Source organism: Lissotriton vulgaris, chromosome 5, assembly GCF_964263255.1.
Source record: "Lissotriton vulgaris chromosome 5, aLisVul1.2, whole genome shotgun sequence".
Taxonomy (NCBI): Eukaryota; Metazoa; Chordata; class Amphibia; order Caudata; family Salamandridae; genus Lissotriton; species Lissotriton vulgaris.
The window spans coordinates 263,352,447-263,424,535 of NC_141693.1; positions in this window are offsets into that span (position 1 = coordinate 263,352,447).

A 72,089-nucleotide genomic window follows, 5' to 3' on the forward strand; every position below is an offset into this window, starting at 1 on the left:
AATGAAAGATATGAACTTCTCTCATGGCTGTAAGACACTACAATCCTTTCTGACTGCTCGATCATCAACATTTCTTTGTGACAAAACCCACAGAAATCAAGAACATGAATTGATTACTACCAATATATATTTATTTAGGTAACATAATTTATTGGCCAGATTTGGCCCAATTATAAAATTCTGAATGGTGGATTGGAGACAGTAAGTGGGGGTTCTGTTCAGGTCTTTTAACAGTAGAAGCTTTAATCTGTTGACGAATATTACATTGCCATGCATAATCTACCGTTTGTTAATGTAAACCCAGCAATTGCTGTAGCATTGCAACTATGCCTCTCATCCCAGTATGAGCAGACACTAACCCTTAATGAGCAGTTTTAATTAGATCTAACATGCACAGTTAATTAGATATTATCATACTCTGGGTATGGAAGCCACTGAAGTGTTATTTGAACTGAGGGTCTAGGGATATCTAAGAGGAATGCTGACAGGGGGTGTGTTTCACTCTTTACTCTTGCTTCTATCGCTTTTAGTATATCTATGTTGGTCATTATTTGTGATCTGGTTACAACTGCAAATTTAAGTCTGCACCACAGCCTTTTTGGCTAAGCCAGCTGTACAGTTCCCTTTGGTTTGAATCCTGTCATGCTGATGGTTCGAAGTGTGTGCCACATGAACCAGTGGAAGCTTGTCCTGTAAGATAGCTACCTCTCTCCAGAGCTGTATATTTTTAATTGGTTCCCTTTTTGAATTCTTGAATCCATTCATGTGCCAATGTTTCACATATACATTGTACCCTTGCATGCAGAAGGATGAGTCTGGCAGTATCAGTGTGGCAACTGATGGATCAGCCCTCTGTAATGAAAATACCAAGGCATGAATTTCTACATGTTGTGCTGCCCTGTCACCTAGAATTCTGGTGTGCCTATGTTGCAGGTGGAATTTGCTGTCTTTAACTACACCTTGCAGTGCTGCGTAGGCTGTGTATACTTTTGTTTAGTGCTAATTGCAAGTTGTGTAGAAGGGTCTGTATAAAACATGGTCTGATATGACTTATTGGGAAATGCTTGTGGAGGCTGGGCTATATTTTTTTTCATATTGGAGAAAAGCTTATGCCCGAAGAATCAGATTATATTTAAACGTTACATCAACTGCAGTCATCAAAGAGGCCCACTGCACCCATCTTGGGTGAAGCGCATGGACATTAGAAATGCTTGCCTTAGTAAATTCTTCTAATGTAGGAATGGGAGAAAACACAATTATTAGTGTTACAAAGGGTGCTCTTTCAAAATAGCAGTTTGCACAGCGGTAAAATTTTTCTCTATGGAGGCAAAACATGCTTTGGCTGGAAAATACTAGTGTGACTTGTAAGCTGTTGAAATTGTCTGTTTCTCATTGTAGATTATATATGTAAACTATGAGGTGCTTGGCAAACACTAGTTTGTTCTTGTTTTCCCTACTTTGGAAATATTTTGTTTCTAGCAAGTCTATTTATAATGCACGCAAGATATCAGTGTGTTTGTCCATCCATTGTTTTGAAGAAAACGTGGAGGAAATTAATTTGTACAAGGGCTCTTCTTAGTATGACAAGTAAATATGGCCAAAAGTAATTAATATCATTAGGAATTGTAACTTCTTCAAGGTGTCATAGTGGTGCAAGGTTGCACATTTCTGAAGGAAATCTGATGTCAGTCTCTTACCAATATTCTAAAACTATTCCATAAGATCGATCTGGTTTTAAAACGGGGAAAATAGGAGTATTCATTGGTGAATTACAAGGCATTATAATGCCTTGACATTTTAGTTTATTTAATATTGTTTTTTATTGTGCTTTTCTTTTGGATTCATTGGTTACTGACCCTGTGCTTAGGGTTCATTGCATAAAGGACTACCATGTGAAAAAGTGTGTTTACTCACCCGCTCGGTTGCTATATATGGCTGGGGTTTGTTTTGCAGTTCACTCTCTAGAATTCATTTCCCTGATATCTTCAGGTACTATTTAGGAAAAAGCTACTTGTATCACCTGCTCTCTTTGGGGTGCTTCCCTAATGAAGACCTGAGGCCAGTCATCTCCTGATAGAATAATGTCATAAGCTTCAGATCAATGTGGCCAGAAGATAGTGTACGGTACATGCCCCCTTCATTTGTAAATCCGAATTATAAACCCTATCTAGATGATTTAAGTCCTAAAAAGAACGGGAAAAAAGGCTATCAGAATACTGATACCGTTTTGGCTTTTTAATCATATTGCAGTCCCTCAAATTGAAACCATCCTGGCTGGATTCCTAGACTCCCTGTGATTCAGTCAGTCTTTTCTATCCCCACCCCCTCTGTTTCGTTTTACCTTCAGTTACATGAGTTTTTTTCCTAGCGGAACTCTTAATCTTAGGTCACAGCCCACAAAGGTATAAACATCAGATGTTATTTTTGGTAATTCACATTTACAGTCTCCAATATTGCAATGCCTCCAGCGTAGTGGCAGATCTGACGCTTCACCAATGTTGCTTACGATGATTGAAGAAGCTGAAAACTAATTCCCATTAATTTAATACCAATCCAGAGCTGGTGCATCACCGTACTCATTTTGTACTGGGAGAACCACTAGTGACGGTCTGCCCTACATGTTCAAGTAGGTGCATGTAAATGTACTTCCCCAGGTGTTACACTACTATTCAGGAGGCACCATTCCAAGGGAAAGACACAAAGTAAGTATTTTATGCTTGTTCTGGGGTGTTGTGTGAGGTTAAACCACAGCAATCCAGAGGCGATTTTACCACTCTTTGTGGGCATCTGTCCCATGATGGCAGTTGTTGTCTGTGGACTAATTGTCTGTCCCACAACGTGTCCCTGTACTGCTGGTCCTATTAGGGATTGTCTGACATTCATGGTTCATAGTGCATACTGTATAAGTTATACATATAAGAAGACTCTATAATTTAAAGCTTCTATAATATTAGCAATTGATAAATTCTCAGGATGTCAAAATGGTGTATATCCAGCTAATACCGGCAATTTAGCCTATTCATTACTGAGTGGACCCAATCTAACATGCCTATGTGTGTGTGGTAGCTCCCAAGAAAAAGCTATTTTTTGTGCTCTGGGTAAATCAAAGGGATTTCCAGATAATTGAATGAATGAATGAATGAATACTCATTTCTATAGCGCGTGGTTACCCGTGGGCATCCCAGCGCTGCAGTGAACCAATTCATCACCCGAGAGATTACAGAAATAGGAAGGTTTTTAACATTTTTCTAAACCTAGGGTGGTTCTCTTCCATCCGAATAGGGTCCGGCAGGTTGTTCCAGAGTTTGGCTGATTGAACAGAAAAACGTCTGCCGCCCATGCGGATTCTCCTTATTCGTGGGACTGCCAGAAAGTTCTTACAACTAGATCTCAGGGACCTATTGGTTTGGTAAGGGCAGAACAGAGGTTGGATTAAGCCAGGCCCTGTCTTGGTCAAGGCTTTATGGACAATGGTCATAGCCTTAAATTCGACCCTTTGTTGTATTGGCAACCAATGGAGTTGTCAGAGTGCTGGTTTAGCGGAAGTTCTACGCGGTATCTTTAGAAGCATCCGGGCAGCACAATTCTGTACCGTCTGAAGGACCCTGAGTGTCCCTAGTGGTGCTCCTAAATATACTGCATTAGCGTAATCCAGGCGTGTTAGGATCAGGGCCTGGACTAATATCCTCCTTGTTTCGAACGGAAGCAGTTCAATGATTTTTCTAAGGGATCTCATCAGGGCGAAGCAGGTCGCTGCAACCTTCTGAGCTTGTACCAAAAAGTTAAGAGCTGGGTCTAGCCAAACCACTAGACTTTTAATTTTCTTTTTGGGGGAAGGGGGGTGACCCAAAGTGGTAGGCCACCATCCGTCCACCGTGGATGGAGCATCATGCCCCAACATCATGATCTCCGTCTTTGTTCCATTGAGTTTCAAGAAAGAGGCATCCATCCACTCACGAACCTTGCTAAGGCAGGAGGAAAGTTTATCATAGGATGACATCTGATCAGAAAGGGTGATGATGAGCTGCGTATCATCAGCATACGTCACTAGTTGCACTCCCCAGGGTAACACCACCTCAGCCAAAGGCCTCATATAGATATTAAATAATGTTGTCCTGAGGGATGACCCCTGGGGAACGCCACAGTGAAGATGCACAGGTGGAGAAGAGATGTCATCCTCAAATACAGAGAAAGTCCGGTCGGAGAGGAAGGATTGCAGCCATTCAGCGCGGTCCCAGTGACACCCACATCACCCATCCTTTGAATCCGAATGGAGTGATTAACGGTGTCAAAGGCCACGCTGAGATCTAATAATAGTATGGCTGCACAACTGCCCTCATCTACAATCCTTCTTGCTTCCTCAATGACTGCCACCAGAGCCGTTTCGGTGCCTTGTTTGCACCTGAATCCGGTCTGGGTAGGATGAAGTAGATTCTGGGTTTCCAGATGGTTGGAAATCAGGGAATTTACATACTTTTCAGTAAGTTTGCTAATTGTGGGCAGCAAAGAGATAGGGCGGTAGTTCGCCCAATCGTCAGGATTGAGGTTGGGCTTTTTCAATAATGCCTTCACTCTTGCATGTTTCCAGTGGAGGGGGACTTCCCCAGCTGAGAATGAAGTATTAATCACCTCCTTAATCACCGGGGCCACAACATCAGAGACCAGGTTGAGCATGGTGGGGGGGTGCTACATGAGCTGGTGAACCTGATTTAAGGTTACTCAGAAGTTATTGAACCTCAAGGCAGTCAAGAGGGGGAAATGTCTCAAGGAGATTCATCTCCGAACTAGGGGGTGATGCTGATATCCATGGTGTCTCATGGAAAGTGGAATAGATGTCTGTTATTTTTTAGATTAAAAAATTAGCTAGTTCCCTACAGCGAGTATATGCAAGACTGGGATCAGCAGTGGGAATAGGTGGAGTGACTAAGGACTTGAATATTTTAAAGATTTCCCTGGAAGAGCTGGAGGCAGAGGTGATTTTTTCCTGGTAATAGTTGGATTGAGTGGATTTAATCAGTTTTTTATAATTGCTAAGAGCAGTCCTATAGATATCCTTACTGGTTTTTTGATAGTCTTTTCTCCAGAGCCTCTCCGTCTGTTTACAGAGTTGTTTAAGGGTTCTACGCTCTGGGGTGTACCAGGCTTTTTTATTTGCTCCGATACGATGGGAAAGCTCAACCTTAGATAGGGTCTGATCCAGTGAATCCTCAAGCCAACGATTATAACAGTTATTAGCGTCTGAGGGGTCATTGCTAATTTCTGGTACAGTTTCTAAAAGGTTGAGTGTCCATTTCTCAGTTACTAATTTAGACCAGGGACGTCTGTTTTTTTTTTACAAAGCAAGCCTGGCCTGTCTGTTCCTGGCGAGTGAGGGAGAAGGACAGAAGAGAATGATCGGACCAGGGAATTGAGGTAGTATTTATAAACTCAAGCGCATTTAAATTAGTGTAACAATGATCCAGGGTATGTCCTGCTTTGTGCGTGAGGCCATGAATAATTTGTCTGAGTTGGACTGTGTTTAACACTTAGTGTGCAGGCGATATTTCTAGTTTGCATGCATGAAACTGCCCTGAGGCAGCATCTATAGCCTCAACCTCCATCCATAATTAAGATGTCTCCAAGACATATACTGCACATGCAGCTATTACAAATGTAACTGCCTTGCTCTCATGGCAAACACCTCTATTCTTGAGATGTTATGTAAATGTCTCTCAGTAATTTACTCCTATCACGAAAGGAGCCATCATTTTAATTGAAAAGATTCATTAAAACATGAGGCTTAAGCCACACCACAAATGGGGAATACGCTTTTAGGACTCAAGCTTGACTAAACTACAATAAATAGGTGTTTTATTATTTTTTCTGTAGGAGGTAACCATGATTGCAATAGATGCCTCAGTGTATTTGTAATAATGGTTCGTTTGAGTATGCAGATTCAAAGACTGCTCAAAAGTCAAATAAAATCAGAATATCCTGAGTTGGATGGCATGTTGTGGATCCAGGGACTCTAATAAAGGTCTGCAAGGTTTGGATTCCTCACCCATGGATACAGGGTCTTAGTTCTGTGCACAGTCACTGAGTAGGGAAGTCCAGGTTACTCTAGCCCCCACAGAACTACCTGAGCATTCCTACTGGTGTGGTGTCTGTGCTTTATTGGTTACCAACAGTCTGTTAAGGGTTCAGGGACACAGTGGTAATTCAAATTCAATTTTTATTTTAGAGTAGCACACGCATGCAATACAGTAAGAAAAGGCACATATATTTAAAAGTTAGTACATGTGTGATAGCCAGACAGAGTATAGTTAAAACAGCATTTAAGCATGTTACTACCCACAAAAATAAAATGACCAGTTCTAACATAGGGGCCGATTAGGATTGCGGTGATTCCGCATCCTCCGGGCCGGCGGAAGCCACCGCCGGCCCAGAGGATGCGGAATCACCGCAGCAGTGCCTCCAAAGACCCCCAGCCAGATTAGGATGGCGGGGGGTCATCGTCATACGGGAAAACCGTCCGCCGCTTTTCCGCTGCGGTCGCCTTCAGACCGTGGCGGAAAAGCTCTAATATGGTGGCGGTGTCTATCAGACACCGCCAGCCATATTAGCATGGGGCAGGAAACATGCTTTTCCACGGCGGCTTTTCTGCCGTGGAAAAGCATGTGGTCTTTTCATTTTGGGGGCCCGTTGTGGGCCCCCAGGGTGTCAGGGGGTGGGGGTGCACATGGGGGGTATCTATGGTACCCCCCTGCATTTACATGAACAAAGCGGCAGGCATCGCGCGGTGCCTGCTGCTTTGTACATGTAAATGCAATACATGCATTTTTAACCTTGCAGCGGGTGCTGCTTCAAGCAGCCCCCCTCCCGCAAGGTTAAAGATACGGGATGTGACCGCCAGGGTGCCGGTCACATCCTAATTTGCATGGAGGGACCGCCGCTGCCCATGCGGACGGTCCCTCTACCTCGGGGGTGGCGGACGGACGCAGGTCCGTCCGCCATCCAATGACCCCCATATTTAGAATGTTCCTGCCAGCCTATCACCCTAAAGCTACTTCTGTGCACTACACTACAAGAGCATGGAATAGCTAGCTTGCCTCTAAAGTTTCTTGGCTGCAGTTCATTGCATACCTGTTTACAGCTAATGAACTGCGGATTTCAGACATCAACCAGGAGAGAGTGTTTTGTCAGAAGTAAAACGTGATCAGCTGGGCTCAACTTCTCTCATCACTGACAAAAGAGTGGATGCAACTGCAGCCTCTCTATTTCAGTAATCAATTCAAGGGAGTTATATAGGATTGGCCACTGACGTTTAGTCTTCATTGCAAAATATAGCAGGGGCTGTTGAACCTGTTGAACCTTGCATCCTTAGAGTGGTCTTCCTACAATCTTTTTGCTTCGGACCTCCACACTTTGCTGTAACTTTCTGTTAGCCACAGGACACTGAGCACTTTACCACTGCTAATTAGTGCTAGTATCCTTTCAAACCTGTCTCAAGCCTTCCACTGAAGTGCCTGTGTGTGCAGTTTACTGACACTTTGACTTGGCATTTAAAATGACTTGCCAAGCCTTAAACTTCCATTTTATTACATATAAGTCACCCCTACGGTAGGCCCTAGGTAGCCCTATGGACAGGGTAAGGAAAAGTCCGGATAGAGACAAACAGCCTATTTTGTTTTTCACTATTGTGAGGCCTACCTTTCTCATAGGTTAGCATTGGGAATTCTCTTATACATTTTCAAGTGGTTATTCCTAATCAGAGAGTAGTAGTTTGTTGATGTTTCATATGTTTTGAACGGTAAGTATAATTTCTACTTAATGGTGAAGTGGATTTAACTTCACTATTTGAGAAATGTCACTTTTAGAAAGTGGACATTTCTCTGCACTTACTGAACTACGTGCCTGACAGCCTGTCTCCAATACACACCTTGGTTGGGTGACAGCTGCATTTGTGCATTCCCTCCCTAGACAGCCACAACACAGGACACTCAATAGGTCTTCTTGGGCAGGGAGGAATGGGCCGGCGGGCACTTACATTTCAATAGGGAGTGTCCTGTCCACACACAGAGAGCTGATTATCCCCACCAGTAGCCTGGCAGACAGGACTGGGATGTAAGTGATCCTTGTGCCCTTGAGAGGGCTCCTTTAAAGACACCCCCTACATCAAAGGCACTTTTTGGTATTAAGTATTGGGACTCTTACCCCTTCAAAACAAACACTTTTTGGACCTGTAACCAGACATAGCTTGCTCTACATCTGCACATTGCCAGAAGGACTGCGGTGGTACCCGGAGGGTCTGCCAGTCTGCTTTGCGGTGTTAGCCTGCTGCTTTCTGATTGTTGTGCGGCAGTAGGGACTGTCACTCTGCTCTGCTACCTGCTTTGTTGTGCTGGCCTGCCACCTTTTGCTGTGTTGTATTAAAGTGCTCTCCAAGTGCTTGTTGGCTTGCCCCCTGTTCCTAGAAGTCTCTGGGCCATAAAAGATGCCCATTGCATCAGGTGGGCTGCAATGTCTTCCCTTTTCAGGAAGACTGCTGTTTGCTTAGGTATTTTACGTCAGCACACATCTGCGCTGTGTGTATTTCAACGAAGATTGCTGTGTTTGCGACTGTACTTTACACCCACACACGTCTGCATTGTGTACCGACTGAGATAGCTGTGTCTCAAGGAGGATTGTCGTGGGTGCTGCAGTATTCTACATCCGCACATCTCTGCGCTGTGTGCCAACTGAGCTCACCTAGTGTGTCCTACCTGAAGGAGATGACCCCAACTGCAGACTTCACAACAGACTCACCACTCGCAGGCAGCTCAGCGTAGCCTCTAATTTAAACTAGTTAATAATGGTGTCCAGACCATAAGAAAAAACCTGATGTTTCAAAATTGCTGGGATAAATGGTTTTGTTTGGGTGAGTGTGAGTAAGATATCTGTGTAAGGGAATCATTTTTATTGTCCCGGGGTTTCAGGATGCCTATGAACCTTTTAGACTGACAAAGTTTGGACACTTATGGTCCACAGCAAGAAGGAAATGTAATGGTGAAAGGGGACATCCATTTCGGTCTCTCTCTTATTTGTGAAGGATGTTGAAAATGACCTACAATTATTTTGAGCCTTTGGTTCCATAAAAAAACATAGTTCTTGTATGAAGTCTGGTCCCAGTCTGGCTCCCTTTAATGTCCTAAAAAGATATCATCACTCAGTACAATCACATGCCTTTTTGACATCTAATGAGATCAGTGATTTATCATTCAGATTGTTTCGAATCTGCCACACAGATGCAGGGACGTTCGCAAATTTACCCCCAAGGCCTGATTAATAGAAAACCTATTCATTCTTCATAGATGAGCGAGGGTACCCTTGTCTGCAATCTGTTGACCACAAATGTAGGTAAAAAGTTTTATGTCCTTATTTAAAAGAGAGATTAGCCTGCATCTGGTACAGTTGAGGAGATCTCAACCTGTCCTGAGGATAAGTAACGTAATGGCTTGTTTGCACCTAGCATATGGATGATTTGCTGATTCAGCTTTTCGAAAGATTATGCATAATATCTGGCCAATTTTCAGTCTGTTGATAAATTAAATTCTATTGGGAACCCATCTTCTCCAGCGGCCATACTGATAGTCATTGTGTCAATGTTATTGGCAGCTTCTTCCTAACTAATACTCCCCTCTAAGGCAGCACTGGCTTCATTTGTTTTGGGATGGATATGTCAACCAGAAAGGAGTACTGAATGTCATGTATTGTAAACTGGTAAGAGTTGTACAAATTATTTAAAAAGCCCACAAACTCTTCAACAATTTTAAACAGGTGTGAGATTAAATTGTCCTGTTGTTTCTGATCACTGCTATTGTCAACACAGTTTCGTGTTGCCGGAAATTCACAACTGTAATTCGGCGTCCTTTTCTCCAAACTTGTAATCTTCCTCGTCAGTCTACGCACAGCAAATTTTGCCTTGGTTGTAAAGAGAACATCGACTGAACTTTGCACATTGTAGGTCCCTCTAAAGTGTGAAAGACAGAGCTTCGTTCTATTTCGTTTTCAAGTCCCTAATTTCACTTTCCAGATTTTCTGGGCAGTGTTGCTCTGCTCTGCATCCAGTTTACTGCTGATCCCCTCATCATCCTTTCAACAATAAAGGCCTCTGCTGTTCCATAAGTGTTTGGTTGGATGGTACTGAGCCCTCTGTATCTTCCTCAAAGTCAAATAGCATTAGCCTAAGTTTATTTTTGGCATCTGGCATTGTACAATTAAAGGTGTTTATGTATCACTGTTTATTGTGGGGAGCAGAGAGCCCCAGTTTGTCACACAAAAGGATTGCTGAATAGCGAGAGGCCTGCCCCTCTAGAATTACATTGTGACCAATTTTGAGTTGGTTGCTGATACCAGGAAATAATCTATGTATATGCCATTTACACACAACATGACTGTCAACTCTCTTTTTCTTGAGTTCCATGGTCCTCATATATCGATCATTGTGTGATCTGCCATCAGCTCTTTAGAGAGACCTCTTTGTCTGCAGTTCCATATATCAAGTTCAATTGACCTTTCAATGATCGGGTCCACCATAATATTACCATCTCCCCACAGAATTGCTTTAGATCTATCCAATTTAGTGAAGATTCTAGAAAGTTTTAAGATGAATGTTACTTTGGGTCCTGTTGGTGCATATATTGATCCTATCACCTGTATTGATATATTTTCAAGCCCAAGCCTTTCACCTGGTTCATCCAAACATTCAAAATGGATACTGATAAAGATTATCTGAAAAGAATCACCACCCTGGTCTTTTTGTTTTGTGATGTGTTTAAAAGAAATTAAATTAAATTTAATTAAATTAAACTTAAATTTATAGAGCGCTCTACTACCCTGGGGTGTCGGATACCAATGTGTTTAAGGAAAACAGAGCTTCACGAATCCACTGTCCAGTGGCGGCTTGCGGCGGGGCTGGGTGGGGTGTTAGTGCAGTCCGACATACGACAGCAGATATTTATTTATTTGCGTTTACCTTTCCCGTCGTATGTCGGACTCCACTACCCCCCACCCAGCCCTGCCTCGCCTCCCCGCCCCACAGCATTACCGCTGCGAGCCGCCACTACCAATGTCATCTACGTTGTGCCAGTTCCAACTCTAATGGGCAGGTCTTCTGAATCAGAGCTATATCAGGTGATTCGGTGGCCATTAAGGGCATAATCTTTTTTTGTGGGTGGAAAGTCAAGAATTTATTTCTTACTGTGTTGGTTTCTTGTGTGAAGTCTGTATATATGAACAACTTGTGATCTGTGTAGAGGAAAGTGCCATTCATGATGCTTTTTATCTGCATTGAGAGAGAGACTTGAAGGTGGCTGAGTAAAACTTGGCTACTATTAGCAAGGCAACGGACGCTACTCTGGCATTTGCATCCTGGTTGGTAGAAGCACCTATGCGGCCCACCTCGAGAACCTGAAGCGCTACAACTTTAAGGCCCATTTAGCCAGGGTACACCGAGAGGGTGATAGACTTGGCACCCTCTTGATATGGCTCTTCTGCCAGGACTCAGAGTCCCGCCGCATTACAGAAGTGATCGCGCCCTCTGGCATCAGGGTCTGTACCCAAACTGACATTTTACAATCCTTCTATAACTACTACTGCGTCATATGTCGGACGCTGTTAAATAAACTGCCGGAATTAACAGACAAGTTCCTAGCTGACCTTGCTATTCTCCAGACACCCATTTTTTTCACGAGGTGTTCCACAGACGCAGAGATCACCCCAACTGACGTGAAGTAGGCAATTCTTTATCTGGCCCAAAAGGATGTATGACGTTAGCACGCATACTATTACCACGCATACCTTTACAACGCGGTATTTACAACGAATACCGTTACAACGCATAGCGCTTTGAGGTGCTGGATAGTGGTAAGTATAATTTTATATTCCAACTCCAGTCCCCGTGGACACTAGGGAAGGTGTTGGATATAAAATTAAACTTATTCCCTATCCTAGAGCGCCCCCCCAGCGCAATGCGTTGTAATAGTATGCGTGGTAATGCCTGCGTTGTAATGGTAGTGCGTTGTAACACATGCGTGCTAAACGTTGTATACGGGCCCAAAACAATACCTTGGGTCTGGATGGCTTGCCTCTAGAATACTACAACACTTTTTCAGCTCTCCTGGTGCCTCGGCTGGAGGCAATGTACAAAGTGTCCCTGAAGGAAGGCAAGCTTCCCCACTCTCTCCGCGAGTCCCTTTTGATCTTGATCCCAAACCCAGACAGAGATTCCACCCAGCTAGTCTCCTATAGGCCAATTGCTAAACTAGGGGCTTACTAAAAAATTCTAAGCAAAATTTGCACTGGCCGCTATGTCCAAGTCCTCCCGGAGATTGTGCATTCAGACCAGAATGGCTTCGTCCCTGGTCTAAGGACCTCTCAAACTATTTGTCGCCTCTTCCACATCCAGGATCAGGTCAAGGGTCGGTTTCCCCATGCCACCTGCCTTGTCCTTGACTTGGAGAAGGCGTTCGACACCCTCACCTGGCAATGCTTATTTACGGTACACACTCGCATGGGGGTTAACCCTGGGCGAGGTGGGCATAGCGGGGCTATACAGAGGTTCACGGTGTTGTGAACCAACTCAGTGGAACTCCGCCCGATATGCCACCCGCCACCACCCCCCTATTTACAAGTAATTCAAGATTAATTCAAAGTAAATTTAAAACCACTTACCTCTGTGCTGTGGTGTCCCCGGGCTGCCCTCCTTCTCCTCCTCCCCGTTTCGCTAATCCTTCAGAAAACTGTGCATGCACTCGCATTCACACGCGCCACGCACACAAAGCTACTGTACTCAAACCCCACCTCCCGGATCTGTTTGGGCCGCCACATCTCTCTTCTTTCCCAATAGGCCAAGGAACGCCTCAGGAATGTCTGCTTTCCCCACTAATATGTGTGCTGGCTATGGAGCCCTTAACCACACGCCTCCATAATGGGGGGATAGAATGGGACATTTCTCTGATGGGCGAAACCCACAGTGTGTCCCTGTATTTAGATGACATGCTCCTTTACATAGGGACATAACGGCTGATCTCAACCTCATTCACGCTAGCGGACTTTACCGCTGTGGTTCAACTGCAAGTCAACTGGACGAAATCCACTGTTTACCCACTCAGCCCTGACCTCCCATCACTGGAGTTGCACATTGTTAACTCCTGTCTCTCCTGGCATGCACAGACACCTCACTATCTGGGAGTCCCCTATCATACACCCTGCGATCTGTATGAGGGCAACAATCGCAGGGTCTTGAAGGGCATACGTTCTCAGGTAGGTTTTTGGAGGACACTCCCTGTAGCCCCTATAGGGAAGATCAACCTGGCGAAAATGGTCATCCTGCCCCGTCTTCTATACTACTTTTCAAATCTTCTACCCCGTTCCTTTTTTAAAGAATTGGACACACTTCTTTGCTCACTCATATGGGGAACTGGATGTCAACGAGTCATCCTAGCCAAGCTGCAGCTGCTGGTGGACCGTGGAGATCTTGGGGCCTCATCTTTGGAGGCAATCTTTTTGGAAGCGCAGTTCCAATGACTGCCCCGCTGGACAGAAGGAAAAACAAGGCGGGTTTCGTCCAAACAACAGATGCCAGATATAAATACAATAAAGAAGAAAGGGAAAACCTGGCAGTCAATTTATAAGCCGCTATTTATTTAAGCGGGCTAAAGCTAAGACCTTAGGTTCTTACACTTAGAGTGTCTTAATCACAATCATTTATAATGTTAGACACCTTTAAATAACATTTTGCTCATGTCTGAGTAAAATACCCATCTAATACACAGCAACTCTGATACATATAAAGTGCATACATAATTCAAACCAGTGTACGACAAAAACTGTGCAATCCCAAATAATATACAAATCTTTAAACAGTATACAAAATTACACCAGCAGATTGTTAGTGCAAATAATATAGAGCAATTTCATGGGCCCTACAACTTGGCACAATTTATGGGACTGCTGCCACAAGGGATGAATACTACTCTGTGGGGTACATTTAAATATGAAAACCCTCTTCAGAGGTCCAAAGCTTCTCTGAATTCCCTTTGTGGCCAAGTAAGGTGGGAAATGCTGACGCGTTTCCAATCCCGAAGAGAAATTACGGGATTTTCATCAGGGCTAAGGCACGGTGTAACCTGCAAGTTGAAATTAAATAAAAAACGAGTTACCTAAAACGGAAACTCCCTTTCTCTTATGTAGTTTTTACTAACCATATTTACATTAATTTTTAAAGTCCCTGAAGCTGTAATGGTGCACTTGGTGTGCTTCTCAAGTAACTTAGATGTCACGTTTTTAGGACCTAAAAAACCCAAAGCATTTGGTGTCATTGTGACCGTATTTAACATTGTATCCCACATGTGCCAAGGTTTGTTAGCATATAACTTGCAGTTATGTCGGCTGGAGGAGACTGGAAGAGTAAACATTCATGTTTGTTTTGAGCTCGAGTCATTGGGTGAAACTTTCACCATCGCGGAAACGTTACAGCGCTGACTGCAATAAGAAAATGATAGACATATTTTATTTTTGTGGCAAGTTGTTTACATGGCTTACACTGTAGCACAAATTAAATTGATGCACTTACTTTTAAGTGCGTGGGCTCGCGAGAGCCGGTGATCAGTGTTGCGTTGTTCGAAAGAACGAACCGTTTCTCTGTAACAACAATTAAAGTATAATGACGTCCCGCATGGACAGCTGGGCGTTATCTCGGTGAGGCTTGCTCAGAGTCTGGGCCTTGGCGATACTGGCAATGCGGCCACTTGCTTTTATCAGGAGTCCAGCCTGTTTTGACCCATCTCATACAAGTGTCGTAACATTTGGGGGTCGATTCCGATAGTGTAAAAAGCGCTCCGAATCTTCGTACGGAGCGTTTTCCCCGTACGAATCGTACTCGTAAACGTCCCCTTACGAATCTGCAAGTACGATCCTAACCAAAAGCGTCACTCCGTACGACTCGTAACAAACTCCGTACATATCGCAAGTCCATACGATTTGCATTCGGCTGACGCTTCACGCTACGTCCGAACGTAAATAGACCGCGTCATCCGTACCAGGAAGTATGATCCGTGTCGAAGACACTCCGTACGGTTCTTTCGCTACGAGAGCTCAAAACTGCCGTAAAAGCAGAGTCCGGTCCGAACAGCACCCCGGTACGCAACAAACAAGACATGAACCCCATCGTCCATGTCATCCCAGTCCTGTACGCCCACCACCTCGTACATAGAAACCGACGACGGCGCAGACGGTGAGTACTACGAACCCTAACAACTGAAGTATGCCTGTACGTGCCGCCACACGCGCACATCACCATTGCACGCCTGTAATGTCAGGGTACGTTGCGCCACACGCTACCGCACCTACGTCATCGACCTCCGGGCACGGTACGGTACCGCATATCACCAGTGTAATAGTGAGACGTGCCGCACCCGCGTCATCAACCTCGGGGTACGGTACGGTACCGCATATCACCTGTGTAATAGTGAGACGTGCCGCACCTACGTCATCGACCTTGGGGTACGGTACGGTACCGCATATCACCAGTGTAATAGTGAGACGTGCCGCACCTACGTCATCGACCTTGGGGTACGGTACGCTACGGCATATCACCAGTGTAATAGTGAGACGTGATGCACCTACGTCATCAAACTCGGGGTACGGTACGCTACCGCATATCACCATTGTAATAGTGAGACTTGCTGCACCAACGTCATCGACCTCGGGGTACGGTACGGTACCGCATATCACCAGTGTAATAGTGAGACGTGCCGCACCTACGTCATCGACCTCGGGGTACGGTACGGTACCGCATATCACCTGTGTAATAGTGAGACGTGCCGCACCTACATCATCGACCTCGGGGTACGGTACGTTACCGCATTACGGTACGTTACCGCATATCACCAGTGTAATAGTGAGACGTGCCGCACCTACGTCATCGACCTTGGGGTACGGTACGCTACAGCATAACACCAGTGTAATACTGAGACGTGCCGCACCTACGTCATCGACCTCGGGGTACGTCACGCTACTGCATATCACCAGTGTAATAGTGAGACGTGTGGGACATACGTCTGTAATGTATGTGTAAGTGTAAGTGATGTGTGGAAAACACACCCAGCAGTGCCCAGCAGTATAGGGTGTGTGTTACTAAGACCCCCAGCAATGCCCACCAGCATAGGGTGTGTGTGGCTAAGACCCCCAGCAGTGCCCAGCATTAGAGTGTGTGTGGCTAAGACCCCCAGCAGTGCCCAGCAGTGCCTAGCAGCATAAGGTGTGTGTGGCTAAGACCCCCAGCAGTGCCCAGCAGTAGAGTTTGTGTGTGGCTAAGACCCCCAGCAATGCCCAGCAGCATAGGGTGTGTGGGGCTAAGACCCCCAGCAGTGCCCAGCAGCATAGGGTGTGTGTGGCTAAGACCCCCAGCAGTGCCCAGCAGCATAGGGTGTGTGTGGCTAAGACCCCCAGCAGTGCCCATTAGTGCCCAGCATTAGAGTGTGTGTGTGGCTAAGACCCCCAGCAGTGCCCATCAGCAGTAGAGTGTGTGTGTGGCTAAGACCCCCAGCAGTGCCCAGCATTAGAGTGTGTGTGTGTGGCTAAGAGCCCCAGCAATGCCCAGCAGCATAGGTTGTGTGTGGCTAAGACCCTCAGCAGTGCCCAGCAGTGCCCAGCATTGGAGTGTGTGTGTGGCTAAGGCCCCCAGCAGTGCCCAGCAGCATAGGGTGTGTGTGGATAAGTGCCTCAGCAATGCCCAGCAGCATAGGGTATGTGTGGGTAAGACCCCCAGCAGTGCCCAGCAGCATAGGGTGTGTGTGGCTAAGACCCTCAGCTGTGCCCAGCATTAGAGTGTGTGTTTGGCTAAGAACCCCAGCAGTGCCCATCAGTGCCCATCAGTAGAGTGTGTCTGTGTGTGGCTAAGACCCGCAGTAGTGCCCAGCAGTTAAAGCAGGAACTTACCTTTGTTAACCTCATTACCATCAGGAAATAGACACATGTTACAATATCCAAATCTGAACACCACACCAGCTCCCAGGCACACAGCAGTCAAAGCCATTATCAGAAAACCAAAAGTACAGAAACAAAAATAAAAAGCTTTATTCAGCCGCATCCAAATATTAAACGTAAATATGAGTCCATGCTCACTGAAGGCCAATGGCCAGTCCAAATAACTCAGAAAAAAGGTTGTGGCTTCCTGGATGTTGTCACACCCAAACTTGCCTACACATACAGTTCAATCGTCTGTGGAAACAGTGGGGGCATCATCTGGGGAATCCTCCGGTACCGCAGGGACAGGAGAGGGAAGGACAGGTGTAGTGGGTGCAGGTGGTGTGGATTCCTCCACACTGGCCGGTGCCTCGCAGAATGTGGCAAGATATACTTGGCTGCACACTTCAGCCAGTTCAGAAAAACTACCACCTGAGCCCGGGCACACATTGGGGGTGTAGGTAGAGGGCTGTGAGTCTGTTGTCGTCGGTCTGTGGATGTGTGTGTGATGTCTGTCCGCTCTCCCTGTGGGTGTGCCTACATCCCCTTGAGATTATGTGCGTGGAGATTTGCGCTTTGTCTGCCTTGTGGGTGTGCTGGGTGTGTCTGTTGTGGTGTCTGACCTGTGGCGTCTGCGTGTACGTTGGGAAGGTATGGGAGAGGCTGAGGTGGATGGGTCTGAAGGATGGGGGGGGTAGATGCTGCTGGGTGGACAGAGCTGCCGTCAGTGATGACTCTATGGCAGCCACACTCCGGCGTAGATCAGACATGGCAGATGACATGCCCTCCATGAACGACAACAACTGTGTCATGATTTGTGTATGTCCATGGAGGACAGTCAACATGGATGTCTGGCCTACTACAATCTGCTGGAGTAGGTCCACAGACTCAGCACTGAGGGCAGCAGGGGACACAGGGGCAGGGGCTGCGGTGCCGGGAACAAAGGAGACACGGGGCTAGCACAGACCCTAGGGACCCTAACAACTGGGAGGGTGGAGATGGTACTGGAGGAGGAGGGGCCAGCCAAAGATGTTGAAGATGGCATTGCTGCATATTCCCCCTCCTCCGGAGAGTCTGATTCCGGGCCGTCCGCATGGTAGGAGGTGTCGTGCTCATGGGGTCCGGCCCGCTGACTCTCCTCACCCTCCGTGCCACTGCCTCCCTCTGACTCCTCAAAGCAGGTGGCACTGTCCCTCTGTCTGGTCCGGCCCTGTGTCTCCTCCAGATTGTGGTGATGATGCTGTTGGCAAGGAGAATAAGAAAAACATATCAGTCACCTGTACACATCAGACATATCAGTTACAAATCATTTGGGCACATTTATAAACATGGCATGCATCATGAGTCACATGCCACTGAACTCTGCACAATGCTAAGCCTAGTCTTGGGCAATTGGAAGAGACACAACGCTGCATGTATAGTAGGATACAAGTAACAGGCAAGGCAACAACTTGTATGAGAGACACATTGATGAGCCACTGCCTGACAACAGGATAGCTGAGGATGAATCACTGTTCATTTGCCCACCCTGCCACCCAAATCCAGACCTGGTCATGTTTCAATCGCTGTGACCCTGTGCCACATGGGAAAAGTCCTCCCCGAACTGCCATGTGATGCCACCCTGGGACCTGAACCAAGTGTACCATCACCTCACACTGGCATCACAGCTGTCTACACCCAAAGTCACATTGTGTGGCCGACCATCAATATGATTTACAAACAACATGCAACATATTTTGAGTATATGCACACAAGCACTGCACAGTGTGAGTATGCACAAGCCAAAATTACTTTACATGTACAGTGTGCACCTGTAGCTAATACATGACAATTAGAAAGTTTACCATGGACAAAGGCAACTGAGGCTGACTCGCGCAGAAAACACATGTTGAGACTCCTGATCATTGCCAAAATTTGAAGAAGGGCAGACACAGTGCACATGTGGTGCTACATGTAAGGTAACAACAGGTGTCACAGACCTCCCTCCAACATGATGATGTGCAAAGGAATATGCATACTAAGACACTGCACCTTAGGAGTACATGTGAAAAACAATTAATAGCCAAAGCGCTGGTCAAATGTGGAGTAGGGCAAGGCATGTAAACAAGCATCTGCTGAAACTGGGCCATTCTTATGCCAATGCATAAAGTGCCTGTCTGACCACACCACTCCAACTGTGGGAGTGTTACCATGCCTCGGAGCACTGCAGGTAGCATGTGACACACATGACAACTAACAGACATGTACCTACCCCTACTTGCTGCTGTCCCTCCTGCAACTGCCTATGGAGGTCTGGGAACACCACTTCCAGGACCCGGAGCATGTGGGGGGTGAGGTGGCGGGTGCCGCCATGCCGGCGTGGAGCTTCCAGCTTGAGTTGAGATGCAGCGGGTCCAGCACCGGATGTCCTGCCACCTCTTGCTGATGTTACTGAGCCTCCTGCGAGGCCCCCCCTCACTCCTGACAGCCCTGGCGATGTCCAGCCAGATGTCACCCTTCTCATAGGCAGATACTTGTCACGAATATAAAGTGAGACGACATCAGTACACCTGGTCCATGTCCCAAAGACACACACTTGCACCAAATATTCGATGGCAACAGGGCATAGGATGCTGATCACACTTGCATCATTGTCCATGTGTATGTGTCCTGTGAGCAAACAGAAATGCACTACATGCCATTGAAAGCCTACAGATGCCATAAGGGGTGCAAACCACTCTTTGAGCATGGCACACACTGAGCAATATATGGTACATCAGGGTGCACTGCAGCACGTGACATGCTGTCACACACCCCACTACACCAAATAACCCTATTCAGACCACACATGCACACCCTGGCACAGCTCATCTGCTTGTCATTGTCAACAGTGTATACAACATCACTTAGCACATGTCACACCTGCAAAAGATGTGACACAGGCTCAAGCTAACTGTGCAAGTCATGCACTCGGCGCAGCATACTTGTATCATCACATGGGTATAGCTGCGGCATACGTCATGCACCAGTCTTGCAAAACATCACCAAAACAATTTGCCAGGTGACAAACATCAATCACACTCTTCAATGTACATCACTTCTAAGCATGCTTTTTTCCAACAAGCACACAAGTCATGCACAAATCCATCTACAGTGAGTACATTCATCTGCCATTCATGGGGGAACACTGCAACAGCTCAGGAAAACAGCCAAAAAGAACATGCAATGTGTGGCACAGCAGAAAGTGTGATTCACATTGCAGTTAATGTCACAGTTAGCACAATGCAGAGGAGCAGTAAACACTATTACACCACATCATTAGCTACATGTGAGAGACCACACCGTACGCGCCGGCGGTCACTCAAAACAACATAGCATCTCTTAACAATACATGCACAATGGCTGTAGTGTCACACACACAACAGGTGCACAGTCCAAGGTAGTGCACACATCACTCACCTGCTCCTCTGGTCTCCCATACAGCTTGCTGTAGTTAGGCAGGAGGGCATCCAGCAGGGCCTTCTTCTCCCCATCACTGAATGCAGGTGCCCTCTCCATGCTCAGCTAATCAGGGTCCAGAGGATACAGAGACAGCAGCTGTGTTGTCCACTCCAATGTTGTGCAGGCAAGTGCCCTCTCACAGCTACATGCTGCCTTATATCTGTGCTGCGGAGGGTCTGTGAGTCCAAGGAGTACTGTGTGATAGGCCAGAGTAGTTTGCATCCTATGTTTCATCCAATCCCATGACACATAAGGCCATGACACACATATGCATGGTTTGAAAACTGAGCCTGAGCTCAACAACAACTTTTGCAACATTGTATAGTTTTGCCCAACTGAATTTTTCAGAACACCTGTAGAACACTCTAAAATCTCTGTTTCCATGACAACCTGGCTGCATTCTAACCATTCCACTGTTCCCCTTGATGTTCCCTATGTATTTTCCTGAATCCCCACACAAGTACGGTGTGATAGCCGTCGCAAATGCAACTCATTCAATGGTGAAACGAGGCATACACACACACGTTCACTTGGGGTACGTTCTGCTCCGTATGGCTACAATGCAATAGGGAAACGAGGCGTACACACGCACGTTCACTTGGGGTACGCTTTGGTCGCGTACAGCTACAATGCAAAAGGGAAACGAGGCGTACACAGGCACGTTCACTTGGGGTTCGCATTACTCGCGTATGGCTACAATGCAATAGGGAAACCAGGCGTACACATGCATGTTCACTTGGGGTACGCTCTGCTCCGTATGGTTACAATGCAATAGGGAAACGATGCATACACACGCACGTTCACTTGAGGTATGCATTGCTCGCAAATGGCTACAATGCAATAGGGAAATGAGGCGTACACACGCATGTTCACTTGGGGTACGCTCTGCTCCGTATGGCTACAATGCAATAGGGAAACGAGGCGTACACACGCATGTTCACTTGGGGGACGCATTGCTCGCGTATGGCTACAATGCAATAGGGAAACGAGGCGTACACATGCACGTTCACTTGGGGTACGCTCTGCTCGGTATGGCTACAATGCAATAGGGAAACAAGGCGTACAGCCGTACACGCACTTTCACTTGGGGTACGCATTGCTTGTGTATGGCTACAATGCAATAGGGAAACGAGGCGTACACACGCACGTTCACTTGGGGTACGCTCTGCTCCGTATGGCTACAATGAAATAGTGAAACGAGGCGTACACACGCAAGTTCACTTGGGGTACGCTCTGCTCCGTATGGCTACAATGCAATAGGGAAACGAGGCGTACACACTCACGTTCACTTGGGGTACAGTGCGTTAGACATGCTCAAGTGAATGCATGTGTAGGCTGCGTTCATAAGCTCATTCATGGCACCATTGGGAGAGTGACCCCAGGAAATCACATGGCAGGGATGTAGGTGTAGACTCATGTTGACAATGTGGATGTATACATCTGCATGGCATCCTTCCATCAGCAGGCCCTAGGTGTGGCAGACAGTGAAGTAGCACAGGAAATGTGATCTTGTGGCACAGTTGATGTGTGAAGAGCTATTGACACATGTCATTAATCATGGTGCACATGTGTTTCACATACATTCAACACTTCTCACCTGAGTAACGTCTTGAACATATTGTGATGCACATCAACACTGGAATGGCACACCATTCAGTACAGGCAACTGTCACTTGATGACAGCAACATGCCCACTGTCACAGATGTCAAATTGACGCCCAGCATGACCCTGTGTGACCACCTCATGTGTGTGTCATGTGCGAGATTGTGCATGCTGTTTGTATCTGACCAAATAGGTTAGTATTAGATTCCTCACCTTAGAATATCCCCATGCGTCAGACTGGATCTGGAAATTTTTGCTTAGCAGTACCCTTGCGCGTCTGTATGCGTCGTCTGCGGCTCCACGTCTGTCGTCAGCGTCGTGTGGCCATGATGACATCATCGGAGTACTTAGCCGCAAGTCAGCAGCGCAGATCCCGAATAAGTGGTACCTTAGTATTTTGTAACTAAACTTTGTATGATCCCTTTTGATCATTTTACTTGAGACTCTGGACGGTGCCAATAGGGATGGCAGGTTTCAAACCTTGTGATGATTGCGACTGACTGATGTCGGTCACCGACCCTCACCGTCGGTGTCTCCACTGTCTCGACGTCAACCACGACGACAAGAGCTGCTCCGACTGCCGGGCCCTGGCTTCTAAAGTTAGGCGGGAATGGTCCTGCAAGCGACTCGGGCTACAGCAGTCGGCCCGCACTGCATGAGGTCCCGGTCCGGACGGAGGTCGAGGGACCGGGCGTGGGGTCGGAGCCATCAGAGCCATAATCTAGCACTGAAGAAATTCTTCCCCTCTCTCAGGGGGAGTGTAGTGCAGGTGTTCACGGACAACACCACTGCCATGTGGTACTGCAACAAACAGGGCGGGGTGTGGTCGAGGACCCTATGCCAGTATGCTCTGCGCCTCTGGCAGTGGCTGGAATATCAGGGCTTGACTCTGTTGGTTCAACACCTGGCAGGTACTCAGAACGCCAGGGCGGACAAACTCATCTGCGGGTGCATGATGGATCACGAATGGCGTCTGAACTCGGACGTGACGCATGGTCTGTTTATGCAGTGGGGAGAGCCTTGGTTAGATCCATTCGCCACAGAAGAGAACGTGCAATGTCATCAGTTCTGTGTGTAGCAATTTCAAAGGCGGCACTCCCTTTGAGACGCTTTTCGTTGCAAGTGGAGTTGAGGTCTGTTGTACGCCTTTCCGCCTACACCACTTCTGCCCAGAGTGCTGAGGAAGATCAAACGCAACCGGGCCCCAGTCATCCTTTTGCCTGTGGACTGGGCACGAAGGTACTGGTATCCCGAGCTACTCAGTATGTCAGTCGATCCCCCGGTTCGTCTGCCTCTTCTGGAGGACCTTCTGTCGCAGCAGCAGGGGACGGTCCTCCACCCGAACCTGTCCAGACTCCACCTCCATGCTTGGAGATTGAGCGGCAACAGTTGAGGCCATTTGACTTTCCTCCTGAAGTCTGTAATATCATTTTTGCAGCCAGGCGTCCCTCCACAAAGTAAGTCAGTATACGCCTGCAGGTGGAACAGATTTGTGGCATGGTGCACACCGAAGGCTGTGGACCCTCTTTCTGCCCCTCTTTCTGAAATTCTTATCTTCCTCATTTCTCATGCCCAGCAAGGCTCTATCAAGGGCTACCTTTCTGCCCTTTCAGCCTTTCTAAGGCTGCCTGATCAACCTTCTTTGTTCAAGTCCCCTATTGTGACTCGTTTTCTGAAAGGCATCACACACACGTTTCCACCTGTTCCGCTTGTGATGCCTCAGTGGGACTTGAACCTGGTTCTTACATATCTGATGTGTGCTCCCTTTGAGCCACTTCACAACTGTCCTCTCTGCCTTCTTACTCAGAAGACTGCTTTCCTGGTTGCCATCACCTCTGCCAGGAGAGTGAGTGAGCTCCAGGCTCTTTCTTCAAAACCTCCTTAACTTTCTGTCCATGTGGACAAGGTTGTGTTGCGGACAATACCCTTTTTCCTGCCCAAGGTTGTCACGGCCTTCCACATCGGGCAGTCTATCACCTTGCCCACCTTCTTTCCGCCTCCGCATCCCTCAAAGGAGGAAGAGCGACTACACCGTCTGGACCCAAAACGTGCGCTCTCATTCTATCTGGATCGCACACGCCAGTTCCGGGTGGATGAACAACTCTTTGTTGGTTATGTGGGCGCTAAAAAGGGAAGGCCGGTACACACGTGGACCATCTATCGGTGGGTCGTCTTGTGTATGAAGGCTTGTTACCCCTTGCCGAAGAAGGAGCCTCCTGTTGGGCTGAGGGCCCATTCAACTCGGGCCACGGCGGCTACTACTGCCCTGGGTCGGGGAGTCCCCTTGCAGGACATTGGTCAGGCAGCTACGTGGGCCTCAATGCACACGTTTGCAAGACACTACTGCCTGGGCAGCCAAGTCCGGAGGGATGTCTTCTTTGGCCGGTCCGTCCTCCAGGACTTTCTGGTGTGATTATTGGTTTGCAGACCCATCACCGTGGTTGGTATTGCTGGGGTATCTATTCCAAGGTAAGGAATCTAATACTAACTACTGTTTCTTACACATATTTCGTTTCCAAAGGTAAGTAACTTCTTCATACTGTCAAGTAAATCTGCTGTAGGAGCATCTATGATGGGTCTTTGCCGTGATGACAGGGTTTAACATGTACGCACACCATGCCACTTGTGCAAATGAACCGCTCATATGTGTAATGGCATCATAGACCATTTGTCCCAAACCATACATTTCTGCAGTCTGATGATGTCCATGTAGTAGTTTTAAAAAAATCACACCTCAATCACAATATGTCAGATCTGTGCAAATGATGGCACATGTGATGTGGGTGTGTGCATTGCTGTCAGCTGTCTGGATTTGCAGATAACCTCCTAATGCAGTTCACGTGACGTGTCTCACTGACGTGATACATTGTCCTGCTCACTCAGACCATCCCAGCAGATCATTTGTATGCATGTCATATCCATTCCACAGACAACAGGTCTTTCAGTTATTATGGAGGAGTGCCAGCCAGCTGGCACATGTTTCCTCAATGCGTAGCCCACACCACACTCAAAATTGATTAGATTTGTTGAAGCAGTGTTGCTTGTGCCATGTACATTGTAATTGTCTTTGTCTGACAGTTGTACACATTTCTTCCTAAATATGTTTTGCAGGGCACCCCCTCTGCCAAGGCCGTTGTCAGACTTGCATGCCATGAGGGAACGTGATTGCATACGGCGTTACCACTTCACATAACAGTTGATTCAGGACCTGACGGACAGGCTGGAACCACATCTCCAACCACGAACACAGGTATCCAACTGCGCTGACACCCAAGGTAAAGGTGATGGCAGCCCTACATTTCTTAGCCACAGGTACATTCCAATTTACCATAGGTGATGTGGGGGGGATGTCCCAAACCATGTTTAGCCGGGTTTTAAGTGATGTATTGGCTACTATGTTGCTGCACATAGATGAATTCATAACATTCCCTACTCCTGAACAGTTGACAGATGTCGAGGGGGAATTCTATGCCCTGGGACGCATACCACATGTAATTGGTGCGATTGATGGAACACATGTTACTCTGGTGCCACCTCAGGCTCAGGAGTAAGCGTACTGCAACAGGAAACATTACCACTCGATAAATGCCCTGGTGGTGTGTCTTGCCAACATGCTGATCACACATGTTTTTGCACGTTTTCCAGGATCGATGCATTCATCATGAGGCGTAGCAGGGTATCACAGATGATGCTGCAGCTGCACAACCATCGGGCATGTCTTGTTGGTGGGTAAACTCTGTTAGCCATGTATGTCTGTATGTCATTACTTCCTAAACTACATCATATTACACACTCATTTCCATGATGTCAATTTGCAGGAGACGCAGGATATCCAAACATGCCGTGGCTCATGACTCCGCTACGCAACCCCAGGACAGCTGCAGACCAGCGGTACAACAATGCTCATGGGCAGACCAGGCAGGTGATCAAGCGAACATTTGGACTCCTGAAGAGCCGGTTCAGGTGCCTCGACAAGACAGGCAGAGCCCTTCAATACGCCCCACTCAAGGTGTGTAACATCTTCATGTTGTGCTGCTTGCTACACAACATGGCAGTGGAGAAGGCCGTGCCACTCGTCCTAGATCCTGATGAGCTGGAACATCCGCCCGTTGAGGATGAAGGCCTTGCCCAGGATGCCAGTGGTGAGGAGGTTGAAGATGATATCCAGAGTCACCTCATCCGCTACTTCTTTTCATAATGGTGAGTCCTAGGTGCATTTTGTTCAAGCATGTACCATAGAGTTGCATGGGTAGCAGGCTGTATGCAATGTCACTTTGATGTTTGTTGTGCGGTGTCACACAGGTGCAGATGTAATGCCACACACATATGTGCTATGTGTGAACTTCGAATGTACAAGTGTAGTACAAAATCAGGCTATTTAACATGACCATGTCTGAATGACATTTTACGGAACTTGACCCCTTGTGTGCCTCTCATTCCCAGGCTGCCCTGCCTGTTGTCCGTTGGTGTCATCTTGGTCAGCCTGCTATTGCTCATGATGATAGCAACGTCAGCCGAAACAACGGAGCATGCACGGACATGTAGAAAGGCGTTGGTATGGTTTCAATTGTGTGGTACATGTTCATGCGCATGTTGTTTGACCATGCATACATGCAACAACATCATATTTCCTATTACATGTATGCCCACTCCCATGACAGGATAGTCACCCCATCTGTCGTTGGTTTAGACTCTGGTGAATGCATCAATGTGTGTAGACATTGACACTGAAACATTGCATATACCATGGTTTGACATTGTGTGGGAGGTCACAACCACGGACTCTGTGGGGGATTGCAGCCTCACTGTGTGCATTAGGATGTGTCTGGATCATCCCCTCAAACTTGTGGGCCAGTACAGTTTTGTTTCCCAAAAACCATGTTGTGTACGTGTGGCCCAGTGTATGTTCCACATGTTAAGAGAACTGTCCTGTGATTCTGTTTGCATGGATGCATTGCCCCTTGTGGCAGTATGTCATGTCACTGTCATGTCGTTACCTCAGTGCAGGTTGAGAATACTGCTACGCCAGCCTTCACAGTGAGTAGAAGTTCTGTTTCCATTCACATGATGCCATGTATGTTGCGCTGATGACATCACAATGGTGGGATGAAGCACATGTAAATTATTCCGTGGCACCAGTGGAGTGCGGTCATTCACATGATTCTCTTGTCCCGTGCAGCATTTCTGGGTAACGGTAGGGTTCTTTATGTGGCTTTGCCCCTCATTACTTGCTTTTGACTTATTTTCCACCTGCTTGTCATGTTTAGCATAGTGAGGCTCAGTTGCTAGAGCAAAAGACTGGCTACAGAGGGGCTTCATTGCATTTAGGTCATTAGCTTCCTCATCATATGTGTTGCTTACAGCTGTTGTGGGTGATGTCAAGTTTGCCTTCATGGCCCTTACGGGTACACAGGGACCAATACAGATATTACACTTTGCGTAAGTAGCACTTCCATACATTTTGATTACTTTGTATGGGACACATCATCATACACTGTTACTTAGTTTTTGTCCACATGGATCTCATTGCATAGTAGCAGACTTGTGAGAGTTACACAAGAATCAAATAGGTGACAGACTGTCCTAGGTTTTATGTGTCCGTGTTCAAGCATCTGATCTTATGTGATAGCATTATCAGTGATCTCAAATTGGGTACAGTCGTGACACTTCACAGGTGTGACTAGTGCAGTGTATCTCATTAGGTATTTGTAGTATCAGTGACATGAGAATGTACTCCTAATGCTTGTTTGCCTCTGTTCCAGGTCTCCCTCCCTGCAGTTCCCATCCTCTCCTTCCCTCGCCTGATCACCCTTTTGTGTCTGTCATTTGTACTCAGACCAAGGGGCTATTTGGAGGTGGAACCCTTTGAGCATCACACCACTCTGCTGAAGAAAGGTACGGCCAGTCCCTGGCAGTCTTGTGGAGAATCTTTCTGCTACATTACAGGTGATATCATTGCATGACTGTTTTTGTCTTCAGGGCAATGCCACTGAACATGTACGTTTGATAATGCTCCATGGCCTCCAAGGTAAATCATCATGTTGTGTATGACGAGTGATTCCCACAGAACATTGTGCCTCCTTGATTTCAACGCACATGTCCTTCTAATGTGCATGTATTCAATATGGCCTAATGTAAGTTCATTGTTGATAGATGTTTACGTGTACAGTGACAACATGCATGGTGTTGGTAAAGGCAAAAGTACTATATTGTGTGTGAGGTACATGGCTGTGTAGCTGCTGTTTAGCTTGGAACACACTGCATGCGGACTACACCTGCTGACGCTGTGTGTCCTGTGCCCCACTTGTCCCTAAGGGGCCTGATCCTGTGACTGTGATCTTTGGTGATTACTCTGCCATTTTGCTTGCAGTGACCCTGAGTGAAGCAGACACTCCAGCATTCACATACACATGTAACTTTGTGGTTTGCCAATGCCCTTGTGGTATGTGCTTGTTTTGCATGTTGTCTCACCCCTTCTGCCGTCATGTGTTCACTCATTCCTGCTGCCGCATCCACAGCCACAATGCAGCGCAGATTGGCCAGATCCGGGACCACACACGCCTACAGGATACTCCTCCTTCCATCCATTTGTAGAGCATGCTCCAGCTACCCTACACACAGAGAACACCAGACAATCATCCACCTGGTATCACGATACCTCAAACTCACCCATAACAGCTTCTCTGCCTGTGTGTGCAACTCACACTGGCAAGACTATGCTGACCCACATGACAGTGTGTCTACGTACCACCAGGTCATGTGCCTCGTACAGCACACACACAGCTTCCAGAAGTACAATATTGTACTGTGTTACCTTGTCAACACCACACAGCACACCTCGCCTTCCTTACAGTAACGTGGCAGTACACAACCTCGGCACACCACTTCAACATAGCCATCACAGACAGTCAAGTAGCCACCGGAGACACACACCAAAACCATGTCTCTTGGGTGTGGTGTGATGTGGCCGTTCTGGTGAAGAGAATTATCAGACGTGGCTAGGTGTTCTGGATGCGTTGCACCCGTCACAGGAGTTTAGTTGTTGTAGCTGCATAGGGGGTGGTCACGTAATCAGTTGATCTTCTATAGAGTGCTACAGCCCATTGCCTACAGTCTGTCCTGCCACCCTTGGCCTGTGCGCCATTCATCACATCCACTGTAGAGCAGCATGCTGATGATAGTTCTGATACCTCAGGCCACAGATGTAGGTACTCCCTACGTGGACACCTAGCTTTTTAACCCTGATCTATACACCTCCAAGTGACTCTCCTGTGCCTGTCTGTAATTGCAGTTCTGTGAGCCAAACCCCCCTCCAGCATTTAGTAACCATCACAGATGTGTATTGCCATCCATGTATCTAGTTGTTTGAATATTGTGACCTATGTGTGTCCTCACACGGACTCAGATCCAAGTGTGTGGATGGCTGCAGTTTGTTAAATACTCTGGCATTTCATACATTTACACACACATATGTTTTAGACTCTGGGTAAAAGATTACAACACCAATGTGTATGATGTTTCTTATATTTATTAGGTGATCTTGTGCAGGAAACGTGAGTAGGTGCTGTACAGAAAGGGGGGGGGAATCCAAAGTTCACTGCTGGATAGGAGATGCCTTACAGTTTCAGTCAACAGAGTCCAGGCCACAGTCCTTGGCATTATTGGGCAGACTGTGACCAGCAAGTCCATGTGGGAGAGTCTAATAGGTGATGCTGTTGCACCCAAGGGCAATATGCCAGGTCAGGTGTCCTGGGAGTTGTGCATGCCCCACTGCCTCTCAACGTCTTAGCCGTGGACGACCCTTCTTCCTTGGGGGACCCTCACAAGCAGGCCTGGACGATGCATGGGACGCTCCGTCAGACAGTGTCTCCTCCTCCTCCTCCTCCCTCCCTGTGGCTGGTGTTGAACTTTGCCTTGACGTTTGTGGCCTGGTGACACTGGGAGGGTGCTGCATGTTGCCAGCAATCTGACGGGGTGATTGGCTCATATCCCGATGCACCGTCAAGAGCTCAGCCAGTGTTGCCTCCACCCATCCAGGATGTCGTACTTGCCTGGCATGTTGCTCGGCCTGCTGTTCTTTCAGTTGGTTGAGGGCCTCCACTACCTGGCTGACCTCCCTGGTGTCCCGCCAGTATACCTCCAGGATGGTACTCAGTTCACAACCGGGAGCAGAGCGAGCACTAAAGCCGGAATATTTCCAAGTGCGGCTCAGGAACAGAAAACCCTACGCTCCTGTGAAATAAAGGTCATTTCCGTAGCAGGGGCAACAAGCCTATATGGATACAGAGTGATTACATAGTCACTATATATCACACGAATTGTGTGTAAATATTAAAAAAAAATTGTTAACATTTTTCTATCTGTGTGTTTTGTCCTGACGAATGTCCCTCAGACCCGGCTGGGCAAGATGGAACAGAAACATGTCGACTCTTTCGGAAGTGAAATAAAGAGATTCATTAACATGATCTCCCATTATACCCCTTGTTTTTAAATTATGAAAACTCGCACCTGACAATTAAAAACTTAACCAGGTGAGAGTTTGTTTTAGTGAATTTTTTTCCATTTCACTGGGTGTCCTCCCTTTTCATGTCTGGACACTACCACGCTACACCAGAGATTGCCTAAGGCTTCAGGCTGGCATATAGCACAAATTTGGAACACCCAATGATAATGCCATAACGCATATGTGGGGAGGAAAAACGATATAAACCGCACGAGTAACATAGCGTTTATGAGGGTGATCCATCTAATCTTCTTCTTGACCATCCTCCGCAGATCATACCACCGGTGCTGGCATTCCTGCCTGGTGCGCCTGATGGGTGCAACAGCATTCACCCTGTCTACGATCCTCTGCCACAGGCGTGTTCTTTCTGCTATGCTGGTCTGTCTGACCAATGCACCAAACAGCTGTGGAAAGTCTCGGATGACTTCATCTGTAAGGATCTCAATCTCCGGGTTAGTGAACTTTGGATTCTTTTGTGTGGTCATAGTGTGGGGTGTATGTGATTGAGGGGGTGATGGTGTGTATGGATGAGGGTGTGTGAGTCTGATTGTGAAGGGGGTGGTGTGGGTATAGATGTGATAGGGTGTATGTGTGAAGGTTAATGGGTGAAGTTGTTGATGTGCTGGCAGGCTCTTCTTTTTGCAAATAGGTATGTTGCAAAGGATGTTGGGTTGTATGTGTGGACCCTTTTATTGGTCCATTTGTGGGTGTGGCTTATTTTGAATTGGTGGTGTGTGTGTTATATGGGGTGGGTGTTACTTTGGCCCTCTGTTTGGCTGTTTGTATGTGGCCAGGACATTGTTTCTCAATGGTGTGTACACAGGAGACATGTTTAGTGGTGTTGTGCGACTCGTTTGCAAACTCCTTGTGCTGGTTTAGGGGTTCGCGTTATGTGTGCGTGTCGTACTTGTACGTGCGGCTTACTTATACTGCCCGTTGGGGGGTGGGGGCGTTCGCGTTCGCTTGATCAGGGTGTGTGCGTGTTGTACTTGTACGTGCGGGTGACTTATGCGGGCTGTTGGGGGGTGGGAGGGTTTGCGTTCACTTGATTGGGGTGTGTGCGTGTCGAACTTGTAGGTATGGGTGACTTATACGCTCCGTTGGGGGGTGGGAGGTTCGCGTTCGCTTGATCGGGTGTGTGCGTGTCGTACTTGTTGGTGCGGGTGACTTATACGGAACGTCAGGGTGGGGGGTTCGCGGTCGCTTGCTCGGGTTGTGTGCATGTCGTACTTGTACGTGCGGCTTACTTATACGGGCCTTTGGGGGGTGGGGGGGTTCGTGTTCGCTTGATCGGGGTGTGTGCATGTCGTACTTGTACGTGCGGGTGACTTATGCGGGCTGTTGGGAGGTGGGAGGGTTCGCGTTCGCTTTATTAGGGTGTGTGCGTGTCGTACTTGTAGGTGTGGGTGACTTATACGGGCCGTTGGGGGGTTCGCGTTCGCTTGATCGGGGTGTGTGCGTGTCGTACTTGTAGGTGCGGGTGACTTATACGGGACGTCGGGGTGGGGGGTTCGCGGTCGCTTGCTCGGGGTGTGTGCGTGTCGTACTTGTACGTGCGGCTGACTTATACGGGCCGTTGGTGGGTGGGGGGGTTTGCGGTCGCTTGATGGGGGGGTGTGTGTGTCGTACCTGTACGTGAGGCTGACTTATACAGGCCGTTGGGGGGTGGGGGGGTTCGGGTAGGCTTGATCGGGGTGTGTGCGTGTTGTACTTGTAGGTGTGGGTGACTTATACAGGCCGTTGGGGGCGTTTGCGATCGCTTGATCGGGGTGTGTGCGTGTCATACTTGTACGTGCGGCTGACTTATACGGGTCGTTGGGGGGTTCGCATTTGCTTGATCGGGGTGTGTGCGTGTCGTACTTGTAGGTGCGGCTGACTTATACAGGCTGTTGGGGGGTGGAGGGGCTCGCGGTCGCTTGATCGGGGTGTGTTCGTGTCGTACTTGTACGTGCGGCTGACTTATACGGGCCGTTGGGGGGGTTCGCGGTCGCTTGATGGGGGGTGTGCGTGTCGTACTTGTAGGTGCAGCTGACTTATACATGCCGTTGGGGGTTAGGGGGGTTCGTGGTTGCTTGATCGGGGTGTGTGCGTGTCGTACTTGTACGTGCGGCTGACCTATACGGGCCGTTGGGGAGTGGGGGGGTTCGCTTAGGCTTAATCAGGGTATGTGTGTCTCATACTTGTAGGTGCAGCTGACTTATACGGGCCATTGGGGGGGTTTGCGGTTGCTTGATCGGGGTGTGTGCGTGTCTTACTTGTACGTGCGGGTGACTTATGCGGGCCGGTGGGGGGTGGGTGGGTTCGCGTTCGCTTGATCGGGGTGTGTGCGTGTCGTACTTGTAGGTGCGGGTGACTTATATGGGCCGTTGGGGGGTGGGGGGGTTCGCCTTCGATTGATCGGGGTGTGTGCGTGTCGTACTTGTAGGTGCGGTTGACATATACGGGCCGTTAGGGTGTGGGGGGTTCACGGTCGCTTGATGGGGGTGTGTGCATGTCGTACTTGTAGGTGCGAGTGACTTATACCGGCCGTTGGGGGTGGGGGAGTTCGCGATCTCTTGATCGGGGTGTGTGCGTGTCGTATTTGTACGTGCGGGTGACTTATAGGACCGTTGGGGGGGGTGGGAGGGTCGCGTAATCTTGATCGAGATGTAATGGGTTGGTATGTGTTGATGCCGCTTGCTGTGAGGCAATATTTTCCTTACTAGTCATTCTTCATGCGCGACTACTTTGGGCCGTAGGAATCGCGTACTGGGTTCCCGAACTGGATCGTACTTGTATGGTTGTACGGCATGTTTACAAATCGTACGGTTTGATTTCCGACGCTAATTCGTATGGGTATTCGACTGTGGTTCATACGGTTCGCTGATATTCGTACGGGAATCGACAGGAATGGATTGTACTACGCAGGTCGGTCGTAATTTTTCCATTCGTACGGATTCGGCTACGAATACGATTCGTACAGCGGAATTTTTTTACACGATCGGAATCGACCCCTTAGTGTAGGAATCACATGTCCTTCATAGCTCACTTTGCTATATTAGAAGGGTTGCAATGTATGAACTGCAGGTAACAAAAGGATCTCTGTGTTAAAAGCAGTAGCCCAATTACCTATCTACATAAAATAAAATGTGTAATCTGCATGTTACATGATGTGCTTTGGATGACACACATTAACCTTCTATACTACCGTGATTTAAATCTGGGATTACACAAAACACAGATTTCTCCAGCAAAAGCGTTAATCTCCAGATTTATCTCACCATTACTACTATTCAGGCGCACAACGCCCATAGGGCTCAAAGGGCTTATGTCCCCCCCCTCCCCCCCCTCCTTCGTGTGTGTCAGCCTGGACTGAGACAGCTACCCGGGCACACACACAGACAGTTTTTGAGCTGCTGTAGGCAGGCTGGTCTGGTGTCCGTCACATTACAGCAGCACCTGAGTAGTTCACAGGTCTTTAAAAGACCATTTACTTGTTAATGAGGCTTTGTTTTATTTCACCCCTTCTTAGAACCTATGCATCTCCATTCTGCCTATTGCTGGAAGAATTACCCCCCCCCTACCCTCCACTGAAATTTCTATTACCCCCCCAACAACCCAACCCTACCCAAAATGTGGCTCTAGTTGCGCCTCTGCTACTATTCCCTGAGCTTTACTGGGCACCTGTGGAGAAGTGTGGCTCAGGGGTCCTGGACCAGGGTTCAATTCCCCGCCTCGGCGGGTCTTGGGCTCAAAAATTCCACGGACTCGATAATTCTCGTTCCGGTGCCTACTCGACTCATGGGTTCACACTCTGCGACTCTGGGCAATAGCTTGCTTAATCTCCACTACGGCCCCTCGCGGCGGGATGCCTGGCTTTCACCTTGTGGATACCCTGCTGGGGTTATCTCACAGGGGAATACCAGGACGGGTTCCCAAGGCAAGCGCCTTGATGCCTGCGGGTGATACGTGCGCTATATAAATCGCAATACATTTACATTTACACCTGCGCAACAGATGCCTTAACCCAATCAAATATTTTAAAATGCAAACTTTGCAGCCAATTAAGCAGAACAGATCTACTGCCATGCTTCTCTTTGTTGCCAATATCTTTGTGGCAGGATTTTAAAAAAATGTATTCGTTGAGGCCCAGATTTTGCCTCAGGATTACGCCACTTTTTTGGCATATCCCTGATGCCAAATCTCACTTGTTAAATCTCATAATGCTCCTAAATATACTCGTGATATACCTGATAAACATATGTGTGAGTTCCTAATATCTGATGGCACTTCTTGTTATGTCACTTCTAGTGAGTTCACTTCATGTGATGTTACATGCAATGTCACACGTCGTGACATAATTTACTGTGATGGCACGTGTCATGCTTTCACTTGCATACTGCCTAACTTGGTTAGTCCCCCCACTCATTTTTTTAGGACTTGTGCCCTGAGCTTCTGTGATTACGGAGACAGAAGCAAACCTTGTCCAATTGCCCTTGAGTTCCACTACTGACAGAGATCTGGCCTAACCGGTATAATTTAAGCAGGTAACAGATATGTGCAACAACTACGGGGTAGAAGAACTAGGTTTGCAGAGAAATGTTACACTTACCTAGGTAATCTTGTCTAAGCAGCAAGTCACTAAGGGAGCATGTGTGTTTACTGAAATATGCCAAGTGCTCACCTGTTTTTTTGCACACACAATTATTTTTCACAATCTTGGGGAGGTGAGGTCAGGTCTCTTTGAGGCTAAGGGATTGTGTTATAGGACTCCGGAGGCTGGAATTCTCAGGAAAGGCACTAAAATGCCTCCCTGCCAATTTGACATGCCTTTAATAAAAGAAGTCTTAAATAATGTAAAAATAAAAGCACATAATTAATATACGATTACGGATGAAGATATCTTTGTTTACACCTGCCAGAAATTCCGGTGTAAATGGACTTACTACTGTGTATTTTTTTGCTAAGAGTGAGGAGAAATCCACAATCATAAATTCCACTAAAGGTGTGGTAAGGTTCAATCAATCATAGCATGTGTAGCATTTGTAAGCGCACTACCCATGAGGGTCTCAAGGCGCGGGGGGGTGGGGTTCCAAGGTGTGGTTTGGAATGGAGCTTTGGGAAGGCTCACAATCGAGTACGTTTGTAGGCATTCTCAACCTTCAATCAGACTCTTTCCCACCCTGAAAATTACTGCAAAGTCACTTCCGCCCAGGGCTGGAGAAACGAGGTAGAGTGTAAGGGATAGGCTTTCTCTGTAGAGAAAATGATTTCCCTGCATAGAAATGAAAAGAAAAGAAAAGTGTTCTGTCCTGTCCAGGACAAGGGCACTAGGACCCTGGGACAGCGCAGGGGCGAGGGGACACCGGACACCACATCCGGTCAAGGGGTGGGGAGAGGGAACACTCGGCTGTTGGACCTCGGGGGAAGAGGTCGCGCTCTGGACATGATGTAACAGAAATATTAAAGGCGTACCTGCTTACCAAAACCTCGTTCTGTGTGGTTTTCCTGGGTTGACCGACACGACATCTGGCGACAAAGGCGGCGACGATCTCATTGTGTGTGGCCATCGACGATCGACGAGAAATATTGGCAATTTAAAAGAGGAGCCCACCCTGGATCGCATCCTGCCCACAAAGGACAACTGAAGAAGAATTGCCCCAAAGAGAAGAACAGCGACGTGGGAGCCCACCCCGATCGCTGCAAACGAAATCGAAGAGTGCCGGTAAGACGCTGTTTACAGGCGCGAAGTTTGAAGAATTGGCGCGAGCTCTCGCGAGAGTCTCGGCGGCCATTTTGAAATCAGACACGAAAGCCAATAAGAGCGAAGAATAGAGAGGCGGCCATTTTGAAATCAGGCAGCGTCCCGATTGGCTGTGAAATCCCGCGAGAATATCGGCGGCCATCTTGGAGTCAGGCAAAGTGACCAATAAGGAACGAGGAACAGCGCGGCGGCCATTTTGGAGTCAGGCAAAAGGGGAAAAAGAATAAGAAGATGCCGATTAAAGAGAAAAAGGCACAAATAAAGACAAATAAAGGCAAATAAGTGGCAACAGTGGACATAAGAAGAATATTTAAAGGTAAAAGGGGCAAATAAAAGGAAAAAGAAACCAGAAAGAAAAGACACAAGGAAACAAAAAAAAAACGAGTAAATAAGCACAAGTAAAGGCAAAAAGGGGTACAAAAACGGGAAAAAAATATATAAATAAATAAATAAATAAATACGTATCGAATAAGCAGCAAAAGTGCTAGTATAAGAAAAGAAGACGACAGCAAAGTGAACAAGTACAAATAAAGAAATAAGGGACTCAAAGAGCACGTAAAGAAGATACAAGAGAACAAAGCACAGACAAAGAAGATAATAAAGAAAGAACAAAGAGTGACAAGGACGAAGAAGAGAATCAAACTAAGGGAATTGAGCGTTAATAAAGCACAAGCAAAGACAAAAACAGTACATAAGAGAAAAAAGACAACAAATAAAAGGAAAGAAAGGAAAATAAAGACACATAAGAGAAAATAAAGACGGTAAAGTGCTGACTAAAAAGAAAAAGTGCTGAGTTGAGCACCAGGAAAAGAAACAAGCACAGGCAATAAAGAAAAGAGGACAAAAGAAAAAGACAATAGAAGAAAACAGAAGAGTGCCAGAAAGAGCACAGAGAATAGAAGAGTGCCGGAAGAGCACGGAGAATAGAAGAGTGCCAGGAAGAGCACAGAAGACAGAAGAGAATAAAGAAAAGAGGACAAAAGAAAAAGACAATAGAAGAAAACAGAAGAGTGCCAGAAAGAGCACAGAGAATAGAAGAGTGCCGGAAGAGCACGGAGAATAGAAGAGTACCAGGAAAACCGAAGAGTACCAGGAAGAGCACACGAAAGAGTGTCAAGAAGAGCACAGAAAAGAATAAATGACAGACCCCAAGCCAGAAAGACAAAGTGCACAATGTAGAAAACCACCACCATTCAACTTGTCGGAGCCACAAGTAGGAATAAGGTGGGAGAATTGGATCAGACGTCTGGAGAGATACATGGAAGCGACTGATGTGACAGAGGCAAAGAAACTGGGTCTATTACTAAATTTTGCAGGCGATGACATTGAGGACCTCCTAGTGACGCTACCAACAAAGGAAACAACTACTTATAAAAAACTAAAGAAATGTTTAACAGCGAAATTCGACCAGCAAAGAAATATTGATCTTGAACGATACACTTTCGCAACTGCGTCTCAACAAATAGACGAAACACCAGATGACTTTGCGACCAGACTGAGGAAACTTGTAACACATTGTGAATTTGACAAATTTGACAACACCCAAGCAATAAGATTGCGAATCATAGAAGGCTGCCATGACACGGGGTTCCGTGCAAAAATACTAAAAGAGCCAATGTCACTAGAAAACATCCTGGCCCTAGCAAGAGCGGAGGCTAGAGCGACAGCAGACGCAAAGGAAATGGAGCGAGGAAAGTTCACAGAAGAAACAGCGCCGTGCCTGTTGAGCAACATCACAACGCAAATGATGGGTCTCATGGCAACTGAAAGACTGGAAGAAGATGATGCTGCCACAAGCACCCCACTGAGGGGGCTAACAAACAAAGGAAAACGTTTCACAGGGACCGAAGAGCACCACAAAGAATTGAAAGAGATCAGATTTGCTATGACGGCCGAGGACGATCCAGCACACGCTGACCGGAGGCTGCGCAGAGAGCCAAATTCAGATGGCAACGAAATGGAACTTGTAGCAATGGTGACACAACATCAACAAGAAAAAAATCACCGAAGACAGGTGGTGGCACAAGAAAGCAGAAATGGAACGGCGATGAGGGAATCAAGAAGAGTGAGACTGTCACACACAAGAAGGGTAAAAAGAGTGGAACAAGAAGACACTGCTGCAAGAGCTCAAACAGCAAACGCAACAACAAAGGCCCATGAAAAGAAAGGAAGACATGCGACGAAACGAAAAAGAAAGAAAGGAGGCATCGCAATGGTCAAAGAAGGACAAGCGAGGAAATGGAGCAACGAGATCCCAGGAGGCAAGTTGAAGATGACAAAAGCAAAAGAACGGATGGCAAAGGCAGCAGTTTGGCCAGTGTCACGTCACAGGGCACCTTTCGCATGTCAGCAAGGCAGAAGCAAGATAAGCGGAAAGGTCAAAGCAAGAACTGTAGAAAGACACACCAAAGGAAGAAGCTCAAACGGATATCAGAAAACAGCGATCAAGAAGGAAACACATAGAACCAAAGAGACTAATTGAGGAGGTGTAAATGAAGAGGCCTATGGGCCATCGAACAACATCTCTCTCTCTCTCTCTCTCTCTCTCTCTCTCTCTCTCTCTCTCTTTCCTTTTAAAAAAAAAATGTTTGTTTTGCAACAAGGGGGGAGATGTCCTGTCCAGGACAAGGGCACTAGGACCCTGGGACAGCGCAGGGGCGAGGGGACACCGGACACCACATCCGGTCAAGGGGTGGGGAGAGGGAACACTCGGCTGTTGGACCTCGGGGGAAGATGTCGCGCTCTGGACATGATGTAACAGAAATAATAAAGGCGTACCTGTTTACCAAAAACTCGTTCTGTGTGGTTTTCCTGGGTTGACCGACACAACATGTTCATTTGTGCAGCGGGGCCCACAGGAGATGGCACATGCCAAGTGTGCCTGGCGATGCTTTCCAGGTGTACTTCTGGGAACATTTGTGAGAAGAATCACTACGTAGAAGCATGCTCATTGGTGGAGATGTGAACCTCCGCTAGTACTTTAACGTTTGTTTTTTTTCACAACTAGGGTCCACATATTTAATGAAACTGCTCGTGCTCAGCATAATCACTGCTTCAAAGGGCAGCACAGCAGCATGCAGGGTCAAGACTGACCACCCCCTCCCAAGCGCTACATGCATTCAGCTGCAGTAAACTGCAAGCACTTACAAGTATGCCACATATCTCTATAAATCGGGCTGCGAATCAACTGTGTCTCAGGGGACCATATAGCGTCCCTGCATATAGATGCATCTCTTAATTCATAAATAGTGTTTGTGAATTTGCACAGCTGTGTGCGCTTGATTAATGCAAAATGATGTGTTCAAGTCACAGTATCTACTTCGCAAATGATTGTGTCTTTTACCTCGTCTTTATTTTGTTTTTAAAGTAGTTATTGCTTTATCAGTATGGCATGGGTTGGCAAGATTTAATGTATATTTATTTTTGCTTTTAGCAGGAGCGTGCTCTACTTTCTTTGGTAGTGAATATATATATTTTTTTTATAGGGGTGGTGGGTGATACAATATTGCATTTCAGGGCATCGAGTCAGTCCGCATTTGTGTGGAGACTCCTAAAGTGACGCCATAGCTAGCAGTACGGGAGAGAGCGCATGCAGCTTTAGTTACCAGTGTGGGGGCATTGTAGCCCCCTCCACAAAAGTTATGGAAGACGGGATATATTCTGCATGATGATCCTCAAATGGTGATAGATGGGAAGAAAAGCAAACGCTTACTATGCCCTCAAAGTCAATGGCTCTCAAAGTCACCAATCTATTTCCAAACAATAATATGCGAGAAAAAAACAGCTTTGACCTACAAAAGGTCACTCCATGGTAAAACAAATTACACACGACTGAGCGCTTGCGGAGGGAATATTACAAGATTCACGGTGAACACAGTAAATTAGAAGAGCTCACAGTTCAGCAGAGCTCTGTCATTAGCTCTGTAGAAATTCAAACAAGAAATAAGCAGCGGGGCTCCTGGTAAACAAACGAAAATTATGCTATGAAAGAGGGCTGACTCCTCGAAGAACAAAAAAGATACATCAGACCTTGGCATCTAGGCTAGCTGAACACTTGCACACGCTGGCCTCTAATATTCTACCTTCACCTGTTAGAGGCTCTAATATTGCTCTAGTTAACCTTCTTCAGCGTCCACGCTCAATGGTTTAGACAATTAATTCTATGTGCCTCATAGGCTTTGTCAAGGTTTCTCCCAGATATGTGAAGTAGTAGGGACCATCTAACAATATCAAAGGTGCACATGGTCCCTACTAACCAGGATGTGGATGCTTTGCCTGAGACAGACAGTTTGTCTCAAAAGCCTCTTTGACTCTCCTAGCAGCTGACATTTCATGTGAAAAGGAGTGTCCGAAAGGTAGCACCTGACCAGTCTCTTGACAAATCCATCAAAAGGCATTGGGTGCACCTATGTTTTTCACAGTCCTTGGGAGCTCAGAGTGCTGCGAGATAGAATAAATGTCAAACCAAGAGAATCCTGCTCAAGAACAAGGGATACACAAACAGCATACGGTCTCATCCCTGAAGCAATTCCTTCTAGTGTAATGAGGTCTTACCGGTAACACTTCAATTGGTGATTGTCCCCCAATTTCTGACAATGTCAGCCAAATCAACTTTGGGGGTCACTGTTACAACACGAGTCAGGTAAAACATGTGCTTCTTTATTAGATATGCTGACAGGAGAGCTCATTCAGTACATGAAATCTCATGCAGCCTTAACTGTCATATAATGCCCACCAAAGTTTCATGGAACTCACCATCTGGGAGAGACAGAAAGATTTTTACTGTGTAGAGTCCCACTTGTCTATCATTTTGGTTTTTAAACTATTTCAAGGATCCTAGGCTAGGGTCAAGTGATTCCTTGATTCCATAGTGTTGGCCCACTCTCCATCAAATCAAAGTTTTTGGAGAGCGTGGGGATATCCTATGATGAAGCATGACACCTGGTAGGGGTGTGAGGATATCCCATCAAACTTTTTGTGTGTATTTAGGAATAAGGCAGTAATCATGCAATAACAATATGTTGTAACTTTTAAAATAATAAACTCTTTTGGTACTTTAGAGTCCGCTATCCAGCATGATAACACTTCTCTTGTTTACTTTCACACTTTGTAAGGGTTTTGAATATTTAGACTTGCCTTATTCCAGGCAGGTGCTTTTACAGGTAGTCTTATGTGTGCCACATCACCCGCACCCAAATCATGATAATGAAACTTGTGTGCAATGTTGTACCTTTGCCTGGCCATACAGGGGCGAGCTTGATTAGAAAGAATGGTGGGGGTGGGGGTGATGGTGTGTGCTTCAGATATTCCAACAATCACACTTGCATATCACGTTAACATACATTAAATGACAAGCAGAGTGCATGAGAGGGGCCTAAGGATCTGTGAAAAGAAAGAGGAATGCACATTGGAAGGAGTACAAAGTGAAAGAAAACACAATCCTATGAAAAATAACTAACATATTTGAGAAATTTCAAAACAGAGTAATGGAGATAATGTCTGTGGGTTTTTGTCTGTCTGTGTAAAAATTCCTGTTGAAATTCGACTGACACCCCACCACACCTGACTGAAAGCACCTGTACCTAACTATTTATCAGCAAATAGATTTATAAGGGGGGTGTAACATTCAACACACACCCCTGCAGCTAAGCCCCTGTAGCCATATGTTACGCCCACTCTACCCTTTTCCTGATGTCATTACAATTCACACATTCACCATCATGTTGACCCTTGGAACATCTCTTAAGTAACCATCATGGACATACATCAGAGGATGGAATTCTTCCTCTAAGTAACTTAAAGGGACTACTTCCCATGGTGGAGTTGGGACTTGTGCAGTATGCCCACAACCTTTCCATGATCAATGTAGAAACCCATGGTAATACTGTCCTTGACGTAAAGGTTGAACTGTTCTGCGAGGCCAATGGTGTGCAGGTCATGCACTGCTATCAATATATCTTTTGTGTTATGTGAATTTAGGAATTTCACCATTTTGTAAGATGTAAATTGAATGCTATTGTCAGTGACAACGGATTCAGGTTCATCCTCTCTGCAAATATCTCCCTCCTGAAATTTAAAACCACTTCAGTAGACACTTTTTCAACTAATGTCACTTCAGGCCGTTTACTGAACAAATCGACCATCACATTGGCATATTGCATATATGGTGATAATCCCTTGAAGGGGCCTGACAATTCAAAGCTAAGTTCTGCCATGGTGGCATGGACCAGATGCATGGGGCGGTGTAACACACTTGAAAGTCTTTGCACAATTAGTACACTGCACAATTCCTCGTGATATGATATGCTTCATGATCCATATCAGTTCATCAAAAGGGTTTTCTTAAGGAGTTTGTAAAGCCAAAATGCCCATGGAGACTGGCCTTCATAATGAACCTTAGTCGGCCGCTTGAGCATGAGAATGCAACTCCCCTCACAACTGTCTGATCGGTAGCCAAACTGCTTGTGTATATCCCTTCACTTTATATAGAACTTCATTTTTGGTATCCTCACTAAACCAAGCATTTTCCTTCAATGTTATATTTTGCGGAGCACATATTTCACTCACATTTGCAACCACATCAGGATCACTCTCATCCTCAATATTATTATCCTGGAAATCAAAGGGGATTTGGAAAAAATATCTGCAAACGTGTTCTTTCGTCCCGGAACCTGCAAGACATTGAAGCAATATTCTTGTAAATTTTAGCACATCTGGCAATGCATGCTGTGGAATTTAACCCGATTCAGAAAAGGGGGTGGTGATGAACAGAGTGTCTGAATTAAGCAGACCACTCTTACCCAGTCCAAAGATCAGGGCTTGATCCATCACCGTTATTTATCTCACTGCACCAGCCCAGCTCAGAACCTGGCTATATGCAAATCAGTCTGTCCCTGGCCCAGTGCATCATGGGAACAGGGCAGACTAAACTACCAAGCCAATTCTTCACCAGAAAGGAGACAAGCTATCGGGGACCGGTTTATGGCATTTCAGCCGTCTTCGCCCGGCTTGCTCGAATCCTGATGGTGCAGTGAGAAAGGGACTCATGTCTGAGTATACCCTGCCACACCTATAGTGGCCAAAAACGATTCAGAAAAGGGGGTGGTGATGAACAGAGTGTCTGAATTAAGCAGACCACTCTTACCCAGTCCAAAGATCAGGGCTTGATCCATCACCGTTATTTATCTCACTGCACCATCCCAGCTCAGAACCTGGCTATATGCAAATCAGTCTGTCCCTGGCCCAGTGCATCATGGGAACAGGGCAGACTAAACTACCAAGCCAATTCTTCACCAGAAAGGAGACAAGCTACCGGGGACCGGTTTCTGGCATTTCAGCCGTCTTCGGCCCGGCTTGCGCGAATCCTGATGGTGCAGTGAGAAAGGGACTCATATCTGAGTATACCCTGCCACACCTATAGTGGCCAAAAACGATTCAGAAAAGGGGGTGGTGATGAACAGAGTGTCTGAATTAAGCAGACCACTCTTACCCAGTCCAAAGATCAGGGCTTGATCCATCACCGTTATTTGTCTCACTGCACCATCCCAGCTCAGAACCTGGCTATATGCAAATCAGTCTGTCCCTGGCCCAGTGCATCATGGGAACAGGGCAGACTAAACTACCAAGCCAATTCTTCACCAGAAAGGAGACAAGCTACCGGGGACCGGTTTCTGGCATTTCAGCCGTCTTCGGCCCGGCTTGCTCGAATCCTGATGGTGCAGTGAGAAAGGGACTCATGTCTGAGTATACCCTGCCACACCTATAGTGGCCAAAAACGATTCAGAAAAGGGGGTGGTGATGAACAGAGTGTCTGAATTAAGCAGACCACTCTTACCCAGTCCAAAGATCAGGGCTTGATCCATCACCGTTATTTATCTCACTGCACCATCCCAGCTCAGAACCTGGCTATATGCAAATCAGTCTGTCCCTGGCCCAGTGCATCATGGAATTTAACCCAGCTCCTGATGATAAAATGTGAACCCGTGGTTAATGGACCGTTGGCAGATTGAATTTGGTGTCCCACCTGAAAATTCGGAAGTGATTCACTGACCAGACACACACCAAAGTTCTATTTTGATTACTGCATACCGTGTTTCTGTTGGGCTAAGTGGTCAGAAGGCATAGCCGACTAACCACTCTTAGTAGCCCTGTTGTTGTGACAGAACAGGGCCCAAACCATATGCACCAGCAACAATTTCTTGCCATTCGTGAACCATCTCAATGTGTGGGAGTTGGTTGTATTTTTCTTTATCAACTATGAACTGATGAAAGCAGTGAGTGACCTCTAGTCTACCGTCAATTCAACCTAGTGAAATGCTTGTCGCAAATCTAATGTAGAGAACACCGCAACGCTGTCCAAAATGGAGACGAGTTTGTTCAAGTTTAATTAAACTAGTTCATTAACCTTAGGTAAGAGATGCCTGTGGGCCTCGATGTTCGCATTCAGGTATCGTAGTTAGGGCTTTTACTCTTCTTTGTCAAAACAATTGGTGACACCTACTCATATGATTTTACTTCTTCTATAATTAATTAATGTCTTGTGAAAGACAATCCTGTAGCAGTTTTTGCAAGTTCTTTCTTATGCTCAATAGTACACCCCTTAACTTCTGTCTGGCTGGTACATATTCATTCTTTAGTTTGATGCGAAACACAAAGACTATTCATTTTTCTAATTCATTAACGGAGGTATTTGGGAATTCGTGGATCAGATGGTCACCCAACTTGTCCTCCTGTACCACTAATATCATTCCATGGCCGTAAGACATGATCCAGGGCATTCAGATTCAACACAATTTGTAAAAGTCTCTAGTCCTTCCATCCCAAAACACATACCCCTCTTTGAGTCACATAGATCTACTATATGCACTTCTTCCCTTGAACTTGTAATCAGCACGAAAACAACCAGTGATGTCAACTGATCTTCCACCAAAAGCTACAGCCACAATGTTAGGGTTTAGTAGTGAATCAAACATAATTCGTAATATATCTATACATCTATTAAAAAACGGAACCTCCTGAGGCTTGAGCCGGGAGTAGAGCGAATTTGTGTATTTTTAAATCTAAAAGTGACAGAATTATTTGTGTCTTTTAAAACTTGCACTCACCTGCCCTGAGCACCTCGCGCTTTCACGAGCCTCTGACAGCTGAGCTAAAAGCTACCTCTGGCGAGGGTTTGTTTTGGTTTCCCTACCGCCATTGCCCAGGACATAGGCCACGCCCACCTGGCCAGGCCACGCCCACCCCCCACCTTCCCGCGCTATATAGAGAGCGCTGACTGCAAGCGCTGTATCTATTAAAAAACGGAACCTACTGAGGCTTGAGCCGGGAGTAGAGCGAATTTGTGTATTTTTAAATCTAAAGTGACAGAATTATTTGTGTCTTTTAAAACTTGCACTCACCTGCCCTGAGCACCTCGCGCTCTCACGAGCCTCTGACAGCTGAGCTAAAAGCTACCTCTGGCGAGGGTTTGTTTTGGTTTCCCTACCGCTATTGCCCAGGACATAGACCACGCCCACCTGGCCAGGCCACGCCCACCCCCACCTTCCCGCGCTATATAGAGAGCGCTGACTGCAAGCGCTGGATCTATTAAAAAACGGAACCTCCTGAGGCTTGAGCCGGGAGTAGAGCGAATTTGTGTATTTTTAAATCTAAAGTGACAGAATTATTTGTGTCTTTTAAAACTTGCACTCACCTGCCCTGAGCACCTCGTGCTTTCACGAGCCTCTGACAGCTGAGCTAAAAGCTACCTCTGGCGAGGGTTTGTTTTTGGTTTCCCTACCGCCATTGCCCAGGACATAGGCCACGCCCACCTGGCCAGGCCACGCCCACCCCCACCTTCCCGCACTTTATAGAGAGCGCTGACTGCAAGCGCTGCATCTATTAAAAAACGGAACCTCCTGAGGCTTGAGCCGGGAGTAGAGCGAATTTGTATATTTTTAAATCTAAAGTGACAGAATTATTTGTGTCTTTTAAAACTTGCACTCACCTGCCCTGAGCACCTCGCGCTTTCACGAGCCTCTGACAGCTGAGCTAAAAGCTACCTCTGGCGAGGGTTTGTTTTGGTTTCCCTACCGCCATTGCCCAGGACATAGGCCACGCCCACCTGGCCAGGCCACGCCCACCCCCACCTTCCCGCGCTATATAGAGAGCGCTGACTGCAAGCGCTGCATCTATTAAAAAACAGAACCTCCTGAGGCTTGAGCCGGGAGTAGAGCGAATTTGTGTATTTTTAAATCTAAAGTGACAGAATTATTTGTGTCTTTTAAAACTTGCACTCACCTGCCCTGAGCACCTCGCGCTCTCACGAGCCTCTGACAGCTGAGCTAAAAGCTACCTCTGGCGAGGGTTTGTTTTGGTTTCCCTACCGCCATTGCCCAGGACATAGGCCACGCCCACCTGGCCAGGCCACGCCCTCCCCCACCTTCCAGCGCTATATAGAGAGCGCTGACTGCAAGCGCTGCATCTATTAAAAAACGGAACCTCCTGAGGCTTGAGCCGGGAGTAGAGCGAATTTGTGTATTTTTAAATCTAAAGTGACAGAATTATTTGTGTCTTTTAAAACTTGCACTCACCTGCCCTGAGCACCTCGTGCTTTCACGAGCCTCTGACAGCTGAGCTAAAAGCTACCTCTGGCGAGGGTTTGTTTTGGTTTCCCTACCGCCATTGCCCAGGACATAGGCCACGCCCACCTGGCCAGGCCACGCCCACCCCCACCTTCCCGCGCTTTATAGAGAGCGCTGACTGCAAGCGCTGCATCTATTAAAAAACGGAACCTCCTGAGGCTTGAGCCGGGAGTAGAGCGAATTTGTATATTTTTAAATCTAAAGTGACAGAATTATTTGTGTCTTTTAAAACTTGCACTCACCTGCCCTGAGCACCTCGCGCTTTCACGAGCATCTGACAGCTGAGCTAAAAGCTACCTCTGGCAAGGGTTTGTTTTGGTATCCCTACCGCCTTTGCCCAGGACATAGGCCACGCCCACCTGGCCAGGCCACGCCCACCCCCACCTTCCTGCGCTATATAGAGAGCGCTGACTGCAAGCGCTGCATCTATTAAAAAACGGAACCTCCTGAGGCTTGAGCCGGGAGTAGAGCGAATTTGTGTATTTTTAAATCTAAAGTGACAGAATTATTTGTGTCTTTTAAAACTTGCACTCACCTGCCCTGAGCACCTCGCGCTCTCACGAGCCTCCGACAGCTGAGCTAAAAGCTACCTCTGGCGAGGGTTTGGTTTGGTTTCCCTACCGCCATTGCCCAGGACATAGGCCACGCCCACCTGGCCAGGCCACGCCCATCCCCACCTTCCCGCGCTATATAGAGAGCGCTGACTGCAAGCGCTGCATCTATTAAAAAACGGAACTTCCTGAGGCTTGAGCCAGGAGTAGAGCGAATTTGTGTATTTTTAAATCTAAAGTGACAGAATTATTTGTGTCTTTTAAAACTTGCACTCACCTGCCCTGAGCACCTCGTGCTTTCACGAGCCTCTGACAGCTGAGCTAAAAGCTACCTCTGGCGAGGGTTTGTTTTGGTTTCCCTACCGCCATTGCCCAGGACATAGGCCACGCCCACCTGGCCAGGCCACGCCCACCCCCACCTTCCCGCGCTTTATAGAGAGCGCTGACTGCAAGCGCTGCATCTATTAAAAAACGGAACCTCCTGAGGCTTGAGCCGGGAGTAGAGCGAATTTGTATATTTTTAAATCTAAAGTGACAGAATTATTTGTGTCTTTTAAAACTTGCACTCACCTGCCCTGAGCACGTCGCGCTTTCACGAGCCTCTGACAGCTGAGCTAAAAGCTACCTCTGGCGAGGGTTTGTTTTGGTTTCCCTACCGCCATTGCCCAGGACATAGGCCACGCCCACCTGGCCAGGCCACGCCCACCCCCACCTTCCCGCGCTTTATAGAGAGCGCTGACTGCAAGCGCTGCATCTATTAAAAAACGGAACCTCCTGAGGCTTGAGCCGGGAGTAGAGCGAATTTGTGTATTTTTAAATCTAAAGTGACAGAATTATTTGTGTCTTTTAAAACTTGCACTCACCTGCCCTGAGCACCTCGCGCTCTCACGAGCCTCTGACAGCTGAGCTAAAAGCTACCTCTGGCGAGGGTTTGTTTTGGTTTCCCTACCGCCATTGCCCAGGACATAAGCCACGCCCACCTGGCCAGGCCACGCCCACCCCCACCTTCCCGCGCTATATAGAGAGCGCTGACTGCAAGCGCTGCATCTATTAAAAAACGGAACCTCCTGAGGCTTGAGCCGGGAGTAGAGCGAATTTGTGTATTTTTAAATCTAAAGTGACAGAATTATTTGTGTCTTTTAAAACTTGCACTCACCTGCCCTGAGCACCTCACGCTTTCACGAGCCTCTGACAGCTGAGCTAAAAGCTACCTCTGGCGACGGTTTGTTTTGGTTTCCCTACCGCCATTGCCCAGGACATAGGCCACGCCCACCTGGCCAGGCCACGCCCACCCCCACCTTCCCGCGCTTTATAGAGAGCGCTGACTGCAAGCGCTGCATCTATTAAAAAAACGGAACCTCCTGAGGCTTGAGCCGGGAGTAGAGCGAATTTGTGTATTTTTAAATCTAAAGTGACAGAATTATTTGTGTCTTTTAAAACTTGCACTCACCTGCCCTGAGCACCTCGCGCTTTCACGAGCCTCTGACAGCTGAGCTAAAAGCTACCTCTGGCGAGGGTTTGTTTTGGTTTCCCTACCACCATTGCCCAGGACATAGGCCACGCCCACCTGGCCAGGCCACGCCCACATCTCAACCCTCTCTGCCAGCTATAAATCATGTGTCCATACAGGAAGCGCAGCGGACGAGCGCAGCAGGCGCGACGATTGCGCGCCAAAAGCGCGCATAAGGCAAGCTTGTCTGCGCTCGTCCTCGCCGAGTCCGGGCCAGGGGCCACCTCCCCTACATCCTATGCCAAACATCCCATCGCCTACAGTGCGGAGGTCCTCCATGGCATGAGGTCCTCAGGTCCGGTCTGTGAGCTGCATCGCTACGAGGCAACGTCCCTTCCAACCATTTGTCCACATTGCAACGCCCCTTTCACCCGGTGGCAGACCAAATCACCGAAGCAGGAATACCGTATGTTTTCATTAAACTGCAGATCTCTGCCAAAACATAAGGTGGAAATTTCGTTTCTACTAGAAGATCGTTCGCCGGACGCAGTATTTCTATCTGAAACATGGCTGACACCCGATTCTGACTCGGCTGTTGTAACCTCCCTCCCCTCGGGCTTTCAAATCATCCGACAAGATCGTTCGGAGGGTAGAGGTGGAGGGTTAGCAATTAAATTCAAAGAACAATATCACTGTAGACTCATCCCTGAAACTATCCCAGACTGTGAGAGCCTCGCTTTCTCGCTAGAGTTCTCCCCTAACCATTGCTTTTCGGGCACATTGATATACCGCCCACCTGGTCCCCCAAAACAATTTCACAATCTCTTATCAGTAATTATGGCGCCACACGTTAGCACTTCCGCCAACTATACCGTGTTAGGTGACCTCAATTTTCATTTTGAGTCACCGCCGGATTCTCTGGCTATCACGTTAGCCGATGACCTGGCTGCGTTGCAACTTAGCCAACGAGTAAAAGCATCGACCCATGTGAAGGGTCACCTGTTAGACCCAGTGTTCAGTAACTGCGAGGACCTTGTGGTTGGGTTTCCGCTCCCCCTCCCGTGGACTGACCACTTTTTGGTGCCCTTTACTTGGTCTACTCAGAAATCCGGACCGGTAAAACCATCGATAAGACTTGCCAGATCCTGGGCACGGATACCTACAGAGGAATGGAAAAACTTACTTATGAAAGAACCTCCCCCTAACAACGAGAATCCATGTTTGGCCAACCAGGCCTATGAAAACTGGATCCTGCACTCTCTCGAATCCATCCTCCCCCTCAAGAAATCAACGGTAAAACGCCTCCATAAAACAGCACCGTGGTTTTCGGAGGCACTTAGGAACAAAAAGCGCCAATGCCGGCAAATCGAAAGAAAATGGCGCTTAGACTACTCCATGGAGGAAAAGACTCGATATCGAGAGGAGATAAAAGCATATAAAAGGGGACTAAAAGCCGCCCAAGCAGTGTACTTCGCTGACAAGATCTTAGCTGCAAAATCCAAACCTAGAGAAATTTTTCAAACCCTGCAAAAACTTACAAAACTCCCGTCGCCAATTGCGTTGAAGGAAAAGTCTGTTTCCCAGTGCAATGACTTGGCTGAATTTTTTTTCAGCAAAAGTAAATAAAATATATGCCTCCTTTCCCTGCACTCTCACTCCCACCCCTCCACTAATTCAGGATAAAATCAAGACCTTAGACTCCGCTTCAGCCCTTCCACCTCTGCTCAGTCACTTTCCTTGCATGGATCTCGAAGTATTGGAGTCCATGGCTCGGAAAGTAAAATCCGAATCTCCATCTGATCCGGCACCCCCTGAGGCCATGATGCTGGTCTTTCAGACTGTCCTACCGGTCATTAGGAACCTGCTAAATGCCTCCATTGCCTCGGGCATTGTCCCTTCTGCTTGGAAACGGGCGATGGTCCGAGCGCTGATAAAAAAGCCCAATCTGGAACCATCGGATTTTGGGAACTATCGTCCGATTTCCCTGCTTCCCTGGGTGAGTAAGATCGTGGAGAGATATGTCAATCTCCAGCTGGTCAGCTTCCTTGAGGATAACCAGCTGCTAGACACCACCCAGACTGGGTTCAGGCCTAAGCATGGAACAGAATCCGCCCTCCTAATGGTCATCGAGGAGTCCAGGAAAATCCTTGATCAGGGAGGATCAGTGGCAGTGATCCTCCTTGATCTCAGTGCGGCATTCGACACGGTCAGTCATGCCACCTTACTGAACCGTCTTTCGAATGTCGGCATTGTGGACAAGGCGTGGCTCTGGTTAAAATCTTTTTTGAGCAACAGGTCATTCCAAGTGTTTGATGGACAGACAGTGTCTTCTAGCATCCCCCTGAAGAGCGGAGTCCCGCAGGGCTCCTCATTAAGCCCCGCGCTTTTCAACATCTATATGAGGCCACTGGCTGAGGTAGTTCGTCCGTATGGAGTCAAGATCATATCCTATGCGGACGATACCCAGCTGGTGGTCTCATTAGCGCAGGAGGCTCTTCAATCACGATCAGGGGGACTTACCAAATGTCTGGAGGAGGTGAGGACCTGGATGACTCAGTCATCATTAAAACTTAATGGTGACAAAACGGAGCTCATGCTCCTGGGCCCTGCCGACCCCACATTTTTCAACTCATTGTGGCCCCCCTGTCTAGGTCCCCCCCCGGCCCCGAAGGATAACATCAAAAGCCTAGGGGTATGGCTGGACAGGAGTCTCTCACTCAACACCCAGGCCACAAAGCTTTCAGCCACCTGCTTTGGAATACTTAGGACTCTGAAGAAAGTTCTTCCTTTGCTCCCAATGGAGGCAAAGCAGATAGCCATACAGGGCCTGATACAATCACGGCTGGACTCCAACAACGTCCTATATCTGGGTGCACCAGAGTACACCTTAAAGAGATTACAGCTGGTACAAAACTGTGCCGCGTGTACTCTGCTGCAGATTCCTCGCAGATTGTCAGTAATGGCGGCTCTGACCAATCTTCACTGGCTCCCAGTGCGTAAGAGAGTCTTTTTTAAAGCGATGTGTATTGCCCACCAGGCTTTCGGGGATTCGGGCCCTCCAATCACCCGTGATCTAGTAAGCCAGTATCACCCAGGTAGAAATCTGTGCTCTAGTCAGGCCTTCATGGCAGCAGTCCCCAGAGTCAAAAGGTCTAGAACTGGCGGAAGGACGTACGCCTTCAACGCCGCCAAGATCTGGAACTCCCTCCCGTTTCACCTGAGATCCAATCCTGATCTCGCTTCCTTCCGTAAACAATTAAAAACACACCTATTCAATTCTGTTTAACTTAACTCACTTTTTCCCTCTTCTTCTGGTTTCTCAACCTCTTCATCCTTCTCTGGTTCCTTTTTAGCGCTTGGACGCCTCAGGGCAGCAATCGCGCTGTTATAAATTCACTTTCATTCATTCATTTATTCAATATATAGTTCAAAACCTGTAAGAGGCACATTGGGGGCTTATCGTTACCTCCCTCATGCAAAATCCCAATTTACCTTACCACTAATATCATTCCATGGCTGGATTTCTTTTCAGATAATATTGCTTCTATTTCATCCTGACTTACGTCAGTTGAAACCTGGGCAACTCTGGGTCTCTTTACATACTCTGCCAAAGTGTTCTTTGTGACCGCAGATATTACAATCCTTGCCCAGGCAGGGCAATTCATGTATGAAGCCAGATGTGAGGAACTGCCACATTGAACTGCCACATTCAATGTGGCAGTTCCTCACATCTGGCTTCATACATGAATTGCCCTGCCTGGGCAAGGATTGTAATATCTGCGGTCACAAAGAACACTTTGGCAGAGTATGTAAAGAGACCCATGGTAGTTTCACTTCACCTTTCCTCTATTTTCCCACGTTTATTCAATACACTGCATATTTCACAGTTCTTATTTGTAAACTTCTTATCATTCACTTCATGTATCCATGAAATGGATTGCTCTTTGGCAGATTTGACTACTTCATCCAGTGTTGACTCTTCAATGACGACAACATTTCCTAAACCAGTTTGCTGTTGGTATTGAGCTTCAGGTGGTCAGGAACCCTTACATACATAGACTTCCTGAAGTTATACATTGTGGATAATACTCCTAAAGCTGTTAGGAACACCTTAAACATCTCCCCTTCCTTTTGTCTCTTGGCAGAAAAATGATAACGCTCAAGAGTGATACTTATTGTGGGCTTAAACCTTCTTTCCAGTCTCAATAATGCCTCCTCAAAGTCGTTATATTCCTCCTTGGCACCCAGTGCTTCGACTTTTGGCGAAGTGCGAAAAACAGGTTGGCCTTCTGAGCCAAGATAATGTAATAGGATTCTGTTTTTTCATACAACAGTCATTCTACCGGCATCAATGACCACCATATTGGTCTGGAACGCTTGTACCCATAATTTCCAGAGGAGCAGGGGATCCCCTTTAGTTTGCCAAATATTATTGTGGTGGATCAAACTGCATGCTAACACAGAAAACAGGGATTTTAGGATGAACGCCAATGAGCAATGAAAAACGTGATTTAAAAATAATGACAGTGTGGAAACAGGTTTCAGGTAGCGGGATAAAAAGATATATGTTGAGACCCAAAAATATATTGCATTATGCAATAAAGATAAAGAGAAACCAGGTCTGCCTATGTACATAAAGTGTAGAAAGTTAATGTTTGAAATTGGGTTGTTGGTTGATTGGGGTATGAGCCCTGGTCAAGCAGCAACCACAATCCTCGTCAGGGTACAAGTCAGGTAACCCTAAATTAACCTGTGTTCACCCACTGGTAGCTTGGCACAGAGAGTCAGGCTTAAAGTTAAAGGGTGTGTGTAAAGTATTTATGCAATGCATCTAATAGGAACACAGTGAAAACACCATACAAAAAGATTCCACATCATGTTAGAAAAATAACTATGACTTTAATTAATAAAACAAGGCCAAAATGATAAAATTCCGATTAGTGGAACTGGAGATATAGAAATTCAAAGTATTTAAGTCAAATGGTGCCAAAATTCATTATTAGGGACATCTGGTCACACAGAGCCGGGAGAAGGTCACAAGTTCAGGCCGACAGCGATGGAGCATGGGCCGGCTACATGGAGCTACTTAGGCCCACTGAACAAAGTACCTTAAATCCTGGTTGCAGAGCTTTGTGTGGATTTGCATCCATAATGCATCCCACAGCAGAGGCAATGCATCAGTTACGAAATCCAAAGAGGCTGTTGTTTGGGGTCCTGGACCCTCATTTAAATCTTATCTACTGTCAATGGCAACCAACCAGTGCCCAATAACAAGGAGAGACTGATCATTTAGTCTTGATAAAGATGGTAGAATATTGAGAAAAGCCATCGAAACGCGTTGACGCCACCTCTGCACAATCAAGAGAACAAATCTACCATGTAGACAAGATTTAAATGAGGGTCCAGGTCTAGATTTTGTGAATGTTTAGTTCTCAGATGTGCAAAAATTTAATGACTAATTAGATATGTCTCTGTATGTCTCTCCCTTTATGTGATCTTTCTGTATAGCCAATGAATGTTGATGACATTTTTTTTAACTAATGTGTTTTTAACCATTTATATGTGCTAAAACTATGTTCATGAAATTGTATGTGTTTTTATGCAGGCGCGTTATGTGTTACTAGTTTTTTTAAAAAAAGTTTAATATCTATGAAAAAATCTTTCTTTTTAAAAAATAAATACTGAACTATAGTACTTTTGTGAGGGTGTATTATGGTGTGTTAGACCCAGGTTTAATGTTTCGATGACCTATGTGAATATATAGGGGCCCATTAGGATGGCGGGCGGATTGCCTCCGCCAGGGTAGCGGTGGCCACCGCCACCCTGGCGGAGGCAATCCGCCCGCCATCCTTACCTGCATTCCCCCCGCCATATTACGATGGCGGAGGGAACCGCAGCGGTCGGAAAGACCGCCCGCCTGTTTTCCGCCCCGGTCGCATAGCGGCCGGGGCGGAAAAGGGATAACATGGTGGCGGTGTCTATCAGACACCGCCAGCCATATTAGAATAGGCATTTCTCAATGCCTTTCCGTGGTGGCAATGCCGCCACGGAAAGGCATGCGGTGTTCACTCTGGGGGGCCCCTGTGGGCCCCCAGAGTGACGGGCAAAGGGGGGTGGCACACGGGGGGTACCTGTGGTACCCCCCTGCATTTGCATAATCGCAGCGGCAGGCACCGCGCGGTGCCTGCCGCTTCGAGTATGAAAATGCGTGCATTTGTTTTTAACATTGTAGCGGGCGGTGCAGTGAGCACCGCCCACCACAATGTTACTTTGAGGAATGCGCCCGCCACAGTGGCGGGCGCATCCTAATGCCAATGTCGGGACCCCCGCCATTTAGGCGGGTGGTCCCGATCTCCGTTAGGGTGGCGGGCGGACTGTTTCCGCCCGCCATCCTAATGGACCCCATAGGGTCTGGAATCTACTCTTGTCCGCCAATGGATCAGATTTTTCTACTGTTTAAAGTACCCTATTCCCCTGGTGTGCTAAAGGGTCTCTCTCAAATTTTAAAATATAATAAAATAAAATAATAAAATGTCTAGGAGGAATACATAAACTGCCAACTACACCCAGTCATGTGATCAGAGATGGACTACAGTCAACAAATGGCTAAAGCAAGAACATGATAACTTTCTAAAAGTTCACCATAAGTTAGGATTTTAAATTAGGATTCCAGAGACACCTAACGTGAATCAGTTATATCTTCCCATTTGGAAATTACACTTATGAAATGTAATAATTCAATCCCAATTTTAACCTCCAGGAGATTTAAGCTTGAGGAGAGAAAAACAAAGTCAGAAAAATTGGAGGAGAAAGGCAAAAAGTTTGGGGGAAGACCACCCTAAGACTGTCGGGTCTAATCGTTAATAAGTAGGGATGGAGTTGATTTCTGTTTGCATAATTCCTTATGAGTAATTAAGAGTTTTTCTTATATGTAGGTTTAAGGAAACCTCAACCCTATACAGCAAGAAGTGTGCAAGGGTCCTGGCCCACTGGCCCCTCAAGGCCAGAGCAGATACGGTCTTGTGCTGTCTCTCTTAGATGGGAGATGCCTAGACTGAGTCTGCCTAGAATGTGTCAAAGAAGTAGGGCAGCTAGGGGGCAGGAGACACAACTCCAGTGGCTTAATTCCCTCTGTAATATAGCAAGATCTCTGACAATTTGTAATGCTGGGCTGCCCAAGGCAGAATTGTATCCCTGTTGAGTTGGAGGAAGTAGAGAGAGCGAGAGCCACGGGGGAGTTGTGGACCTCTACTCCATGCTGTGGTAAAGGTTCAGTGTGGAATGTAAGGCAACCTCTTTATAGGGTTTTAAAAAAGAAAGCCGGCGAGTGGTGTGCAACCTTGGAGGAAGGGAGGAAGCAGGCTCCTTCCTGTTGCTCCTACCCTGCAATGTAAGGCGCAGCCTCAAAGGTGTCATGGCACTCATCTAGGGCAAGGGTATTCAAGGGAGAGAAGGTAGGTATGTTTGGGTAGGAGGGAATCTGCTTCATAGCAGCCCATTGCGGTTGGGGCTCCTGGGGTAGGGGGATTGGGAGGAGGGTCAGTGCAGGTCAGAAAAATTCAGGTAGAAAAGTCCATATGTATTTATTTTTTTCGAATTTGCTATCAATGGGTCAAGGTGGTTAGTTCTTTGATAGGTGTCAGGAGGAAAGTAGAGAAATGTTTTGATAAGCCAGAAAACCTTGGGTTTTAGGTCCTTGAGGATTGTATACTGCCACGCTAATGGCATAAACAATCATTCAAAATCTAGGCCAATTTCTGCGTGGATTAAGTCGTCAAAAGAACAGATTTTTCTCTTTCACAAGGCTCATCCTAAAGCCTCGGCAAAGCAAACCAGCGTCCCTGGATTCATTTCTTGCACTTACTATTCATCTGCCAACAACGCTTTAGTAAGGCAAGTAGTGTATTAATTACACGAGATCTAGTGTGTAGAGTGCGATAGGTGTTAAGAGATCCTAAGGGCTAGGCGCATATTGTTGAGTCAGAGGTTCCATGAGCAGCTCATCCCCCTTATTAGTTATTATGGTCCTTTTGAAGACGCTGAGTCTTCTCTCAGTGAAATCCACAATCTTATGCTCTCTAGAAGGGCTTGTTGTATTAGAGGGGGACTTCAACATTTTCCAGAATACTAAAGTGGATTGCTCACGTATCAACAAACAAACAGCCAAAAAACCAGAGGTCCTTACATTGGTTGACTAAATTGTATAGCAACTTCACCTTATCAGTTTCATGGTGGGTTGATCACATGCAATGGAAAGAATATACGTGTTTCTCGAAAAAATATAACTCTGTTCCAAAAATAGATTTTTTTTATTCCCCATTTGTAGAGCAATGTCGATTCAGGTATAATAGCGAATCCTTTTTTCTGAACTTTTAGTCCTATATTTTGAGGACTGAAGGTTCCGAGGCTCTAATAGCCCCGCTGGCGCCTCATCATTATTAACTGATGAGAGCTGGGTTAGGATTATGCGTTCTGGCAAAGATACATTTTTCGAATGAAATGTAGGCTCAGCTTCGTCTATTTCAGTTTGGGGGGCCTTTAAAGCCTTTATATGGGGTAAGGCGATCTCTTTTAGAGCGCAAATTAATAAACTTAGAAAGGAACAGGTTGCGGCTTTGAAGTACGAACTTGACCAGGCCACGCTCACTCGCTCCACGGCCCTAACACCGAGTACTAGAACCAAGGTCCAACAAGCGCGCCCAAATCTAAAGGACTATTACATATTCAGGGAAATTATTAATCAAAATACTTGCTTTCAGACTTTTTTATGAGGAAAGCGAGCACGTAAGGCGCTTTTTGGCATGGTCAGTCAAGAAAAAAAAGGAATAATAGAGTTATTAATGCAATCCTAGATGAAGTTGAAGGCAGAGAGGAGAGGTAACCTAATTAGATTTGATAGCCAAAGTTTTTGCATACCACTATACAAGGCTGTATGTCTTAACTAATAGTTCTCCTCCTGTGCATAATGAGGACTTTCTGCATTCTATTTGGTTGCCATCCCTGTCTACTGAGTTACAAGCTACTGCACATATTTACTCGGCTGATGTACAAGACGCAATAAAATCTTCCCCAATGCAAAAGCCTGTGGGCGCAATGGCCTACTGGTCGAAATTTACAAGGTGTTTCAAGCCTAATTAACTAAGGGTGTGAGCTTTCCTGTTCATTCACGGAGGCAGTGATTATCAGCATCCTGAAAAAAAGATATGCCCACCGACAAACCAGGCTCTTATCGTCCAATTAGCCTGAATAGCGACAATAAAATCTTTGCCAAAATCAATGGCCAGGCTAGCTACCCTTGCGCAAAATTTGGTTCATTTTGACCAAAGTTTTTTTTGCCTGCTTAGTTGATCCCATCTAAACAAACGTCTTGTTACAGACAATTGACTATTACCCTAATAATTTTACAAAGGCGACAATCAACATGCTAGATGCCAAAAAAGGGTTCGACTTAGCACAATGGGAGGTCCTGTTCTCCATTCTACAGAATTTTGATTTTCCTTGGAAAATGGTACGGTTACTTGAGAGGAGGCTAAGGCTAAAATAATAAATAACTCACAACAGGGTACGTAACCATCAATAGAGTAACAAGCAAGGGTGCCCTATGTCACCCATATAGCCTTGTTAATCAAGCCTCTGGCTGCTGCATTAAGGCAAGATCCGCAGATTAGGGCTCCTATTCAGGGCACCGCCAAGATAAAGATTTTTGCAGATGACATGACTCTATATTTGGCTGCTGAGGAGCAAAATATTCTCAAAGCAATCGCCAAAGTTTAGACTTTTACAGATATTGAGTGTTACAAAATTAATCACGCATAACCTGAAGCTCTTTTTTTAACAGTACCCCCATGGTTCTGACAGGCGATGCAAGACCTCAATATTCAAGCACCTGTCCTATCACTTATCTAGCCATCTTTGTCGCACAACATTTTTCAGATCTGTTTAGATTGAACTATACCACCACTTTCAATAAGGTGCATGGGTTACCTAATCAGTGGCAATCCCTGCTCCTTACTATTAAAGGTCATGTAGCCTTAGGGCCTGATTATGAGTTTGGAGGTGCAGGAGTGGACCGACATGCCGGCGGTCCACTACAGCACTGCCAAACCTGTGTGCGCATTGCCCACCACATTACAAGTTTCCTTGTGTCTGGCTGATTTTTGGGCAGTCCCCCAACGGTGCGTCTGAAAATGGTCACCACGATGGGACCATCAAAAGCAGTTTCTGTAGGGCATGGACTGTAAAGTTCATGCGGTGCACAAACTGGGGTGCATGTGCATGTGTTCTGCCCCCCTGCATGCATCTCCATGCACATGGGCAACAATGGGTCCAGTAGGGCCCCCTTTCTTTCAGGACTGCCAGCCTTTTCATGGAGTAAAGAACTCCATGACACCACTGGCGGTCCTGAAACTCATAATACGCATGGCAGTGCCACAGCAGCACCACTGCCAATGAATGGCGGTTCCCTGGCGGTTGCAGCAGTGCAATGGCGATCCGACCACCAAAGTTGTAATTGGGCGGTCCTTTCACTGCTGCGGCTGTGGCTGGACCGCCCCCACGAGTTGTGCTGCCCTCGGACCACCAGACTCATAATTAGGCCCTCTGTCAATATGGATTTGGTTCCTCTATTCATTTTTATTATCTTTGCTAACATCATGATTACAATTCTGCAATCCGCCTCTTGGCCAGCTTCACAGAAGGAACAGAAAAAAACAGACATCTTCTCATGTATGAGCACATTTCTGTCTGTTCAAAAAGAATTCCAGGATTACTTCTTAGAAATTGTGACTGCTGTAATTCTCAGGAGCACTCACATGCATTATGGTTTATATATACTGAAATGTATATGTGCATTCCTACATATGGAAATATCATGCTATGGGCCAATGAATGCGCTTTTTCTTGTTTCTTGATTAAGAAAATGTTTTCCTTGTGAAGACTTGTTCTCCTACACCTCAATCAATTTGAATGGTCTTTCCGCCTCATGCACACCCTGAAAATAGATATAGTCTTGGACTTAACAGGAGTAACTCTCCAACCATGTACAAAATGAGAAACTATCGGAAAATACGTGTGATTATCCATAAACAAACAGGTTTGTGAGTGTTCATAAACGTTTGCTAATAAACCAACCCTGCAATGTGTGCAGCTCTGCCCCTGAGAGTACATTTAGTCATGTGGAATCTCCACCTCACTGGGAGGAGATTTAGTATGGTAAGTTCCAATTATGAAGGCAGAGTTACACAATTCCTGGTTCTGTTTATTGTGATTTGAAATTAGAACTTGCAAATTAAGATATTTGTGCTTCTAAGTAAAACTTAGTTATGCAAATACCTTTGTAATTTAGGCCTTTTGTATGTAATTGCCATATGTGTTTGTGCAATTCTCTTCTGTAACTACATTATGCCTGTATCAACTTTTTGGAATTAGCTTTGTAAAATATATATTTCATACGCTGTCTGGAAATTGTTAAATGTATATTTCAGTGATATCAATGGAAAAAGATACATGCATACATGAAATCTTTTTGGGCAGGGAAGAAATTGGGATAAAGCCACATTGTACCACTTTTTGGAGCTACCACACCTTGCACCTATTTGTCATTGGACAGCATGTTATATTGGGTGGTGGGGAGGAATTACTGAAGCCCTCAGGCAGGGATGGTATTAACACAGTTAACTACTCACACTTTTATGAATTCTAAACTCACTGCTCTCTACTCTGTACATGATCTTGGTTCATAATCTTGGCCTCCAATCCTTTAAAGCACGCGGTTCCCCCAGCTTGCTCGACAAATCCCTTTGTTAAGTGCCCGGATTAGGCCCATGTAGCAAAGTGGCTCCTTTCTTACATTATCCTATTTTTCACAGTAACATTTGTGCCATGCCCTTTTTCATATATTTGTTTGCATGACAATGTTGGATTAGCTTCTCTGAAACTACTTTTTTTACACATCTAGCTTCGCACATCATTATCACATTGCCTCGAATATCATGTAAAAGACCCTGCTGCGCACTATGTACAAATGTCATTCTATCTTCATTCATGTGACGGCAAGGCCATTTACATAGCCACAACATCGCTAATCTGTACGCGGTGGGCAGACAAAATATCGAAATTTAAATATCGACCTACAATTATATCGAAGTTAAAATATCGCAGGGACAGAATATAGAAGGTAAGTAATATCGATTTTTTTAATATCGAATTGACAGAATTTTGAATGTAAGTAATATTGTTTTTTTAATATTGACGTTAGTAATATCAATGTTACTAATATCGATTTTTATATGATTTTTATGTATATTATTATGTAAAAGTATGTGTTATTTTTGCTAATGTTATTTTAAGTTAATTTTGTATTTTAGTACTGTAGCGGGTTGTGAGTTTATAGGGGAATAGGGTGGGAAGTAATTTAAATGTAATTAAGTAATAATTTTTTTTTATTATTGGTATTGCTAATTATATTAATGCAATTTATTAATTGGTAATTCATTTTAATTAATTGATTTATTGATAATTATGTTCTGTAGCAGATTCTGGGTTTATAGGGGAATAGGGTGGGAAGGAATTTAAATGTAATTAAGTAATAATTTATTTTTATTAATTGGTATTGCTAATTATATTATTGCTAATTATTAATTGGTAATTAATTTTAATTAATTGATAATTATGTTAAGTGTCTTATTTTATTATTGGAGTTTGTTGTGTGTATATAGGGGAATCGTGTGTAAAGTAATTGATATGTAATTAAGTAATTATTAAATTTATAGTTGGGTATTTATAATTAATTTATTGGATATTAGTTATTAATTGGTAATTATTTAAAAGTATACTTTTTTGGTTATGAGAATTAATTTATTGTTGATTAATCATTCATTGGTAGTTAAATATTACTAAATAATATTGATTGCTATTTTTAATTCATATATTAATAAGTCATTATTAATTGGTAATTAATGTTTGATTATTAATATTTTGGTTTAGCAAATTATTTAATTGTTCAATATTAGTTAATTGGTAATTTCTTTTTAATAATTAGTATGTTTTTGTTATCAGAAATATTTTATTGTTCAATGTTTATTATTTGGTAATTATATTGATTAATTATTATTAATTGGTTATTATTATTATTAATTCATTGTTACTTAATTATTCATTGATAATTAAGTTTTTAATAACTAGTTATTGGTATTTTTAAATAGTTTATATTTATTTAATAATTAATTTCTTTAATATATTAAAATATTAATTTCTTTATAAGTATGTTATTTTTAACTTCTACGCTATCCAGCACTTTCCCTACTGTTGCACTCTCTGGAGTTGGAATAATAATCTTTATCCCTACGCTATCCAGCACTTTCCCTACTGTTGCACTCTCTGGAGTTGGAATAGCAATTTTTACCCCTACGCTATCCAACACTTTCCCTACTGTTCCACTGTCTGGTGTGGGAATAGTAATTTTACCCCTACGCTAGCCAACACTTTCCCTACTATTGCACTCTCTGGGGTGGGAATAGTAATTTTTACCCCTACGCTATCCAACTCTTTCCCTACTGTTGCACTCTCTGAAGTGGGAATAGTAATTTTTACCCCTACGCTATCCAACACTTTCCCTACTGTTCCACTGTCCGGAGTGGGAATAGTAATTTTACCCCTGCGCTATCCAACACTTTCCATATTGTTGCACTCTCTGGGGTGGGAATAGTAATTTTTACCCCTACGCTATCCAACTCTTTCCCTACTGTTGCACTCTCTGGAGTGGGAATAGTAATTTTTACCCCTACGCTATCCAACACTTTCCCTACTGTTGCACTCTCTGGAGTGGGAATTGCAATTTTTACCCCTACGCTATCCAACACTTTCCCTACTGTTCCACTGTCTGGAGTGGGAATAGTAATTTTACCCCTAAGCTATCCAACACTTTCCCTACTGTTGCACTGTCTGGAGTGGGAATAGTAATTTTTACCCCTATGCTATCCAACACTTTCCCTACTGTTGCACTCTCTGGAGTTGGAATAGTAAATTTTACCCCTACGCTACCCAAAACGTTCCCTACTGTTGCACTCTCTGGAGTTTGAATAGTGATTTTTACCCCTACGCTATACAACATTTTCCTTACTGTTTTTTTGGGGGGAGTTGGAATAGTATTTTATTCCCTCTGTTACTTCATATTTTTTGTATTGTTTTAGTTAAAGTTGTATTTAATTAATTTTTTAAATATTAAAAATAAATGTAATTTTTTAAATTTGTTTTGTATAATTATTTAATGTTTATTTTTGTTATGTTATGTGTATAGATGAATTTGTAATTTACATTTTTAATTATTTATAAGTTATTAAAATAATTAAAACTAAATATTAAGTATCTATATTACATATATATGTATGTTTAATTAATTTTGATTAAATTATGTATATTATTTATTAATTCTAATTATTATAAAAATATTTTAACTATGTTTATTATATTGTTAAGAATTATTTAATTTATTTTACATATTTTTTTTATATAAAAAAATTATATATTTTAAAAAATGATATTTTTGACATTGATATTTTCTTTCGATATTTTTGTACTTACTATTTTGTACATAGGATGTCGATGTTGCTGACATCTATAATTTTGCTCCGATATTTCTGTAGGTAGACATTAAGGGCTCGATTCCGATCCGGTAAAAAAATCCACCGTACGATTCGTATTCGTAGCCCTTTCCGTACGAATCGTACCCGTCCGTCCGAGTCGCGTAGTACGATCCGCATTCCGTGAATCCGTCCGAATCGTCGCGATCCGTACGTATTACAAGGCTGAGACTGTGAACCGTACGACTCGTACACACGCCGTACGACCCGGACCGGGGAATCAGGACACGATTCGTACGGTCCACGTCAGGTAAGGGTGATTCGTACGGAAAAGCGCGTGATTACATACACCCCATACAGCGCATACCCCCCCATGATTGCAGGGGTACGGCACGTACCCCTGCGATCATGGGGTGTACGAGCCGTACCCCCACTGTACGATCGGTGTACGATCGGTGTACGAGCCGTACCCCCATTGTACGATCAGTGTACGAGCCGTACCCCATGTACGATCGGTGTACGTACATGGGGTACGGCTCGTACACTGATCGTACATGGGGTACGGATCGTACACCGATCGTACAATGGGGGTACGGTTCGTACACCGATCGTACAATGGGGGTACCGCTCGTACACCGATCGTACAATGGGGGTACGGCTCGTACACCCCATGATCGCAGGGGTACGGTGCATACCCCTGCGAACATGGGGGGTATGCACCGTACCCGGGGGGGGCGTTCCGTACCTGTTTCAGCACGAACTCTGACTTTACGGCTGTTTTCAGCTCCCGTAGAAAAAGGGTCGTACGGTGCGTACGCGACACGTATCGTACTTGCTGGGTCGTAAAAACCAGCCGGGAACCGTACAGATATCGCGTACAGCAGGTTCCGAGGGAGAATCGTACGGAGATTAGAGTCATACGGTGTCTTGTACGACTCGTACGAAGTACGGCTCCTGGTACGAATCGTACTTCGTCGTACGTACGGGGGACGTTGCAGGGTACGATTCGTACGGGAAAAACGCTCCGAACGGCTATTCGGAGCGGTTTTTCCCGAATCGGAATCGACCCCTTTGTCTTTCTATATTTTGTCAGACATTTCTGTACGCTGCTAGGACTCTGACATGCAACCACAGAGAGAACTATTCCATTATAACATTTTAATCATGTCGAATGAAAGTTTTAGCAATCAAAATTCATAATGCATTAATTTTTACATTTCCTTGTACTTTACAATACAGAAGTTGTATTTGACAGTGATAACCATAATACATTTCATTACATAACCCAATGCATTTCGGAACTAAAATTTCCTTTGTCAGGGGTCTGTCAAAAAAGGAAAAATAAAGGGAACGTTTCAGTTTGATGCCTTCACATTTAGTAATAAACAACTCTGCATTTGACTGGTTAATTTACTCAATGTTATTGTTCTGCATGGTCTTTTAGGAGCAATTTACTGATTTTTAAAAAAAGTTTTAGTGATGAACCGAATTGTAAATGATGAGTTTCAAAAATGCAGGACTAAATCTTACCTAATTGAAAGGTATTAGCATGCTAGAACTCGCCTAATGCCATAGTGCGAGTCTGTTGGAATCTGCACGTGAGAAGAAATATACATCGTTTAGGCGCTGAGCGCCAGAATCATCCAAAATAGTTGATTCCCAAAATTTTGGGCTTACCTATACCAACAGAAGTTTGGGGATTTTAATGGCAACCTAGAAAATAGATACGATCTGTCAGAATATTCGGAGATTGTCAAGAGGGTAACGGTAGCAACATAAAATGTAAAGTCAAAATCGCTCACCTGCGTGAGTTGAAAACCGAATGCGGAAATCGTGAAATTGAATCCTGTGTAAAAACGGCAACTGAAGAAAAAATAGAAGAGTATAAAAACTCTTGCGGAAAGCGAAGGTTACTGATTACTCAAATTCAACTTAAGCTTAAGAAGCAGCTTACCCGCTTTAAACGGTGAACTCGGACGAACGACTTCCTCGTCTTCGTTTGAACACACAAGCAGAGAGTCCGTTTTCTGTTTGAATTTACCGAGAGCGTAGCTAAGCGACATAAGTGTAGGACTAGTCAGCGTGACCTGGAACTCTCGGGTGGTTTCACCAACTGATTCTGAATGCCGTATTTAGTCTCAGTTGCGTTCGGAGCACAATGTCATTTGAAATTAGGAGCCATATAGTTTTTCTTTAAATTCCAGTCCTTTCTTTATGTCCATTAGGCTGGATCACTGGTCCTTTCTTGATTCAAATCATTTGTAGATAGTCCTTCTTCAGTGATCATTCCGTCTTATTTTCATCCCTCATCTCATTATTATTTTTATTCGTGAATTGAATATTCTCTAAGCAAACGCAACTGAGACTAAATACTGCATTCAGTGTCAGTTGGTGAAACCACCCTCGAGCATGGGGGGTACGCACCGTACGGTGTGTATGTGATTGTGTACTTTTCCATACGAATCGCCCTTACCTGACGTGGACCGTACGAATCACGTTCCGGATCGTACTGGTCGGGTCGTACGGCATGTGTACGAGTCGTACGGTTCATGGTTTCAGCCTTGCTATACATACGGATCGCGATGATTCGGACAGATGCACGAAATACGTATCGTACTATGCGACTCGGACGGACGGGTACGATTCGTACGGAGAGGGCTCCGGATGCGAATTTTTCTCCCGAATAGGAATCGACCCCCCAATGTAGGTTATGTATGTATATATACAATGTTTAAGCACCATGGTAGACACGTATCTACTGTTTACGTTTGGTGCTTGCGATCACTTTCCTATGATTCTGTCTGTTGGTCATCGCAGCACATGAATTCTATACAAGAATAACATTGGTTCAATAAATATACTAAAACCGTCACACTGTGTATTCTGACTACAAGAGAGCACAAGTGATTGAGAGAAAGGTTCTGATCAGTTTCCACGATCCATGAGGGGTCAGGGTTGTCATGTTCAGTGGTTGCCAGAGGCCATTGTCTCCCATGTAAGGTTAGGAGGGTTATGGTGGCACTGTGAGCTAGCTGGTTTCAAGGCTAACATATCCTGCTCAAAATCAATCTAGGCACCTCACCCACAGTTTATGTTGTCCAACAAACGCACAAATCTTATGGATTGGTAGGAACTACATGACACCCTTATACATTTATACATGCTGAGGACTGGATGTTCTGTTTTTTTCGATCTCGGGCATTTTTGCAGGAGGGGCTGGAGACATTAAAGGAGGATTTCAGGCCCAGGCTCCTGCAACAGTCACTCTCTTCAGCTCTCAAGGGCTTACAGCCTCAGACACAGTGAGAAGGAGAGAGTGAGAGAGGGAAAAAGAAAGAGAAAATAAGAGGGAGAAAAAAACACAGCTGATTTTACCCTTTTGCGACAGCTATTTTTGTTCTCCATCAGGCTCAGTGCGTACATACATAACAGGCATTAAACCTGAAATACGGACATCCGATCTTGCCTCATTTAAAGGCCTGGAACAGTATAGGAAGCCAGAAAAATACAAACCAAGACTGTAAGCATTGGAATTTGGAGATATGGTATGACTGGTCCTTCTTTGTAGTATATTGTGACATATACATGAAACTATGGGGGTATATGTACAAAAACTTTGTAGAACATTTGTAGTAAAAAAATAGGAGTAAAGCATACTACACAATACAATTCACAAACTACATGCAGAGGTCTGACTCTGCCAGTCCTATCTTTCTTTGTGTGGAGATCTCTGCCCCAATTGCAGAGGCTCTGCATACACAGGTATGTATTTTATCAGTACATGTGGAATGGGCAGGGGAGAGTGGCTAGAAAATAGGAAATATTTTGACTAAACGCAGAGTGGATTAAGTAGGAGGATGGAGGGGTAAAGGAAGGGCTAGGGAGGGATATAAGGAACGGTATAGAAAGGGTCATGCACCCACTCCAAAAAAGAGTAAGCCCACTGCTATTCACAAACTGCATTTCTATAGATTTTTTGTTGTATTTTTTAATGTGTAAATATCGAGGGTAATTTATTTTTGAAAGTTAATGATCTTAATGATGTGTAGAGTCATTACCGATGCATTAGTGATTTGAAATGAATTTACATAGTTGCTTTGAATTGCAATGAATTCCATAAAGTATTTATGCTACATTTTCGTGTGAGACACCATCTATTTTAATTTGGATGCAGTTTCTGGTGTTCTTCTCATCTTTCTCATTCCCCTTCCTAATCAGTGTCCTGCTGCAAACCATCTCACCTCTTGTTCTGTGGAGCAACAAACTAATAAAGTCAAAGATTAGAGATGAACAACGGTATAAGGAAGTGTGTATTGAATGAAGCTTCCAACATGTACCCAAAGTATCATATTCAAGGACTTCTGCTGGAAGTTCCATTGTAGGCATGCTAATTTTATGTGTCAATGTTTAAGAAATGTTTCATTTTGTGCTGAACAACTCTGGAGTGCAGTTGCTGAGGGAGTAGGTGAAAGATTTCTCTTCCCATAAGAAATGGGTCAGTACTAAAGATTTTAAAATATTTTGTTGCTGTTTCAGATTTGCCAATGCGATCCTAACCATGCTCGTGCCATGCTGAATTTGTAGAATCTATTAATAACTTGTGTATAAAAACTCTTGGGTTTTAAAATTCCTGGGTCATTTTTGCAGCATAGCACCAGCTGCTGCTGGGGTGACTTTTTTATTTTTTCCTTGGAATATGCCCATTTTGTGTTAAATGTTTGTTATGGGGTGATGCCAGTACCATTTTTGAGTATGACTCTCAGCCTGGACTTGACTAGGGGTTAATTTGTATGACTTTATATTTCTGATTTCTGTATTTGGGACTTCATGACAATTTATACCTTTTTTTCTGCTCTACTTTCATTCATAATTTTATAATAAATCAATGTTTGCCTATTTTGATCTAGGAGTCAGATATGCTTTCTAATTTATTTTGTTTCATTCTACTAAAGTAGTATCTAACCACTAGATCTATTGGAAATTTTGAAGCTGAATTGATTTATTAAAAATTGGGGTGTTGGAAATATTGGGGTTCAGGTGATTATTGGGTTCACTTCCACAAAGATTTGATAGTAGAAGATGGTTAGCGCTGGAGCAGCTCCTCTTAAAGGATGTCTCCTAACTGAACATTTCATTTTATTTTTACCTTTTATGCTCTGATCGAAGGAGAAATACATTTTTGGAGGTTTGCCAATGTCCCGATGCCAGATCCTCCTGCGGGGTGAGAAGCTGTGTTACTGTGCAGTCCTGAATTAACTTGGAGTGTAAGTATGAATAGGGAAAACTGAGTTTGTAAGCAAGTGTTGAGACATGTTAACATGTTATGATGATGGATTTGTTTCTGTGTTGAATTGTTTGGATACATGATGATGATCTTGAGTTCTATTGGTGGGTTGATTATTGTAGTGATGATGTACTATTATTATTTGTAAGCCCATTTGGAGTCGTTTTGTCATTTAATAGAATTACTTTATCAGATTTATCGAAAAATAGAAGGTCTTGGGATATTGATTATTTGACTGTATTGTGGTCTGTAAAGCAAGGCGCCACCTACATTTAGTAGACATTCTGAGCTTTCACATTTTTCTTTCTAGATTTGAGAGTGTAATTTGGGTTGTTGTGATATCCTGTGTGCATGGGGTGAAGTACGGTTACTCAGAGGTGGATCGCTGGTGGTTAGGATTTGCCTAGCAAGAGTTGTATAACATTTTAGAGGTTCTTCCTCTTATTGTTCAAATTCAGGGCTTTAAGGTCTGCTACAGAGTTACTTTACCTAAAGAACTGACTTTTATATCCTTTCTAGGGTAAACACAAAGGTCTATTGGTTTAATGTGATTTAATGTCGTTCTGTAACTGCTTTCCTCTTTCTGAAGAAATTGCGTTGTGTTTTGTTGCTCATCCAGGGAGCTGCGCTGGGATTGGTCATCACTAGTTGTACTCTCATTGGTTGTTTGCCGACATAGTCGGGCTGTGATAGAGTGACCTTTGTCAGAGTCACGCTGCTATTGGTTGTTGTTCGCTAAGTTTGTTTATGGTGTTTTGAATTATTCATTTGATTTGAGTCTGTTAGGTGTAAATGATGGGTGGAGTATTTCCGAAACCTAAACCTAAGAAAGAGAAGATACCTGGAGAGGGACAGAAAGTGCAGAGTGAGGGCACACCAGCATATAAAATGATGGAAGAGGTTGGACATTATACGTGTATCTGGATTCCTTAATAGAATAAATGTACAGAACAAGATGAGACGCCCCTTCCTAATAGCGAGAGTAACAATTGCTATTTTGCAGTCAGTGACTCGCAAAATAGCATTTGTACATGCCTGGAACCTTTTTTTGCAATCGCAAATGGGCCGATCTCCCATTTGAGGCCGCAAAAAAGGGTTGTACATCTGGCCCTTGGTCTTAGTAATGCACCATCTACAGATGTAGCTGAGAAATACAAGGCAGTGATTGAGCCTTTGAAAAAATAATTTCCAAAAGGGATACAAATTGGGAAAAGATATAGGAACCTACAGAGCGAGTGCATTCTAATTATGAAAGCTTGATGCAGATGTTTAAAAAACATAGCAGAGTAAATGATACAGAGAACGATGCAGTTTGGGGTTTTGTATTTTTTATTTTACAGTGTTTTCTATAGCGCAAACTTGACACAAAGGTATTGGGTATCAGAGCGCTTTACACAAGCACCAGTTGCGTTACATGAGAATCTGCTTTTGTGAATGGGCCAAGGTCAGAAATAAGTATTCATACTCAACAGAGTGAGCTGTGTTGGTCAACAAAGGGCATTGATGAGATTTTAAAACTAGTGAAAACAGTAGTGATTCCTTTAAAAGAAACATGAAGAAATTGAAGGAAAAGCTAATGACTTCCCAAATGAAACAATTTGAAAGAGGTTCAATGAATCATATGTATCCAAATATGAATTTTGAGTGTAATGGTATGAATAGGAGGAATCCACTGATGCACGGGGGTATAGTAAACAGTATGGTTAGAAATGTTGAAATGTTGAAAAATAATACTGCCTGTCATCTTTATGGGGGATTCAGGCACTGGAAGAGGGAATGCAGACAGAATCCAGATAGGCTTTAAGACAATTTAGAGCAAAATTAATTGATGCTTCGAAATAACATGATGTTTAATATGCAGAATTTAGGACAGAACATGCAGAATCTGAAAATATTTTGAAATGCCAACAGCCCTAGTAATGCTGCAAAACTTGAGAAATAAAATGACATATAATGCAGACTATCAACAGAATGCTATTGTTCTCACTGATGAAATGGCAGGAAGCAATTCAAATGACGGAACTTGAGGACGGAGGAGGACTGCTTACTTGTAGCAGTTCTCAAAGTAGACCAAAGTTGTCCACATGTTGATGGAGAAGTTAATGGCCATCCAGTTTAATTTATGACTGATACAGAGGCTACCCATTCTATAGTTCATTCTGTGGAAGTCCCAAACCTTCCTGTTGGACTTGGCCCTTTTTGCATGGCCATCCCTGAACGTTTTGCCTTCCTCCTGTATTTTGTCTGACCTGTTTTTGTTGGTTTTATGACTCCGGGCACTTTACCACTGCTGATCAGTGCTAAAGTGCATATGCTTTCCCTATTGAAAATTGATGTATGGATTAGTGACTCCATGATTACTTGGTCTGGTTTACTTGTCAGACCCTAGTACAGTGCACTGAGTGTGCCCAGGGCCTGTAAACCAAATACTGCTGGTGGGCTTGCAGCACTGGTTGTGCCACCCACATAAGCAGCTTGTAAAAGTGTGTCTCAGGTCTGCCATTGCAGAGCCTGTGTGCAGTCTGGCCCTGCCATGTTGACTGGACAAGTGCACCCATTTGCCAGTCCCTAAACCTTCCCTTTTCTGCATATTAGTCACCCCAATGGTACTCCCATGAGCAGGGTGCATTGTAGGTAAAAGGTTGGACATGCCCTGGTGTATGTGGCATGTCCTAATAGTGAATAACAGCCATTTCCGTTTTTCAGTATTGCAAGGCTAACTGTTCCCCATAGGCCAGAATGGGCAGTTTGATTATTACATTTTATAATCCTAACTGACTCAGGGAACTAGGTAGAAATTTAGTATGCCTGAACTCAGAATCATAAAATACATCTTTTAGTGAAGTTGGTTTTAACATTCTGTGTTTGAAAATACCACTTTCACAATGTAGATATTTTCTTGTCTAACCATCCAAGCCTGCCTCTACTAGGTTGTGTATTCCTTGTCTGGAGTTTGAGTGACAGGGGCTGGGGGTTTTCAGGAGACAGAATGAGTCAGCACAGAGCTGAATAGAGAGATCTGCATGCAGATGGGAGGGAGGAGTTGCACCTGGGATCTGAATAGGGCTGTGCCTTCCCTCCACAATGCTGGCTCCACCTCCTGTGGTGCGTCTGATGTCCCTGGCCTGCACTGTGAAAGGGAAGAAGGAGTCTTGTCAAGCAAGTGCTCCAGGACTGACCAGAACTGGGTTGGACTAGGCAAAGGCCTCTCTGCCTTCAGAGAACAAAGAGAAAAGAGGGGACCCAGACCCCAGAACTTTAGATCACTTTTGGGAAACAAGAAGAAAC